The 72,089-nt window shown below is 43.1% G+C and overlaps 1 protein-coding gene across 1 annotated transcript; it reads right to left on the bottom strand.

The window, feature by feature from the left end:
• Positions 1–15,527: 15,527 nt before the first annotated feature.
• Positions 15,528–69,661, bottom strand: LOC112115968 (KN motif and ankyrin repeat domain-containing protein 4). Its single transcript, XM_026655351.1, has 12 exons — positions 69,489–69,661; positions 50,743–50,866; positions 50,071–50,190; positions 44,928–45,008; positions 41,000–43,078; positions 39,821–39,932; positions 36,306–36,536; positions 35,080–35,167; positions 32,885–33,104; positions 29,814–29,956; positions 23,148–23,348; positions 15,528–17,667 (listed from the first exon to the last, which is right to left on the bottom strand). The coding sequence occupies exons 4-12, from the start codon at positions 44,941–44,943 to the stop codon at positions 17,566–17,568; spliced, it is 3,192 nt and encodes a 1,063-aa protein (XP_026511136.1). The 5' UTR covers positions 44,944–45,008; positions 50,071–50,190; positions 50,743–50,866; positions 69,489–69,661; the 3' UTR covers positions 15,528–17,565.
• Positions 69,662–72,089: the final 2,428 nt, after the last annotated feature.

Genomic DNA, 72,089 nt, shown 5'->3' with positions numbered 1-72,089 from the left:
GTCACTGGTGCTGACCAGAGCCGCCAGGGTCCCTTTTTGACTGGGCGTTCCAGTTGAAAATCAGACACCTGGTCATCCTAGCCTCGGCCCCACTTCCACCCCGCTGTGTCCTGAAGGGGCAGGCTCCGCGTCAGCTCCTCCTGGCCCTGCAGGCAGCAGATGAGTCCCAGGAGAGGGGGAAGTGAGTGCGGGTGGGGGGGGGGGAAGAGTGAGTGACGGAGTCTGGGAGGAGAGGAGTGAGCGGGGGCAGGGCCTCAGGGGAAGAGGCAGGGCAGGGGACAGGGCAAGGGTGTTCAGTTTTCAGCAATTAGAAAGTTGGCAATTCTATATCCAGAGATCTGGCCTACAATCCCCGCTGCCACTGACCCTCCCAGATGCATCACTGTCTGTGAAGTTAGGGCCTGATTCTCCTCTCACACTGGTGTAAATGGTGGAGTGTAAGTTCTTTGAAGTCCATGGTGTTATGCTGTTGTGACACGAGAATCTGGACCTTTGCCTCTTGTTTTTAACTTTGACAAAAGTCCACAGTGTGGAAGCAGATGGAAAGTGCAGATTCTTTATTGGATAATGACAGCAAAGCCTTGTACGTGTAACAAGGCAAGTCGACAAGACTCTGAACGGGGAGTCGGGAGACCTGTATTCTATTCCCAGCTCTGCCTGCTGTGCGACTTTGGGAAAGTCACTTCACCTCTGGCTGCCTCTCTTTCCCCTCCCTTCCTTTGTCTGTCTAGTCTATTCAGCCTGTAAGCTCTTCAGGATAGAGAATGTCTCTCGCTACTTGTGTGTACAGCACCTAGCACTATGGCTGAGGCCTCTAAATACTACTGTTGTTATAGGCAGGGCTGGCAGGGCTGCCTAGTGTGCAGATTGCCCAACACTTCCTATTGTAAAATCCTGTTTTCAGTTGCTTATAACTTTGCCAAACTTTAACCGTCTGGGTTGAAATTTCCCACACCAGGTGTCTACCTCAGGCTGACTTTTTTTTTAATTATAGACAAAATGGTTCAGCTGTTTCTGAGAATGAGGTCAGAGAAAAATACATTGTTTTGCCCATGTTAAAAGATTCTAGGGACCTTCTATTTGAAAAGCTCTAGCATCCCTGTGCTTTGGAAGCAGGGACTTGGCATTTTATCAGGGAATGGCCTTTGTGCCAGGGATGTGCCTTTTGCAATCCCTCTGAAAATCCCCCCCAGATCTGGCCATGTGCTAAGCCTCTGAAAAATCTCAGTTTACATATGCCAAGAAGCGACTTCTTACAGTTTAATGGCTAAAATCTCAGAAGATTCCATCCTCACTAAGCATGCTCCAGCCCCTCACAGCTCCGAGTGCTGACTGGACTGTGCATACATCATCCCCACAGAGTTACTGAACATGCTCAAGCTCAGGGCTATGGGGATTCAGAAGGACTTTCCCTATAATGGCTGTTTAAAGCTGTCTTCCAGACCTGATCCCCATAGAAGATGACAATCTACTACTGCTATCAGATACTCCGTTAGGTCAAGAGGCAGAAGTCTGTGTGGTGGAAAGTGAGTGACGGAGTGTGGGAGGAGAGGAGTGAGCGGGGGCGTGGCCTAGGGGGAAGAGGCGGGGCAGGGGAGGTCCCAACCCTGCTGACGACCCATGTGGGTGTCAATATGATGCCCCAAAATGGAATAGCTGTTTTGCCAGGTTTTTTTAAATTTACACACACAACCATGTTAAAAGAAGGCTGCAAAGTCAAGCACTCAAAAGTTAAGAAATCCAGCATAAAGGTTTCCTGTGTGTATGTGTTATGATACAGCCTTTAATTACACAATCACATACAGAAGTCTTTGAGTTCTCCTCCCTAGCTTCAGCCTCAGGCCAGTTCCTCAGCTGGTGAATTCCCAACAGCTCCATCAAAGTACTTGGAGCCACGCTGACTTCTATCTGCTGAGGATCTGCTTAAACAGCGATTTGAAAAGCTAAGAGGATATGGGAAGAGGTCACTTCAGGTGACCTTAAACTCATGTAGTAGATATTGCACTTAGGGTGACCAGATGTCCCGATTTTATAGGGGCAATCCCGAAATTTGGAGCTTTTTTCTTATATAGGCACCTATTACTTCCCACCCCCGTCCCGATTTTTCACACTTGCTATCTGGTCACCCTAAGTGCACTGAGGAATTTAAACTTGGATTATGGCTAATTCTACTCTTGATTACACCCAGAAAGCTAAGAGGGACTGCACAGGTGTAATTAGGGCAACAATTTGGAGAAGCAGTGCGGTCTAGTTGAGATAGTTGGTAATTGAGCTGTGGATTGGGACTCAGAAGACCTGGGGGTCTATTTCCTTTTCTTCCACTGATCTGCTATGTAACCTTGGGCAAGTCATTTCCCCTCCCATCCTTTGTCTGTCTTGTCAAGATAGATAATAAGCTCCGCAAGGCAGGGCAGGGACTATTTCTTCTGATACGTTTGTACAATCTCTGTCACCATGAAGCTTGGATCTCAACTGGAGCGTCTGGGCCCTATCCTAGTAATAATAATTACAAATCTTAGTCACTGGCAGAATTTGAACTCTCCTCCTGTCCTAATAAACATAGTTCTTCTTTGCAGAACGAAAAACTCTACAGAGAAATTAATTAAACGTTAATAGAAGTGAAATGTAATGTTTGAATTAGCCGAAGCAATGTTAGCAAATTGTTGCAAATTATTTCTTTCCCTTCGCTGCAACCTACAGTCTCTCATTGACAGTGAGGAATGTTGTTTGGTACCATGAAAAATGGGACTAGTTGTTTTGTTTATTTTCAAGTCTGAGGCCCACCATTCTTTGCATAATTTGCATTATTTTTTTAACATCCCGGGCCATTAGTTGGTGAGCACAATGCAGCCTTTTTCTGCCTTCTCTGATTCATGGAGACCGCACATGTAGACATGGACTGGAAGTTTTCATTCCTCACATATCTCCAAGATTATATCATGACAGCTCTGCAGAGCACAGCTCTTCCATTTGAATCCTCCCCCACCCTCCTTTTCTTTACTCAAAAGACCTCCTCTGCTTTTAGAGAGGGAGTCTTCTGTGATCACATTCCTGTTTGTTTCATAGACGGTGAAGATCTGGGATTATGGAGTGTATGTGTCTAAAAATTGTTCCATTCATCTCATTTATCACCTTATTACCAAAATATTAACATAATTCCAGCATGTCAGTGTCCTCAATTTGTTTGCAACTTGCAAGCAGCGAGAGGAACCATTAGTGATCATCTGTGTTTCTTCATTAAACAAGCTAGAGTAAAAACTGTGGGCCAATTCTCCCTTGCCCTGCATCTTGCGCAGATATTTGCACCAGTACAAAATCACCTAAAATGCTGCTGGATCAGAATAGGAATATCTTATAAAATTCTTACTCTGCACTGGTGTAAATGAATGCACTGGGGGGCAGGGCAATGGAGAATCCAGCCCTATATGCTAGGAGATCGGACATAAAAACACCATTCTGATGCCCAAGACAATGTCATCAATCACTTGATCTCTTAGTGCTTCCCTTGGTGGGGTTAGAACTTCAAGGGCATAAGCCTCCAATGGCCATTTTAGCAGCCACTTGGGCGGGTCTGAGGTCTGGGGGGTTGTGGGAAAGGGGATAACTGAGGAATGGGCTTGCCCCGGTGGCACCTTCTCAGCCCCAGACTCCAGGGACATCAGTGTATACTGCACCACAAATGGACTTTCTCCTCTGCTCTTGGACATCTGCTGGGGCTCACTAGTGCCCTCTGGACTGCAGCAGAGAGTGTGGGACAACCCTGGATCTTGCAGAGACATCCCAGCCCCCCCTTCCTCCCCTCCCCCAGGAGCAGGGCCCCCAAGATGAGGCAGTTCTGGGTGTTGGGAGTGGTCTGGATTGTTTACAGGAAGTAATAATGCCAGCGGGGTTGGAAACTGTCTGCATAGAAAAGGCAGAAACAGGCAAACCAAATAATATCAAGGGAGTAGGCAGTGAGGCAAGGGTCACACACCTTTCGCAGGTGGGGGGATGTTCAGAGCGCACATGGGGGTATGGTGTGATAAGAAACATTTAAATAAACAAGTATCATTGGTTCAACACTGTCAAGGGAAGCCCAGTGTTAGTGCATAGGAGCACAAAGGATAATCTCTGTTACCTTCACCATCCCATCCCCTTTCACTCCTAGTGTCTGGAAACCCATGTGTTTTGTATGGTCTTTGATCACATTTTAAGCTCTGTTGGGCACATTTTCTTACATATTTACACAGCACCTAGCACAATGGGGTCCTGGACACGGTTGTGTCTGTTGCTTTTTCCACAAAAATAACAATACGAAGAGACCACACAGGCACAGCTAAGTCCTAAATAACCACATCTAGTCGATATACATAAACCTGCTGAGCCTAGCTAAGTACACGCTGCTGGTCTGACTAGTTTCAGGCAGCTTCTACCATGTGAAACACAGTCAGTGCAGCTAGAGGGCTCACAAACTATTTAAAGGCACACTACCCTGTTTCTATACACTATTACAGAGACTGTCACAATGGAAAAGGGCCAGACTGAACCCTTACTCTGAATTTTAGTGAGCACTCACTCTCACGAAACATCCCATTCATTTATATTCTTTAGATTTATAAAATAACAAGAAGAAGAGACATTGTTACTCTTGACGCATATGACATATACTTAGGAATGAACTAAACAAACCACAGAAAGAAACAGCAACCTCATAACATCTAATAACACTAAATAGCCAGGCAGCAATGGAAAAATTAACTAAATTCCTGTTTTTTCTCTATACATCAACTCTAGCCTTAGTTGATCCACTCAGGTGAGTAAGTGCTCATGCAGCACGAGTAAAGATTCTACAATCTAGCACATAATAAACAACCCTAGAACAAGTTTCAGGCTATAGAGTCCAAGGGCCAGATTCTGGCACACATATCAACACCGAGTAGTACCTAATTCCATGTGTAGTCCCATTGATTTCAATGGGTCTGTTAGAGGAGTAGGGTATTACTCAATGTGCGTAAGGCTGTCAGAATCTGTCCTTCAGTTATTAGCATGTACTAGACACTAGTGAAACAGAGTAGCTCTGGTGAATACTAATAAATGTTTCAAAGGTCAAACTAATCCTTCACACATGAGAATGGCCAGAGGTTTCATGACAGAAGCAGTGCAAGCTCAAGTGAAATGTTTTATTAGAAACAGCATGGCTGTTTTTATTAGGCCAGACAGTAGCTGTGTTTGGTTAGGTGCAATTCGCGTGGGTGTGGGTCTAGAGGGTGCAGTGAATTATCACATTAGCTTTAAACATATGGAGACTGGTTTTAATCTCACACCAGATTGTGAGGTTTTGGTTATGGCACCAAGACACCTCAGAATTTGAAACAATTAAAAGTGGCTGGTAATATGTGCTCCAGACATGAATAGCATTGAGTCTGCAAGTCAGGATTGAGATGTATAAGCTGTGTGAGCTCAAGTCAAGCGGAGCGCCCCAGGGGTTGGTCCTGGGGCCAGTTTTGTTCAAAATCTTCATTAATGATCTGGATGATGGGATGGATTGCACCCTCAGCAAATTTGTGGATGATACTAAGCTGGGGGGAGAGGTAGATACACTGGAGGGTAGGGATAGGGTCCGGAGTGACCTAGACAAATTGGAGGATTGGGCCAAAAGAAATCTGATGAGGTTCAACAAGGACAAGTGCACATTCCTGCACTTAGGACGGAAGAGTCCCATGCACTGCAACAGGCTGGAGACTGACTGGCTAAGCAGCAATTCTGCAGAAAAAGGACCTGGGGATTACAGTGGATGAGAAGCTGGATATGAGTCAACAGTGTGCCCTTGTTACCAAGAAGGCTAATGGCATATTGCGCTGCATTAGTAGGAGCGTTGCCAGCAGATTGAGGGAAGTGATTATGCTCCTCTGTTCGGCACTGGTGAGGCCACATCTGGAGTATTGCGTCCAGTTTTGGACCCGCACTACAGAAAGGATGTGGACAAATTGGAGAGAGTCTGGCAGAGGGCAATGAAAATGATTAGGGGGCTGGAGCACATGACTTATGAGGAGAGGCTGAGGGAACTGGGCTTATTTAGTCTGCAGAAGAGAAGAGTGAGGGGGAATTTGATAGCAGCCTTCAACTACCTGAAGGGGGGTTGCAAAGAGGATGGAGCTAGGCTGTTCTCAGTAGTGGCAGATGACAGAACAAGGAGCAATGGTCTCAAGTTGCAGTGGGGGAAGTCTAGATTGGATATTAGGAAACACTATTTCACTAGGAAGGTGGTGAAGCACTGGAATGGGTTACCTAGGGAGGTGGTGGAATCTCCATCCTTAGAGGTTTTTAAGGCCTGGCTTTGGATGATTTAATTGGGGTTGGTCCTGCTTTGAGCAGGGAGTTGGACTAGATGACCTCCTGAGTTCTCTTCCAACCCTAATCTTCTATGGTTCTCCGATTCTATGATTCTAAGTCAATAATTCTATTTGTTCCTCACTGTCCTGGGCCCTAAATTCACCTGCATTGTTTTTTAAGGTATAGGTAAAGAAGAGAGTAACTAGAGAGCTTGTAGGTTTTATTATGCCATGGAGATTAATGTAGGCTTTAGTGAATAGACATGACAACATGATTTTATATGGTAGTGAAGGTGCACCTGATGAATCCACAGAACGTTATGCTCGGCTATTTGAAACCACGAGAAAGGATAGGCAGTGAGTAAATCATCTTAAAGATAGATGCATTATATACAGCTGAGTTACTTCTGTACCTTACCCTTTAGAGAAAATAAGCTCTTATATGATGGGGCCATAAATATTCTTAGATGAATTCCTTACTGTATCTTAATGGTCTCCATTTGTATTGTACAAAGCTTCTCTTCAGGGTATATTCTGTCTGTCTATGCTTAATGTAACCTATACTACACTCACCACCATGGTATTAGAGTTTATGAACCAAGGCTAACTCTTAGTTCCTTTGTGGAATTAAGATCTTTTAGGTGATTATCTATTTTAGGGTTTTGTACTGCCTACCATCCATCGTCACAGTAGCTAAGCATGAATGCATTGATTGGATGTTATCAGTATTCCAACTCTGTTTGGCTGAAGTGGGAGGGTTGTATGGTTTGGTTTATGGAATTGTGTTAAATAATCTTGACATAAGGTTTATCTAACATATTATGGTTCTGGCAATGATATGTTATCTATGTACTCCAATCAAATCTAGTAATCTAGTCTGATCTAGGCCTTTCTAATACACACATCACTGTGGTTTCTGGACACCAGATTTTAGAGTCTAGTAAATCTGTGTCCCAAAGACACTTGGCATGGAAGGGAATGATTCTTCTACTTTTTTCTCTTATATCTGTGATGATGTGGTTTGATACAGATGTTCTGAGACAGGACAATATCGTTGTCCGGGTATTGAGGATACATCATTTGCAGATCTCGTGCCCTACCTAAACCCACTTGCTTGTTTACGTATAGTGACCAAGTGATAAAATAACACCTCTGATGCATATATATTGTTGCCATTATTGTCCGTAGCCAGTCTGTTTGTATCCATAGGGACCTCCATGGGTTCTGGCTAAGGGAGGGTTCAGTGTTTTGCACAATCTAATCCTATTCAGAGGACAAAAGTGTCTCCCTGCCCTGGTCACTGGCGAGGAACTGCCTAATTTTTATAGCTATATATGGAAGTGGGCTGCCAGTAATGATGATGTCAGGGGAGTGAAATGAGCATATTTAGTCCACTGACATTTGCTTAAAGTAAAGGGCTCTTTGGCTCTCTCAGTCTAGACCATATGAGTGACCAGCCTGACTTCACTTTTTGCACCATCAGGGTGGCTGAAAGGAATTTGCTAAGCAATGCTAGTGACAGAACTATTGCACGGTAATGGGGATTTAAGCCTCCTTGCCCAGTGCTGATATAGCACAGCAAGTCATTGAAATAGCTTAGTAGGTAGGAGGAGACAATCATGACTTTAGGATATGGTGTCTGTCAATTGCACTTAAAACAAAAGTATGCTGCTTTTGTCAGTCAGTGACTGGTACCCAGTGGGGGTTCAGGAGACCGGTAGTACCTGGCTTCTTACACAGTGGCTTTGAAGCCTCAGCAGCCGGGCTGTCTCCCTAGCCACAGGGTGAAAGTAGCATTCAGCTTCTGGTTAACTCTGGCAAAAGGTGACCTAGAAATAACAGGTAAAAGATAAGCTGATATTCTGGTGAGGACAGGGCTGCCCTTGAAAAGCATTTTTGCTGTGCTTAGGGCCTGATCCCAAGCCCACTGAAGTCAACCGGTGTCTTTCCTTTGACTCAAGTAGGCTTTGGATCAGGCCCTTCATGAGGTGGATGAAAACCTGATCTTATATACCTTGGACCCTTGTGCAGTTAAATAAAGCTCTATCCAAAAATGGATTCCGGCTATTGCCCTGCCCAGTGTTCACTCCTGCGCACCAGCAGAGCAATGTGCCCCAATACCGTGGCATGGGGAAGCCCTGCCTGCCTACAAACATACTGTACGACACACATTTACCAGAATATAATATGATGGCTGCCCAGCCTGGCAGCTGATCCATTATGTTGTCACCGGTATCTGGTTGCCTTGCATCAGTCACATCAGCTAATGCCCTGATGCAGCTCCACACAATTTTTCACAGTATGACATAACAAAAGAGAACTGATGGCAGAACAGAGCTTGTCTCTGAGCGTCCCCTGGCTTAACTGATTTGCCTGTTCAAATGTGATTTTTCTAAGGAATGTTTTTAATCAATAATAATAATGGAACAGACCTGGTCCCTAATGGAAGAGAGCAAAATCTGTAACATTTTTGTGGTGAACTAGTGCTGTGAGCATCAAAATAGCATTCTCAACACCCAGCTGATTTCAGCAGCAGCTTTGCCTGCATCAGGACTGCAGATGGAGCCTATGGCGAGAGTCTTCTCGCAGCTGTTCAAAGGTCACAGGCTAGACACCTCATGACTCTATTGTGAAGATTCCTTCAGTGGAAACAAGATTTAAAGAGGGGGCATTTTTATGACCAGAAAGGATTTGATTCATTGCACTCTGAAGTCAATGGTAGCCTTTCCACGCATTTCAGTGGGCGATAGATCAGGTCCATAATGCAGAGAAGGCCAGGGGTTCTGTTTTAAGATACAAAGGTGGCACCATAAAGCTTTGGACCAATCCTAACCGCTACTACGAAAGCTTGGATTAAATTTCTTTTGATCATGAGACTAGTTACCTGGATGGCAAAGAAAAGCCTGTGTCACATGTGTTTGTAAGGGAGGGACAGAGAGAAGTCGAAGCCACAAGAATTAACCCAGGCTGGTATTTCTATGATGATAAAAAACCCTGATTTTAATGAACACAACTACTTTGCAGACTGGAAGTTGGGATACAGAACCTGGCCCAACAGAACTTTCTTCTCCAAATTGTAGAAAGACCCGCGGAACAAGAAGTATATTTTAAATTTGGGGTGCCCAAGTCTGGTTGAAAAATGGTGACAAAAAGTGAAAATTTGAATCAAGATGTTAAAAATCCACGTTGCAGGCCGCTCTCCTGAGAAAGTAATTTATTATCATTAGAGAGAGAGAGAAGGGTGCAATGTGAGCACAGGCCTGGGAGCCAGGAACTCTTGCAAGCTAATCCTGGATCTGACTCCCTCTGAGGCATTGAGCATGTCACAACCTTCCTGCCTGCATTTCCCCAGCCATAAAATGAGTTGGAGGGATGTCTGAGGGGTTTGAAAGCCAAGGATGACACACTTAGGCCTTATCTAATCTTGTCAGGAAAACCATGCCCACTACAGCGCTCAAGGGACATGAAACTACAGATTTAACCATGTTTTCAAAACAGTGCCCAGATACAGCTGTGTGCATAATTGATTTTTCAGTGCACTGGCAGTTCTGAAAAATAAACAAAAATCAGGTCAAACCGAACCAAAAACTTGTACAAAACTTCATCGAATTGAAAAAATCTGTTTTGGGTCAATTCACAGACACCTGGCTAGAGGCAGCCGCATTTCCTTTGTCTTTGAGAAACTGGTTTACACAAGGTTGTCTAGTAAACACATTTCAGACTTAATTTTCAACTTATGTTCATCACCTTACATATAAGGTTGCTACATACATTTCACCATCATATTATTAACCAGCAAGTTATTAGTTTTCAAATGATACCTCAAAGGGCATATTTTCTACTAAGATTATTACAATAGTGGGTAGGGTGTGAATATAGGGGTGCATTTGGTCACAATGACAATGAATAGTCATTGGGCCCAGGAATGATTCCCAGCTAGGTGGTTAGGGCACACACCTAGTCTGTGGAAAACCCAAGTTCAAGTCCCTGCTCCAAGGCGTATGTAATTATTTATACAAAGTGGAATAGCTTCTGCAACAAAGATTGAGAGAGACCCACACCAGAATATTCCCACAGCCCAGTGGCCAGGGCGCTCTCCTGCAGCGTGGGACACCCAACTTCAAATCCCTTCTCCACATCCTGCAGAGGTGGGGAACTGAACCAGATTCCCAGAGTAGAGCTGCCCATTTGCAGATTTCCCTGCTGCCTGCAACAGAGAATCAATCATCTGGTGCTTAGTTGTTGCTCCCTGAGAGAGGAAGAGAGAGCAGGAAACAGTTGGAAGGAAGAGAAGAAACAGAAGGTAAAGGAATGAAAATAAACATGCATATTAAAGGAGCTAAAGTGCAAATCAGGAAAAAGTAAAGGTCAGTGGAGAGGGAGAGAGGAACAAAAATAAGTAAGCAAACCCAAGAGAAAACAGAGACTTGTAAAAGAAGAAAATAGCCTTAAATGGGAAAGAGATGAGAAAATCAACTGTGCGAGCACAGGAACTGCCATGCTGGCTCGGAGTGATAGTTCTATATAGGTTTTTATACTGCACTCATCATTGTAGTACCTGAATGCCTAGGTCCATATAGTTCTGTATCCTGATCTCTGAGCAGGACCGGATGGTTCAGTGAAGGGAAAGAAATAATATTTATGTACCCACCTCACCAGGTTTTGTGACGATGAAGGGCCTGATCCTGCAAAGTGCTTGAGGTTATTCAAGTTTGAAGCTGACAAGTGTTTCTAGAAGTGTATAGGATTATTATTATTATTATTAGAGCAACTTTCCCAAATAAATCCAAGTGCAGAAGCTGCAAAACATAATCTCTTCTATTTGGGCCCCAAAGAACATGAAGTGGGTGGTTTCAGAAACCTGTTGGCCTTGTGTAAGGGAAACGCTACATTTATTTTAAAAAGGGAACTGGATGCAGAAATGGCCTCTCATGCATGTTAATCTCTGTTCTTTTTGCAGAATGTTACCCCTATAGCCCTGTTAAAAGGCTACTTGAGAGGCCATTTGGGCTTTTGGAAAATTTTGTGCCCTGAGAGTGTGGGGGGAGGGGGAATTTCCCCTGTTGCAGAACAGTAATGAAAGAAATGCTCAGTTCAAACCAGTCTCCAAGGTATGAAATACCAACTCCCGAGTACAAGGGAGGTTTAGGTGGCTGGGGTTGTTTCAGGATAAAGGGGAACAAATTACTTCTCCCTGGCCATGTAGTCAATCCACAGCCACTGCTGCACCCTGAAAGGTCTGGCAAGCTAAATGAGAGGCAGAGAGAGGTGTCCAGATACTCTGGTGAGGGGCAGGCAGTCTAAAAGCCTAAGCGCGGGAGAAATAGAGTGGAATGGGGAGTGTGAGAGAAGTATGAGGAAAGCTTCCACACAGAAAGATGGAGGAAAGGGGACAGAGATGTGGAAGAGAGGTGGTGGGAGAAGAGATGGAGAGTGGAGAAAAAAGAGAGACGTGTAAGAGTTGAAATATCCCATAAGATTCTTTTTCGTGGTTATGGACACGTAGCTCACATCACTATTGATAAGACCTGTCCTGGGATTGTACTGAGAGAAGATTCAACTTCCCGGGAACATATGGAACAATTCTTCTCACAAAGGGCGTCATATCTTTGTCAAAGTGACCCTACATTTTGCTGGAAAAAAACCCAGACATTGGTGGTGTCTACAGGAAGGCCTTTAAAATCTTATTACAGCTCGCAAACATTTCAACCTCATTTAAAAAGCAATGGTTATTGTCATATTCCCATTCTGATGTCATTTTGCAAGCCTTGCTTTGGAGTTTAGTGTGCGCTGAGATTATTATATATTTTGCCCCATGGGGGCATCAAAAAGGAGAAGGTTTGCATTTGTGACTGCCCTTTCTCTTGCTCTGTGTGTGCATGTGTGAGAGAGAGTGTCTGTGTGTATTGAGGAGAGGAGGAACTTTTTTTCTTTTGTCAGCATTTGAATGTTTCTGTTTTCTTCATTGAAATTTCTAATTTAAAAACATTTAAATCAACTCTGCAGCTGGTCAAAAAGCAGGAAACATTTTTTTTTTTTAATGGTCACAAAAGTTTATTCCCATTTGTGGCAGAAATTTGAAATGAAAGGAACCAGCTCTCGTATAATTCTTCATTTGTTATTATGAACGAGGTGGCCCACAATTAGGGATCCTGGATGCAAAGCCAATCACAGAACCCACTCAGGTGAACAGCCATATACTAAAGCACTTTCCTTTGTGCCCACCAATAGGAGCACTCTAGGCCCTTTTGCAGTGCAAAGCAAATCACATAAAGAAGTGGGGCTGACTCCTGGGGCCAAGTGTGGAGACACCAAAAGCAATCTGAGAGGCATTTTGGAGCTAACAGGCTTTTCCTAGGTTTCAAATTCCGTTGCTGGAACCAGACTGCATGCTGAGTAGTCAGTTCAAGTTTGGGGTGATCTGTGGAAGGAAGCAGTCTGCTTGGCTGTGAGGCTAAGAATATCTCCTTCTTTGGACAGGAGAGTGGTTCCTTATCTGGGATTCCTGCAAAAGGAGGTTGCCTGTGTGCAGCTTGTTCTTGCTGCTGTTCAGGGAGAGAGGACGGGTGCCATTTTGTAAATAAACAAATTACACTAAGAAAATACTTGACTGGGTCACCAATTGCTGCTCCAACTGGGAAACTGACCTGCAGGGCCCTGAATTCTGGCTACCGCTCAGCCAAGGAAGAAACAGTTGTAATGGGTCAGTGGCATGAGAGAGACCAGATTCTCATCTCCCCCCACTCCCTGATTTCCATCATTTAGTGCCAGTTTCCCTAAAACAGCCTCCTTCCCCAAAGACTGTTCTGCCCGCCACCCACCCACAATTTCTCCCTCTCTCCTCACCTCTCCCCCACACCCAATACATTCTGTGCTGTTCTGGGTATGGAAAGTAACTGTAAACCATGCTTAATTAACCTGTAGGCTCTGGTTGCTATGCACTGCTCCCCAACAGGGTAAAGTAAGCCAGAATGTACTGGTGAATTTGGCCCTAAAAGTTAAAATATTTTAGGCTGATACTGCCTATCTTCAAAACATTAGAAATATCACACAGCAACATTCGCTTTGGGGTTTTTTTGTTCAGTGTTAAATCTATGACATTTAAAAAAAAATTTTAATAAGGAAATTCCCAGACAAAAAAAACATATTAAAATGGAGTTAAGGTTGAAAGTACAACCTGTTATTCAGGGAGAATACATGATGTTTATCCCAGAAGCAAACTTTGTAAACTGAGGAAGTACAGAATTAGTTAAAGTTACATTTTAAAATAAATTCCAACAGGTGAAGGTGTGGAAATGCACAGGTAGGGCATGCAAACAACCTTAACTCTGCCTTATATGGACAGTGGAAAAAATATGAAAAAGAAACAAACCCTAACCACAAACACTAAAATACATAAATCGCAATTGTTTGTTTTTTTGATGCTGTCACCACAGTGCTTTCCTCGCTGGGATGAACTGAGGTACGAGTGTACCACTAAAAACAAAAGAATTATAGGCTGAATTTGTACAGGACACAACTCCGTTACTTTCAATGAAGTTGAGTCTTCTGACAATACTCTTGGGATGAATTTAATAAAGCAATAAAGCATTAGAGTATATTTTTACTACTGTTAGCTAAATTCCTTTCTTTTATTCTCCCGTTACAGAATAATTTATTCAATGTAGTTATTGGGTAACCATACTGGGTAATACTTAATGGCAATATCTCAGGTTAAAGATAATTCAGTTCTTTGTACCCTTTCAGGTATCAGCCAGGCCTGCAAACCTCTTGGCGGTTACTCCGTCCCTTTGAGTAGTAAGCTCCAACAGGGAGGAGATAAAAAGCTTGTTTCTTATTATTAATTAAGATTTAGGTCCTTCGGGGAGGTGACTCTTTAGTGCAGGGGTAGGCAACCTATGGCACACGTATAACAATAACAATTCTAACTGCCTGTGTTTTGAAGAAATATCTAAAACAATGCATATTTTATGTAGCATATGTACTGAAACCTCTAGGTGCTGCAGCATGAGTTAAGGAGTTTGGCAGATTTCCCCCTGAATTCTTTTGTTTTTAGTGGTACACTCGTACCTCAGTTCATCCCAGCAAGGAGAGCATTGTGGTGATATAGTGGCAAAAGCCAATTAATTCCAGAATTTTGACTAAACCATTCAAATTCTGAAGAACTAAAGTACTTGGTTTGACACAAATGATTTACCAAATTTTATAGGCCAGCTTATATTTTTACATTAGCATTAGTTAGATTTTGGCTGCCTGACACTTTCTGAAGTTTTTTGCTAGTGGTTCAATCCAGATTTGAACTTTCCCAGAGTTCTGAGATAGTCAGATGGAGGTTCAGGACCATTGTTCATTTATAACTTTGGGTTTGAATCTACTTACATATGCAGTAGCTTTTTCTTCTTTATCTATCTGCTCTTTCTTTCTAAAGCCTGACTGTGGCAGATAGATAAACTTGCAAGGCACTCGTATACTTCATACAGTGCGGTATAAATGAACAATATACCGCTACCTATTTGTTTGTGTTTGGTGGCCCTTTGTGTTCCTTTCTCATTACTCTTCTCAGTCTTTGGTGAGTTCCTATTGCAAGTCAAGGATACTCCTGTAACCTTCGCTTCTGAAAACCTCCTTTCATTTTGCTTTGGCTGCTATGGGTCTGCCTCATGGAGCATAACTGCTAGTGGTATTTGGACAACTCAGCTTGTTTTTTAAATTGATTTTGTGTTTGTTTAAAACTTGAAGAGTTGGTGTAGTGTATTGATTACCTCTCAAATTCCAGGATTTGTGTTAGTAATCCTGGCATTGTTTAATCATTTTATAAGTTTCTCCTCATATATCCACTGGAGACCTACTTGCCTCTAAAAAGGGACTTTGTCATTCCATTAAAATGTGTTGGAGATAATAGACTTAGAGGTTTTTCCTTGTATTCTGTAACCTATATCATTCAGTTTCCCTATCTAATTAAGACTAAAACTCACGTAAATACAAAGGGTTCACAAAAGGCCCCCTTGTACTTTATTAAACATGGGTCTGATTCAACTCCCACTGGAGTCAAGAAGAATTTTTCCATTGACTGCAATGTGTGGTGAGGCAATGGGTGATTTCACCATAACTGCACCCCCATTTACTATCAAGAGAACTAGTTCACTAGTAAAATGTGTGATCTAATTTTCTGTCCCAGAAATGGAGAAGGAAAATAGGTATAAGAACAAATGCAGGTAAATTAAAATCTGACTTTTATTCACACATAGAGGAGATAAATTCATTTTGGGATACAGTAAAATGAGAGACAAATGTATGGGATGATGACCATACAGATTGCTTTTGATTAAGAACCATGAAAGAAATAACAAGAATTATACAGTAGATTTCAATGTGAAAACATCTGAATAATGACAAAGAACAAAGGACAGGATCCTCTTTTCCTTACTTCAACAAAACTCCCACCTAAGCCATTGAGAGTTTTGTTCGAATGAGGACAATGGGATCACGCTATCAGTCTTGGAAATGATTTTGATATGCATTGCAAATGCAAGGGAAGAGGATGGGGTGACTCCAATGAGATTTAATAATATGCTATAATGTGACTTACACATAAACCAAAAAAGTTAAACCAGGATTAGGTTTTGTTTAGAAATAAAAACGAGGACGTTAGAAAAACAATACATTTTATTTGTAGTAAGTGCTACTGGATCCAGTCTCACTGACTTCATGCTGCACACAATTTGAATGGCTGTGTACAATCAGGGTCGGATTCCAGGCCCATTGAAGTCAATGGAAAGACTCTTCCAATGGAAGAAATGTAACAACAAGGCTTGTTAATTTTTTGTCTTAATGAGAATGGAAAGATGTTTGCAGGGATAGGGATTTATGACCCCATTCTGCTAGGTGCTGAGTAATTCTTGCGAGATGCTGAATTCAGTGGGAGTTGAAAATGCTCAGTATCTCACAGGATGTTCTCGGTACCCTGCAGGACGGCACCCTTTGGCTGTGACTTTCACAGAGGAAGGACCTCTGAGACATACCGTACCTGCTTTGAAAGAAGAAGGCAGAGTGATCTGTAATTGCTGTGCTTGGACCACTGGAATGTAGGAAAGATCTGCCTTATATATGCACTGCAGACAGTGCTGGATTCCCACCAGGGCCCAAAGGGCTGTATACTTCAAGGAGAAGCCCTAGCTCTCCTTGAGCAGGTCACTCAGACTACACAGGAAAAATCTGGCAGCTAAATTACTACACAGATTTAAATCTGCCCAGTTTGGGGGGTTCCAAAAGTTTAGCATGCTGGAAACTGAAGAACAGATGTTTGGCCAAAGGGCACTTTCTGGGTGGAACCTATTATCATCGGAAGTGGTTCTATGAATTTAAATATGCAACCTTTCAGACAGTATTAACCCATCCTTGCAGAGAAGGTTTATGCAATGATCAAGTAATTTGTCTCCTGTACTGTGTTTGGATAACCTGATACTTCACAATTGTACCTCAGCATCCTATAAATGATATATTGTATATGCCAGTGGGCCACGGTTCCTGCTTAAGTCAAATTTAATTAGAAAAAATGAGAGCCATATGGTAATTCTGAATACAAGAAAAACAATGTCTGTGTGTTTGGATCTGGCACACTCAAATATTTTCCTAGAGAATTAATTTTAATTCTTGCTTCTGAGCACATAACCACACATAAATAGGATTTGATATTTTTATATAATCCACCTGACTTGTATTTACTGCTATATATATTGAGTAAGCATTGCCTGCTAGTACATACAGAAGGTGTAATAATAAACAGTAAGATGTAAACTTGCAAGTTAAATGAGACACATTTTAAATAGTTGATTAAAAAGAACACCATTATCTAAAATTACAAAAAAAGTAAGTATTGCTTTTCTAATGTGCATTTGTTTTCTGTTCACCAACGTGACAAAATTATACTGTGAGGGGTAGATAGTGGAATTCAGTTTTAAGATCAAGATCAAGTGTGTTAATAAAAGGCAATACAATAATCTAACTCTCTGAAACAGTATTTGAGTCATTTATGGCACTATGCATAGGTTAGAACTATAAAAGCAGGCTTAATGAGGGGAATTATATATTAGGAATGTATGCAAATAGTTGACATAGTTCACTCCCTCAATAAGTATAGAAATCAGCAGTATCAGCTACAATCATTTCCATCTAAATTGGAAGCAGAGTTGTTAAAAGAATGAACCTTTTGTTATCCATTGCCCATTCCGACAAATGCTATTTTCCATTTCCTTTATTTAGCCAAAGACCGGCTCTGCTCTATGTGGGCTTGGAGGAGCTCTGCAATTTCCATGTGGGCAGATTTCAGAGCGACAGACAGAGCAGAATTACCACTCTACATGGGAAAAAAAGAAAATGAATTTACTATGCAAATCTTTCAAATAAAAATCTTATTGGACAGCTAAGGGTTAATGTCAGTGTTGAATGTGGAGAATTGCATGTGCCAGTTCTACTAATGGGAAAAGTGGTTGCATGCATTACAGTGACAAAATTGCCCATAACGTCAAAATGGCCTAATCCTTCATAGAGTCATATAGTCCAAGGCCAGAAGGATCACTAAATCATCTAGTTTGGCCTCCTATATATCACAGGCCACCAACACCACCCAGGACCCACACACTAAACCCAACAACTAAAATGAGACCAAAGCATTACAGCCCACAGGATACCAGCCTATTATGTGCCACAGGCAGAGAGTAGGAGGGACTGAAGAGGACAAGTGCTCAAGGCCCCAGCAATGACAGAGAAATGATTCAATGAGATATACTCAAATAATCCTGGCAAGCGACCCACACCCACATGTAGCAAAAGAAGGCAAAAAATAAAACCATGGTGACTGCCAATCTGACCTGGGGAAAATTCCTTCCTGACCCCATATATGGCGAACAGTTAGGCCCTGAGCATGTGAGCAAGAACCAGCCAGCCAACTACCTGAGAGAGAGAGAATGCTCGGAGCCACCTCAGAGCCCTGGCCCTCCCTGCCCAATGTCCCATCTCCAGACGTGGTCATTCCTGATGCTTCCGAGGAAGGAGAAAATAGTATTCAAATGCCAGATGTTTCCCCCTTTTGTCTGTTTTCCTGAGAAAAGCATCGACTGTAAGGAGATGTATGTGAATCTGAACATAGTCTCTGATCACAGTATTTAGCAGGCTGCCAATCTTAGTTACCAGAGCAGCTGCTATGTACATTGGCCAAACCAGACAGTCTCTCCGCAAAAGAATAAATAGACACAAATCGGACGTCAAGAATTATAACGTTCAAAAACCAGTCGGAGAACACTTCAACCTCCCTGGACACTCAATAACAGACTTAAAAGTGGCAATTCTTCAACAACAAACATTCAAAAACAGACTCCGAGAAACTGCAGAACTGGAATTAATTTGCAAACTGGACATCGTCAAATTAGGCCTGAATAAAGACTGGAAGTGGATGAGTCACTATAAGAACTAAAAATTTTCTGCCTACTGTTACTTACACCATCTTGTCAACTGTTTGAAATGAGCCACCCTGATTACCACTACAAAAGTGATTTTTCGTTCTGTTGATAATAGCCCACTTTAATTGAATTGTCTCGACACCCCCCCACTTGGTAAGGCAACTCTCATCTTCTCATGTACTGTTATATATATCTTCCTACACTCCATGCATCTGATGAAGTGGGTTTTAGCCCATGAAAGCTTATGCCTAAATAAATTTTTTAGTCTCTAAGGTGCCACTAGTACTCCTCATTGTTTTTGTTTTTGCTGATACAGACTAAGATGGCTACCACTCTGAAACCTGCTTTATCTCAGTAGCTGACTACCCAAAATTAAGATGAGTTGTGGAGAGAGATTATAACAATCTCCACTTGTGTATGTTTATATTAAACAAAAGACATTATATTTGGTGTTCAGCTTATAGTCATGACACTGAGCTCTCCGTCCTGAAGTTGGTCAACTTGATTTATCAGCATAAGACAATTTTTGCCATCTTGCTAGGTCTAGTTAGTCTGTTTCTAATTAATTCATCATGGTAGTATCTTGCTCAGTTTGGGGTGCTGTCAGCAATGACTATTTCCCATTAAATAATGTCCAAAATAAAAAAAATTGCTGTTTATTTAGAGTGTGCTTGTATTTGTCTCCATTTGAGTGTATATGTGTAAACTACCTATTGCCACTGACTGTGCAGACACAGATTGAATACAGTCTACTGTACTAATCTCTGATAGCTAGCCCTGCCCGTACGTTCTTGTCTGCTCTTTCATCCTCCTCTGGCATCATCTTGAAACAATGCTGCTCTCTCTCTGAAGGCTGTGAAATTCATCCTGGATAATCAACAGTGGTTGTTGAAGAGACAGTGCATGATCCACCTCCTTACACACGAACAAAACCAATGCATACAACTACTGAGAAATTCCACACTTACAGCCACTGTATATAATTCCTCAGAAACTTCAAGTTAGTTGGCAGTGTGGTGTGCTGCCAGCTTGCAACTGGTCTGGCTATTAAACATTTAATTGTGTTTATGTAAATAACATTGTTCAGTCCTTGTCACAGTACCGAAAGCTGTAAATGTATAAGCAATGCTTCTTTGGTGTTTCACATGAGAAATATGATAGCAAGGCACCTGGTACAAAAAAGCAGCTTTGTGATGGATTTGGATTGATTTGGGGTCTTCAGCAGGTGACTAGTTTCGCATCAACAGTCACCTTTCAGATTAAAACCTTCAAGTAACATTATAGTGCAGCACATCTTTATCCCTCACCAGCACAATCTGCTGTCTAATTAATTGCGTTAAACAGAGGGAAAGAAGCAGATACAAATCTGTAATCTTCTCGATTCCACAGGCATGGAGGAAGCTAAGTTATTGCCTCAAATGGTCTTCTTTTTTCTACGAAAATTTCCTCTACTGTTGTTTCAGTGGTTTTCACATTGCCAGATGTCCAGGTGAGATTATGATGTACACAAGCTGTAAATAATAATTTCTGCCCAGGAATTAACTGCCAGTTATTCACTCAATGGGGTTTTCAAATCTTCCTTAACTAAATAAGATAGTGATTCACATATTGTGCTGCTACTGAAGACTATACTCCCAAGGCTGAAATGAGATTTTTAAATGTGCTAATGTGATCTTTGCCAAGGCAGTAGTTTCCTTTCCAGCCAGATGATCTATCCAATTTATGAGGGGTGAAAAGGGAGGACTTGGACAATTTGATATATATTGCTGATAGGGCTTTCGTTGCAAGGCTCTCTCTTGTCAAGATCCTAAGAGCTCACTTCTGCCTTTCAGATGCATTGGTGCAACTCTCAGTCATTTAAATCAGTGTATCCAAAGGGCAGAACTGGGCCCTGATGTATTTTTCAAATCACTTCCTGTCTTGGTGACTGCTGTCTGGACATTCGTACTAAATGGCATGCTACGTGCTAGCCTATTTAAGGGATTAATGGAAAAACTCCCATTGACTTCAGTTGAGCCAGGGTTTCACCCTATATATTATTAACAGGTTTAAATACATCTTGGCAAAAATTTCAACAAGGTTGGCTTCCTGTTTATGGGTGCAACTTGCACCTACAAAATTTGTACCCATATTTTTGCACCCATAAGAGTAATCTGTGTATTTGTACCTCTAACTTGGCTGCAGGTGCACATCAGGTAGTTAGAACTGCAGCCACTCTGCAGCAGCAATGCATTGTGTTGGTTCAAAATCTCAGCTGAATATTTCACCTCTAAAAAAGCAAGGTGTGACCTATTCTCTATTAAAAATGTACCCCTTAGTGTCTGTAGGTGTGCTGTGCATAAATATTTCCTCATTGTGATTTTTTGACATGTTCATAATGCAGTGGTTCTTTCCGCTGGAGCTGAGAAGATCATTCAGAGGTACTCAACACCCACCCATTGACATCAATAGGAATTGAGAGTACTCGGGGCCCCAAAGAATCAGGCCACAATGCCTAAATATTAGAGCTGATCAAAAAAGTAGAGAGTTTTTAATGGGAAGTGTTCATTTTGGGCAGAAATTTGAACACCAAAATATTCTGGCTGAGAACTGAAATATTTTTATTTGAAAATACTGCTCTCATGCCTTATGGGAGTTGTAGTTCAGGTGATTCAAGCTCCAATTCTTCTCTGTTGGCTGGGCTCCTTGGATGGACTACACCTCCCATGATAAATAACAGTCTACCTGCGTGGAGAGGAGAAGTGGTGCAACATGGGAGTCCCTGGCTGTGGTACGTCATGGAAGATTGTGAGGGACTAATGTATGTCTGTATGTTAGGGTGACCAGATGTCCTGATTTTTGGCGCTTTTTCTTATATAGGCACCTATTACCCCCCACCCCCGTCCTGATTTTTCACACTTGCTATCTGGTCACCCAACGGTATGTTCCTATATCAGATTACAAACTTCATTTTGTTTTGTGAGTGCCATTTTGATTGCCTACACTTTTGCCTTTTACCCTCCATCTTCTGCTAAGACTTCCAGGGAGGTGTCATGAGAAATTCTTGCAGCTAGCAGAAGGTTAACAATCCAGGGTCATTTACTTAGATGGTCTCCCATTCAAATACATGCACCACAAGACAATGACCTAGCTGCTGCCTGAGGAACCAGTTCAGCTAGGTGAGTTTGTAACCAAGCAATGGATCACCTGATGAGGGATTTGAAGTCACTGAGGAGACTGGGGGTGTGCGGGGACTGGAACCTTATAAAAGGAAAGCTCTCTCATTGGCTGTTACAAATGGCACGTCAGCATTCTGAGGAAGGAAATGAATTTTTCAGTTGTGACCCCCTGTAATTAAATGGTGGGTACACTCAGTTAGTTGATTCTGATAGGTGCAGTTCTTTCAATGGCCCTGTCAAGTGGAGAATTGGACAACATTTGATTATGTGCCAGGTTTTTACATAAAACTATATGGTTATAATGAAGCTGTGGTCTATTAACATAATATTTTTCTGTGGTTTGAGCAGTGCATCATAATGCTGGAATAAAGCTCTAAGCCAGAGTGAATCTTCCTCATTATTTTCAAGATGTTTTTACACTTCTAATTATCTGGTATATGCCAATGGGGCATGTATTATCATTTGTAACCCGCTTGTTGTCTGTAACCCACAGTGACGAATGCAAAGGGCTGTATCCAGGCGTACTGAACATGTACAAAATAGGAAACATCTTGAGCTCCATGTTGCATGCGCGCAACCCAGGTGTTACTTATTATGGTATTTTAAAGAGATAAAGGCCTATGCTGGAATCATTCTCTCTCTCTCTCACGCTCTTTCATCTACCAAAACTCCAGCACAGGATGCTGCTGTAGTTCAGTAGTGTTGAACATACATGTTCACTGTATTGTACCGTGACCCCTGTCTTAAGCGAATGCTCAATAAACTGAAAAAAGGTTTTTTTGCTTAATGGAAATGACCTCCTACAGATGCTGGAGTACAACTGTAGTTAGTACATTTGGGGATACTTCGGAGGTAGTCTATGAAGGCAGTAGCTTGTCTGGTAGGGCACGTTTCATTGCACTTCTAAGTATGCAATTGTGCAGCTTGGCTTGGAATTGAAAATTGAGTTAAAACGCGGGTTACTCATCCTCCAAATCCTTAAACTGATCCAGTCCCTTTTATTTGTGAGACAGGCAAGGCACAGAGCCAAAGCCCACTCACTAACATGTTTGATAAGGGAGATACTTTGGTTTCCAGGAGGTGTCTAGTGTCTGCTCCAGTTCTAAGGCAAGAAAGCCATATGGTTTCTTTAAATATTCACTAATTGGCTCCTGGCAGTGACTGTCTGAATATGTCTATTTTTTTTTACAGTACATGCTGCAACCACCTGTTTCCCTTACCTTGTCCGTTAATGTAGTGTTACAACCAGGGTGAGCCAGAAGAAGCTTCGCAATCTCAGCATTGCCATGCTGACAGGCAACCATCAATGCTGATGTTCCATTATCATCCTGCTGGTTTATGTCAGCCTTGCAAGACAACAAGGCTTTCACCATATCTCCCCTGTCATGGCTGACACCTAATATTAAGGCAGTCTGGCCTCCCTAGGAATATTGCAAGACAGACCAAACACAATGACATACCCATCAAAGAAATGTAACTTTATTTACACAATCTAAGCATTCAAATAGCATAGCAGTCTTGCTTGGAACACAGGTAGCCCTACAGCAGATGCTGTAACCAATCCGTGGCCATTTATAACTTCAGGGTTGACTCTCCTACATGTCATGGCTCCTCAGAACTTCACTGCGACAGTAAGGCTAAAACTCACATCTGATCTGCGTGCTCCAAAAGCAAAGGCCCGGTCATTGGAGCTATAGGAGATTATCCATTAGCTAGTAGCTGCATAGGGCTTATGATATGCAGGTCCAGTTCTGTCCTGTAGTCAGAGGCGATACACGTTTACACTAGCCAGCTCAGTATCATTTTGTCTGAGGTATGAAATTTGGAAGCAAATTACAGTGGGAGCTCTCACCATGACTTGAGCGCTGTAGTGTGTCAAAAGCCCCTTGAAATCTGGCCCTGGCCAAACTGGCCATTTCTTTTGTTTTTATTGTCAGTGTAAATATAAAGCTATCGCTGTTTGTAACAGCAAAGTAAACTAGTGAAACCTAAAGTGAGAAGGGCCTGGTTGCCCTTTACACGAAGGTCCTTAGAATTACACTTATAACCACACGAACACTGCCTTTACACTGCCAGAGCAAAAAGAACACAAATGCCAGAGTTGTGTCAAGGAACCTTAGTGTAAACCAGAATCAGGCCCAGAAAAGTTTACACAACCGTGACTAAATAATCATGCGTAGTGATATTGTTTCAAAAATAATTATTCTGTGGGGTCCTGATAGTTCACCCCTGAACAATTGCGCCTCCCCATAGTGGTTCACATTCTGGGTTTTTTTAGGTTAATTTAATTCACCTTCATTTCTGAGACTCTTATTTCAGATTTTAACCATTGTTTAGCAAGCAGTTGGGAGTCAGAAAAAGTGAATGTTTGCATCTGCAAAGTTCTGCATCCCAACTCCCACCCAATGGCAGCTGAGGGCACTTAGCTGCATGTGGCGGATGCTCAGTATAGTGAAGGATCAAGCCCTCTGAGTTTTCCTTCAAGTACTTTAATTAGCAACTGATTAATTGATTGATACTTGTACATAAAAGCATGGATTGAGAAGCAGCATTGAAACAGGCAAAGTCCAGAAGGTTTAATTCGTCACAGTGGACTGCACAGTTTGGCTGAATATGCTGCTTTAACTTTCTAAACTGGCAACTTCAATACAATATGGACACTAACGCACATAATCTTGCTTCTCAATTTCATGAACATAAGAACAGCCATACTGGGTCAGACCAAAGGTCCGTCTAGCCCAGTATCCTGTCTTCCAACAGTGGCCAATGCCAGGTGCTCTAGAGGGAATGAACAGAACAGGTAATCATCAAGTGATCCATCCCCTGTCGCTAGTTCCCAGCTTCTGGCAAACAAAGGCTAGGGATATCATCCCTGCCCATCCTGGCTAATAGCCATTGATTGACCTATCCTCCATGAATTTATCCAGTTCTTTTTTGAACCCTGTTATAGTCTTGGCCTTCACAACATCCTCTGGCAAGGAATTCCACAAGTTGACTATGCGTTGTGTGAAAAAATACTTCCTTTTGTTTGTTTTAAACGTGCTGCCTATTAATTTCATTTAGTGGCCCCTAGTTCTTCTGTTATGAGAAGGAGTGAATAACACTTCCTTATTTACTTTCTCCACCCCAGTCATGATTTTATAGACCTCTATCATATCTCCCCTTAGTTGTCTCTTTTCCAAGCTGAAAAGTCCCAGTCTTATTAAACTCTCCTCAGACGGCAGCCGTTCCATACCCCTAATAATTTTTGTTGCCCTTTTCTGAACCTTTTCCAAGTCAAATGTATCTTTTTTGAGATGGGGTGACTACATCTGCACACAGTATTCAAGATGTGGGTGTACCATGGATTTATATAGAGGCAATATGATATTTTCTGTCTTATTATCCATCCCTTTCTTAATGATTCCCTACATTCTGTTCGCTTTTTTAACTGCCGCTGCACACCGAGTGGATGTTTTCAGAGAACTATCCACAATGACTCCAAGATATCTTTCTTGAGTGGTAACAGCTAATTTAGATCCCATCATTTTAGATGTATAGTTGGGATTATGTTTTCCAATGTGCATTAATTTACATTTATCAACATTTAATTTCATTTGCCATTTTGTTGCCCAGTCACCCAGTTTTGAGAGATCCTTTTGTAGCTCTTCGCAGTCTTAACTATCTTGAGTAGTTTTGTATCATCTGCAAATTTTGCCACCTCACTGTTTACCCCTTTTTCCAGATCATTTATGAATATGTTGAATAGGACTGGGCCCAGAACAGATCCCTGGGGGACACCACTATTTACCTCTCTCCATTCTGAAAACTGACCATTTATTTCTACCCTTTGTCTCCTATATTTTAACCAGTTACCAATCCATGAGAGAACTTTCCCTCTTATCCCATGACTGCTTACTTTGCTTAAGAGCCTTTGGTGAGGGACCTTGTCAAAGGCTTTCTGAAAATCTAAATACACTATATCCACCAGATCCCCCTTGTCCACATGCTTGTTGACCTCCTCAAAGAATTCTAGTAGATTGGTGAGGCATGATTTCCCTTTACAAAAACTATGTTGACTATTCCCCAACAAATTATGTTCATCTATGTGTCTGAGAATTTTGTTCTTTACTATAGTTTCAAACAGTTTTCCCAGTACTGAAGTCAGGCTTACTGGTCTGTAATCGCTAGGGTCACCTCTGGAGCCCTTTTTAAAAATTGGCGTCACATTAGCTATCCTCCGGTCATTTGGTACAGAAGCTGATTTAAATGATAGGTTACAGACGACAGTTAGTAGTCCTGCAATTTCACATTTGAGTTCCTTCAGAACTCTTGGGTGAATACCATATGGTCCTGGTGACTTATTACTGTTTAGTTTATCAGTTTGTTCCAAAACCTCCTCTAATGACACCTCAATTTGGGACAGTTCCTCAGATTTGTCACCTAAAAAGAATGGCTCGGGTTTGGGAATCTCCCTCACATCCTCAACCGTGAAGACCGATGCAAAGAATTCATTTAGTTTCTCCGCAATAGCCTTATCTTCTTTGAGTGCTCCTTGAGCATCTCAATCATCAGTGGCCCGACTGGTTGTTTAGCAGGCTTCCTGCTTCTGATGTACTTAAACATTTTTTTGCTATTACTTTTTTAATCTTTGGCTAGCTGTTCTTCAAATTCTTTTTTGGCCTTCCTAATTATATTTTTACACTTCATTTGCCGGAGTTTATGCTCCTTTCTATTTTCCTCATTAGGATTTAACTTCCACTTTTTAAAGGATGCCTTTTTGCCTCTCACTGCTTCTTTTAAATTGTTGTTTAGCCATGATGGCACTTTTTTGGTTCTCTTACTATGTTTTTTAATTTGGGGTATACTTTTAAGTTGAGCCTCTATTATGGTGTCTTTAAAAAGTTTCCATGCAGCTTGCAAGGATTTTACTTTTGGTGCTGTACCTTTTAATTTCTGTTTAACTAACCTCCTTGTTTTTGTGTAGTTCCCCTTTCAGAAATTAAATGCTACAGTGTTGGGCCGCTGTGGTGTTTTCCCCGCCACAGGGATGTTAAATTTAATATTATGGTCACTATTACCAAGCGCTCCAGCTATATTCACCTCTTGGATCTGATCCTGTGCTCCACTTAAGACTAAATCAAGAATTGCCTCTCCTCTTGTGGGTTACAGAACTAGCTGCTCCAAGAAGCAGTCATTTAAGGTGTCAAGAAACTTTATCTCTGCATCCCTTCCTGAGGTGATATGTACCCAGTCAGTATGGGGATAGCTGAAATCCCGCATTATTATTATTGAGTTTTTTATTTTAATAGCCTCTCTAATCACCCTGAGTATTTCACAGTCACTATCACCATCCTGGTCAGGTGGTCTGTAATATATCCCTACTACTGTATTCTTATTATTCAAGCATAGAATTACTATCCATAGAGATTCTATGGTACAGTTTGGTTCATTTAAGATTTTTACTTCATTTCTTTCACATATAGTGCCATTCCCCCAGCAGCACGACTTGTTCTGTCCTTCCAATATATTTTGTACCCTTGTATTACTGTGTTCCATGGATAATCCTCCATTCCACCAAGTTTCTGTGATGTCTATTATATCAATATCCTCATTTAATACGAGGCACTCTAGTTCGCCCATCTTATTATTTAGACTTCTAGCATTGGTATATAAGCACTTTAAAAACTTGTCACTTTTTAGCTTTTTATGCCATTACATGAGGTAATTGAATGGGCCTTTTTTTCTTTTGACTGTTTCTCATCAGATCTTACATGTATTTATCATCTTCCTTCCTCTCCTCCTTCATTATCTTCCTTCCTCTCCTCTCCTGCCTGCATTCTCTTTTTATTCCTGAAGCTTGTTCCTTTGTTGTTGTTTTGTTTTTATCAGGGGGTGTTTTTGGCTTTAAGTTTAAAGAAGTTTAAGGAATGTTAAGTGTATGTAGCCCCCCCACACACACTCCCCCTGTAAACTCCCTCGCAAAACTCCCCTGTTCACTAGCTCCTCTGGTTGCTTAGGTGTGGGCTTTTTAAAGCCCTGGTCTTCCTGAGTAGCCCCGCCCCCTGATTAAGGGTTGATGGTGTAAGCATGTTGTAATGCTTGATTTATTCTCCCTATAAGGCTTTTTAAGGGGACATAATTATGAAGGAAATAAATTCTATCTGAGGATTATTAAACATGTTTAGTTACTCTGGCTGAATTAGCATCTAGAAGGTTCTACAATGCAGCATCTTTATAAGGCTAGCTCCCATATGCGCTGAGACTTAATTAATTACACAATAAATACATCTCAAAGTCATCTTGTTTAGCCAGATCTTTCACTCCTTTATTCAATCTGAACTCACACTGGGAGTAAGTAATAGGAATCGGACAGGTCTGATTATAATTAGGGTGGTATGAACCCTGCAGGGTTTGGCTTGTGAATGGGTTTGCCAAGTGAATCCTGTAGTTTGGGGTTGGAAGGGAACCTATCCCTATGGTTTCCATGCATCATCCAGTTCACAGATATATTCTGTATAAAAACTTAGAATCATAGAATTGTAGGACAAGAAGGGACCTCGAGAGATCATCTAGTCCAGTCCCCTGCACTCATGGTAGGACTAAGTACTATCTAGACCATCCCTGACAGGTGTTTGTCTAACCTGCTCTTAAAAATAACCGATGATGGAGATTCCACAACCTCCCTAGGCAATTTATTCCGGTGCTTAACCACCCTGACAGGAAGCTTTTCCTAGTGTCCAACCTAAACCAACCCTTGCTGCAACTTAATCCCATTGCTTCTTGTCCTATCCTCAGAGGTTCAGGAGAACAATTTTTCTCCTGCCTCCTTGTAACAACCTTTTATGTACTTGAAAACTGTTATCATGTCTCCTTTCTGTCATCTCGTCTCCAGATTAAACAAACAATTTTTTCAATCTTCCCTTATAGGTCATGTTTTCTAGACCTTTAATCATTTTTGTTGCTCTTCTCTGGACTCTCTCCAATTTGTCCACATCCTTCCTGAAATGTGGCACTCAGAACTGGACACAACTCCAGTTGAGGCCTGATCAGCGCAGAGTAGAGCGAAAGAATTATGTCTTGTGGCTTGCTTACAACACTATTGCTAATACTCCTCCCAGAATGATGTTTGCTTTTTTTGCAATGGTGTTACACTGTTCACTCATATTTGGATTGTGATCCACTATGACCCCTAGATCCCTTTCTGCAGTACTCCTTCCTAGGCAGTCATTTCCCATTTTGTAAGTGTGCAGCTGATTGTTCCTTCTTAAGTGGAGTATTTTGCATTTGTCCTTATTGAATTTTATCCTATTTACTTCAGACCATTTCTCCTGTTTGTCCAGATCATTTTGAATGTTAATCCTATCCTCCAAAGCACTTGCAACCCCTCCCAGCTTGGTATCATCCGCAAACTTTATAAGTGCATTCTATGCCATTATCTAAATCATTGATGAAGACATTGAACAGAACTGGACCTAGAACTGATCCCTGCGGGACCCCACTCTATATGTCCTTCCAGCTTGACTGTGAATCACTGATAACTACTTTCTGGGAATGGTTTTTTCCAGCCAGTTATGCACCCACTGTATAGTAGCTCTGTCTGGGTTGTATTTCCCTAGTTTGTTTATGAGAAGGTCATGCGAGACAGCATCAAAAGCCTTACTAAAGTCAAGATATACCATATCTACCAGTTCCCCCCTATCCACAAGGCTTGTTACCCTGTCAAAGAAAGCTATTAGGTTGGTTTGACACAATTTGTTCTTGATAAATCCATGCTGACTCTTACTTATCACCTTCTTATCTTCTAGCTCTTTGCAAATTGATTGTTTAATTATTTGCTCCATTATCTTTTCAAGTCTATGTTCACTTGTACAAACAAACAGGGACTGTTGATGATTGTTATGTACCTGACTTGCCCGTATGTTTACGTTCCCTTCTTTCAACAGCTTTAAGACCACCTCCATGTCTTCATCACTTTCTGCTGATGCCAGTGGTGTGATCATCACTGCAGTATATCCAGCTTTATTTTGATGGTCCACATCACAAACACCTAAAGATGAGGGGGGAAAAGAGTCCTGAAAATCTACAGATAGTGCAGGGTTGAGTGACATAGCCAAAACACACTACACTATTTACACATGGATAACGGATACCTGTGAGGAAATTTTAGGCCATTTATGGCCAGTTGCATCATCACAGGAATCTGCTCTTTTTAACATTTTTTTTAAAACTGATCTCACATTAATATTGAGATCTGAAAGTGAGAGGCCTAGAAAGTTGAAGCTATAGCAAAGCCAGTGGTTGATGCTCACGATTTGAGATACTGATTTTTGCCCTGAGTTCAGTGGCAATCACTTTCAGGTGCATGCAAGTCAGGCAAAAAGTGCACTACGGATCAGTTGTGGAAACTATGTGGATCACAGAGAAAATGCTAAACATCAGCTGGTCAGAAAAAAGGGAGGAAAGAGAGGAAGAATTTGAAGGAAAGAGAGAAGGAACCCAAAACGGTGGAGAAACTGAAAGTAGAGATAAAAGAGTAGTAAGAGAAACACTGGAAGAGAAGAAATAATCAAGTGGGGTATTGCAGAGCAGCGAAACAAGTGAATTAGGAGGAGACAAGCTGAGTAGAGAGAGAACGTAATTATAGCAATTATAGAAAATGTGACCATCAAAATAGAAGTGAGAGAAGTAAAAGAAAGGCAGAAAAAATAGAAAAGGAAAATATAGCAACTTGGAGATCAATCATTTTCCCGATGAAATTAATGGGAGCTTTTCTACTGTCTCCACTGAGAGCAGAACTAGGCCCTGAGAAGATCTGTAGAGAAGAAAAATGACTGTAGACTTGAAAAGGAGAGAGACCCACACTATCACGTGTGGAAGGGAAAAAAATAAAGTGCAGAGGTGGGGGGAAAGTCAGTAGATAACATGGACAAGCAAACTGAGCAAAACAGAAATAAAAAAAGAGAAGCAGAGTATCAAATATGAAAAGATGTAAGTATTACTTGTAGCCAGCATTTAAGAGATGGATGCAGTAGTTCTTATTCAGGCAGGAATGACCAATGGCTTGATCAGTAGCCTAACAGAGGAGTTGTGTTTTGAGGCAAGTCTGTGAGTGACTTAGGAACTGCTCCTGCTCCCAGTGAAAAAAATGGCAAAAATCCTATTGATTTCAATGAGAGTTAAGCACCTAATTACCTTTGAGGATCTGAGCCCAAATGACTTGAAGACTGAGTAAGTTGGCTGTAAGTACAGAGTCGCTGGATGTTATGTATTGCTCCGAGCTACTTGGAATTTTGTTTCTAAGCATTTTTAAGTTGGGTTATGATCATCAAAGTTATTCTGAACAAAATGGCACTCTGCCACTGCCATCATTGCTTTGTATGGGTGACATTTGCCCCAGTGCAGAGGGCCAGTTCCAGACCTATGAACCACTCGTTTAAGTTCTCAGAATAGGGCTTAAGTAGAGGAGTGAATTTCACCCAATGTGCATCCTAAATCTGATCTTCTTAGGTTGCTACTATAACCAAGTTTTACTAATGTTAGCATTACAGAGCTGATCTAGCTATGGAACAACAAGCTGGATTCTGACCCTCTTTGCTTGCACAATCTCAGGTAACTTGCCAGCAATGAATCTAGATTGTTAGTGATGAAGTGCTGACCTGAAAGAACACGGCTTGCTTTTAATATGATGTTTTAGGCTGAACTTGCAAGCGCAAGCAGTTGGAAAAATCTTCTTTTGATCTGTAAACTAAGCAGATTTGGGGTCTGATTCTGAGTTACACTGGCTCCTTCACATCACTTTGGCATAGGGTGACCAGATGTCCCAATATTAGGGGCTTTGTTTCATACAGGACCCTATTACCCACACCCGTAGGACCTTATCATCACCCTCACTAGCTGTCCCAATTTTTCACACTTGCTAACTAGTCACCCTACTTTGGCAGCCTGGGGTGTGAACACATTCAAGATAAATTTGTTTCAAAATGCGAATGAACATTCATAGTAAATATGTTTCAGTAGCTGATCTAAATAGAGATGCAGCATGCAATTTGGACTATTCTAATTCTGACACTTTTATGCACTTGACAAGTCTCCGTTCATTTTATACACAGCAAATAGGCTAATTCTATTTAGAAATGCATCAATCCTACTGTTCCAGTGTGTGCTGTTATACTCTCAGCCTTCTTATTTACTGTGCCTAAACATTTAAATATTCCCCTTTGAGCTTAGTCGCCTTGGGGTATTTTCTAAAAGAGCAGAACAAACTTCTCTCAATATTCTGGGGTTGCTTGGAAGTCTGTTAAACAATGGGTTTATAGATGTGTATGATAATATGCCATTTTCCTAACATTTAACAGATTGTCTTGCCAACCAAGAAAGGCAAAAAGCTTCATTATTCTGTCTGGAAAGTGCCTGCATTTTCTCTGATAAAATCTCAGCTGGAAGTTTAATTCTTTACAGTAGGAGCTAAAAGTTCAATAGATTAGAATGCGGTTCTTGCTGCTGAGCTAGAGACCACTATTACAATCAAAGGGTCTGATCTTGCAAACATGAACTGCGGAGCACAATGCTTACTCCTGTGATTAGTCCCACTGAAGTAAGCACTAAGGGCCAAATATTTAAATGTATTTAGGTGCCTGAAGATCTCCCCCAGTGGGATTTTCAAAAGCACCTAGGCACTTAATTCCGTTGAAATCCCACTAGATGTCTATCTGCATCTTCAGGCATCTAAATATCTTTAAAAATCTAGTGGCCCAATCCAACTCCTACTGAAGCCAATGGAAAGACTACCACTGACTCCAATGTTGCTCAATCAGCCACATGCTGGGTAGTAAATTTTCCAGGATTGGGCCCTTAAATGGTGACCAGATTTTTAAATCTGAAAAAGACATTAAATGTGATTATATGAAATAATTGGCAAGTACCAACCTTTCCCTCCCACCCCAGACAAAAACAACAACAAAGCATTAGTTCCCACCTGTATCTAGTAGAAGCTTCACAATCAGAAAGTTGGAATGGGAAACACTGTAATGAAGAGCTGTATTCCCATTTCCATCCGCCAAGTTTATGATCATCTTCAGTAGCTGGGGATGAATTGCTTTGAATTCTTTGAGATAAGCTGCAACAACCTCAGGGCTGGAGGATTTCCTAGTAGAGACTCGGAACCACTCTTGACAGACCGTGTTTAAGATGTGTCTCTAAAACACCAACATTTCACAGTCACTTTCAGGACCTTACTTTTTCAAAAAGTAATGATGCCAGTTCCCTTCGCTATTGCTCTACCCTAGGGTTGGTCCCTGGCTGGGGTTTTCACTTTGTGGCTGGCAAAGAAAACTTCACACTTATTGGCAGTGCAAAAGGGTGGTTTGTTTTAGCAAAGACAATACAAAAAAATCTTTAAAAATAGAGGTAGTTTCTCACTGGCTTTTGTTAGTTAGTTTGTTTTTAATTGAAAAATGGCCACCCTAAGGGAACTAAAGTGACTAGTTCTATATATGAATACATGGAAAAATTTTCTCATGGGCAAGTTATCACTAGACTTTAATTCAAGCAGCATTCATATTTATTGATACATTAGTGGATACAAATAAATCTGAGCTCGTCTCCTATATCCTGTTTTATGGGCCAACTAGAACAACTGTGTTATTTTTATATGATGTCATCAATCTAACATCTATATTAAAACATTTTACCAACTTCTCTTTACCTCCCTCCAATAAAATAATAATAATAATAATAATAATAATACAAATTTTATCCCAAGTACTCTATAAATCCAGGTCTAAACTGTAGCTTCTCTATTTGCCTCACGTAGGGGGAAGTGCATAACTCAACTAGCCCAGGCTGCCTGGGAAGTAAATTGTGATTCAGTCACAATCTGACTCCTGGATCCCACCGTCTCCAGGGTGGAATGTACTGTGCAGAAGTCCTATACCTAGCACTGTGTTTTGTCTCCTCCATCTGGTGCAGCTGTGCTGTCCATCACGATTGGGGGGAGGGGGCTGTCCCAAGATTCTGCACATTCCCCAACCCCTGCATGCCCACCGGTGTGGGATGGGCTCTGTGGAGGCTACCTGCAATGCGTTGGCATAGGGCAGCAAGGGGAAGCCTTACTGACCTGTGCAGAACATAGGATGGGGCAAAATACTGGTCTCAACTATGTGTGTGTAGAACAATCAAACAGCAGCTAGAGTAGGGAAGAAATTCTTTAGCGCTACATGTTTCTCCTTTAAGTGATTCAGCCTTTGTATGCAAAAAGGATTCAGCACTCAGTGTTCCCATTAGGCACGCTCCTGTAGAACTTTTCTCAGTTCTACTCTTAAAAAATTACTAATAAGCAAAAGCTAATGAAGCATCATTGTCTTTCTCCTGACCAGCCCACAATCAGTCAATTTGCTGTCTCTCTGAGGCTCTCGTTACAGACTATGTAGTCACATTTTTGCAAGGGATATGTGTGTCTTCTCACCCACCCACCCACCTGGAGATCTAGGGCCCTGCCTTTGCCATACCCTCAGTTGCTTGGCTACGGAAAGAGGAGGAGATGCTGGGCAAATTTTTCCCCTTCTCCAGTGCTCTGCTTGTTAAAGTTAGTACCAGATTCTTTTGCACTGAGATATGCTTGATGCAGCAGAATGTGTGTGTACTGGGGGGGAATGCTGGAAGCCTGTTACAACTCCTGGTTCTATGCCCTGCACTGCTTCAGCCTATGCCCTGGCATAGGTTGGAGAAATATATTTGCCATATGTATTTTGGCAATGTTGAAGACTGCTTTGCTGCATGATCCAGCATGTGTTTAATATGCAGGATGGAGTTTTTGCATAGTTTTTGTTATTTTATTCCCCTTGCAGTCTAGAAGCAGGGAAAGATTATTTAAAGGGGGAAAGGAATTTTTATGTCAGTTTTAGTCTGGCCCAATTGAATAGAGGAAGCTTGGAAAGTTTTCTCCCTTTTTCTGTAGGTCATGAATCTAAAACCAAATCTTGGGCTGGTTTTCACTTTCAAAACCAAAACTGGACAACAGAAGTTACCTTGACCCACCTCTCCTTATAAAGCTGCCCATGGTTTGCTACAATAATTCTGCAAAGCATTGTCTGGATGGTCTAAACTCTAAATGGTTAAATGTAGCACAGACAGGGGGGTTGCATTTTAAATTCAACTGAAAAATATCAGTACCAAATGTTTGTCATTGGAGGTCCTTATTTCTGAAAGGTGTTTGCTCAATAACAGGCAGCCATCAAGAAAATCTTCTGAGGGTTTGCATCTAAAAAGGAAAACACTCTTATAAATCCATTGTAAGAGAGAACTAGTGCACGCTGAACTGGGAAGATAACTTGCAGGGTGTACCTTTAGGCCCCAATGCTGCAAACAAACAGTTATGCATATTGTTCCATTAACTTTGATAGGATTGTGGGCATAAAGTTAAGCATATGCATAAGTGTTCATAGATTGTACATGTTACATAGGCAACCAAATGTCTTTTATATTTACAAATCACCACTTTCACAAAAATTCATGCAAAAGCAATTTTATTCCTGGATCTTCCAGGAAATCCACTATAGTAACAATTAAATGTCTGTTAGGACAAAATTAGAAGATGAGAAACTTTGGATTCTGTACTAACCTGAAGAAAATATGTATCTGTTTAAAGCCGGATCAAGTGCTCACATAAGTCAATGGGAGTTTTTCCATTGACTTCAATTGACATTGCATCTGGCCCTAAACCAGTACAACATGACAGGTTGTGATGATGCGTGGATAGCTCTAGCCCCAAACCCCTTATGAAACACAAAGAGCAGAGTATGGTACAGAAATTCCCATTGATATACTGATTTTCACAATATGAATATTCTAATGTCTAGGCATGTGGTTTGAAAATTGGCATATATGGCAAATGCGCTATTGTAACATGCTTTGTGCAGAGAAAAATATAAGGACTGAAAGCCCTGTTTTAGTAATTTTAGTTTGAATTATTTCCCCATGAAAAGCACAGATCTCTCTAAAAAGTTTAATGAAATGAGAACGTAAGACAAAGCCATGGGTCCAGCAATATTATCGTACTGTATCTGCATCATTATGATAACCTAGCCACACAGGTACTGCATGACTCAGAATCAGTCATAAGAACATAAGAATGGCAGTACTGGGTCAGACCAAAGGTCCATCCAGCCCAGTATCCTGTCTACCGACAGTGGCCAATGCCAGGTGCCCCAGAGGGAGTGAACCTAAAGGTAATGATCAAGTGATCTCTCTCCTGCCGTCCATCACCACCCTCTGACAAACTTTGCTGCTAACAAAGTGGCTGCAGTCTTCCACTGAAACTTGGAACCAAAAATCACAATTTGCTATTGTTCATTAGTCAACATCACTAATATGTTGCATTAGCCTGTTTATCTGATTACCTGTCAGTCTTGGGTTGAATGCTAGCCATTGTTATTTCTTCCAGTTCCTGTGGCTCATTGTCTTCATGTCTAGTGCACTGGGAGACTCCAGATGAGGCATGTTTGTTTTCACGGGCAGCTTTCACCTGTCTGTGCTCTAAAGTGTCATACTTCCTCTCCATCTCGCTGTCAGAATTTCCTTCCGATGAGCTGTCTTCACAGCTGGTGTCTTCACTTGATGTTGTTTCGTAACTAATTGAGGACACCAGATATTATTCACTTTTCCTTCCCCCTCAGCAACTATAGGGCCTGTGCCAATACCCATTGAAGACACCCAATGACTCCAATGGGCTTGGATGAGGCTCATAGTGACATGCATGTTAGACACAGTAAAAATATGTCAATATAAAAGATTGGCACCAAACCAAAACCCTAGATCCAGACCCCAACTTTGAGGTTCAAACCTACTACACAGGAACTCTGGGTTCAATTTCTAGTCTTCTTGTTTCCCAGGCCAACAGGATTGCTATCGAAGCAATTTGCTGCTAAAATTAGGGATAGGGAATGTCACTCTATAGAGAATTCCCCCTGGCTAGTTTAAGAGCAGTGGTGTTAATATGTTACATGTATATGGTGCCTTTTACTCCAAAGGATCCCAAAATGTCACAGACTGAAGCTCAGATTCTATCTTTGCTTATATTGCGTGCCACCTTCCTCCACAAGTAGTTCCATTGATTTTTATGACTACTTGTGAAATAGGTATTAGTCAGCATGAGCAAGGCTATCGGAATCTCAGCCACTGAACTGCAGTGACTTCTGGGGTAAACAACAGCACATATAAGTACAGGGAGAGAAACCCAGGATCAATTTCACATGCATAAGTCCATGCCCATTGAGGGGAAAATATAAATCTTTCAGCACAAATAAAAATCAGCTGAAGAATTCTTCAACTGAGTCACTTCTATTGGCATTTTGTAACTGTTCCTTGGGTGATCCATTTTTTTAAATAATTATAATACTCAACTATCACTCACACACAAATAGGCATCTTTTCATGGGCAAGACGTGAATTAGAACTCCTTGGTTTGTACACATATACATATTTTGTGGGTGCAACTTAACAAGCTATTTTTGAAAACTTGGCCCACGATGACATTATTAATGTATGGGACACTTTTAATTATAGTATATTCCATTTGCAGTTCATTTGGACAAATTATCCAATTATGTCTGCTGTTTGAAGCAAAAAACCTGAAGCAATATTAAGAACCGTTGGTAGACTTCAGCACATATCTGAAAAGAACACTTTCTCTTCGTAGTTTCATTCCGCTTTTCACTTATAAGCAGGGGTGAAAGTAGGTCCAGTGACTTACCGGTACGCTGGGGCCAGCTCTGGCCCCTGGAAGGGGTGGGGCCTAGGGAGGAAGAGGCGTGGCTGAGGGAGTCAGAGCCAGCCCCAGCCCACCCTGTAAGGTAAGTGCCCTCCCCCCCCTTCACAGGGATAGCAGCAGCAGCCCGGGGCTCCGGCGGGGCTCCCGCGTCTATTTAAAGGACCAGGGTGGCAGAGGCAGCTGGAGCCTCCCCCCCCCCCCAACCCCTGGGGTCCGAGGGCTATTTAAAGGGCCCAGAGCTCCCCTGCTTCTACCGCCCCAGCCCTTTAAATAGCCGCCGGAGCCCTACCCCAGGAGCCCTACCCCACCGCCGGAGTGGCGGTGAGGCTCCGGCGGCTATTTAAAGGGCCGGGGCAGTAGAAGCAGCGGGAGCCCCGGACTTTTTAAATAGCCCCCAGAGCCCCGCAGCCCTACCCCAGGGCTCCAGCAGTGGGGCTCTGGTGGCAATTTAAAGGGCCTGGGGCTCCTGCCCCTGCTGAGAGCCCCAGGCCCTTTAAATTGCCCCCGGGGAAGCCGGGCCGCCCTGGTTCGGCAAACCGGCTCTTGCCGGTACGCCGTACCGGGGTGTACCGGCTTACTTTCACCTCTGCTTATAAGGCTCATGAGATAACACTGCTATTAGATAAGGATTCATAACGGTACACATTCATGTATCAAATATATAACTTCATGATTTAAATCTTTAAGAGCATGGCTTTTGATGATTGTCTGTTTAAGCAGCAACTTTCCCACATAACTGATCTTTAATTGATCCCAGTAAGGTGACAATTTGCATGCAGGCAAATTTATATCTCTTCTAGAGCAAGCCCAAATGCAACCTACATTAATTTTATTCACTTAGAAAGGAGTGCTTACTTATACTTTCTTTTTAAGTGCTCCTGAAAGCTCCCAGAGTGTCGACACTGGAAACAGATGTCAATTAATCAGCAGAACAGGGGGCAAAGGGGTAAGATTCCATCATGCTGCCCAAACAATGTGCCTCAGACCTTGCCCAGAAAGACCATTTCTAGGGTAAAATGCCATTTTGTCTCAATTCAATCCTTGGCCTCTCTGCTGAGACTCTCAACAAAGATGTTAATTCATACCAGCTTGAGCGGTATGGACTTTGGTCCACAAGAAATTCAGCTGAGTTCATGAATGCCTAACTCTTATGATGGTCATGGATTTTGCTCAGTGCAAATTAGATTAGATGTAACTGTGAAAAATTCCATATTGCAATTTCTATCTATCTTATATACTTATGGGCCCCCCGCTAACGTAGTATCAGAATGCCTCAGACTCTTTTAATGTAGTTATCCTCACAACATCCCTGTGAGGTAGGGGAGTACTATCCCCATTTTGCAGTTGCAGAACTGAGGCAGAGAGAGACTAAGTGACTTGCCCAAGGTCACAAAGGAAACCTAAGACAGTGCAGAGAATTAAACCTGGATCCCCCAGGACCCAGGTGAATGCCTCAACAACTGGACCATCCTTCCTTTCAGTACCTGACTCATCTGCTAGTGTAGACCCTCATCCATCTCCCACTGCAATCAATTGAAGAACTTCCATTTACTTGAGCAGGAATTGGATCAGACTCTGAGTTTCCAAGTTGATGATAATGAAAATATATTACATGTATTGGTCTCCGTTCAGTTCTTAGTGAACAAGTGTCCACATAATCCCCACTCCTATCACAGCACTGACTGGCACTTTTGTTGGCTGTCGTTATAGAGAGACCAAGGACTGAATAGGCATAGATAGAACTTCTTTTAGGCCAATACTGAGGCACTTTTGATGGCAGGGTGTGGCTGCCTGTGCAGTACAGACTTGATGCAAGGTCCATTGAAGTTAATGGAAAGATTCCCAATGACTTTGAGGTTTTGGATCAAGCCCTAAATGACCTATGTGCAAAGGAATTCAGTCTTCAAGGATGTCAATCCAGTACCATTCATTATTGCTGTAAAGTGCCGACGTCCCAGTCTTTCCCATCTGGTTTTACTGCAGAGTTATTGATATTAGATTGAAGAAGGGATAAAAGAGATGACATTGCAAATGGCCTTTTAATTAAAGATTTGTGGGGAGGGGGAAATCATATTTCCTGAGAGAGACAGATGAGGATAATATTGTATGTGAAAAGGCAGTTTTATCTTCTTAACTGATGCTTACCCACCATTTACCCCAACAAACTGAAGATTCTTTTTGGTCCCATTACCTCCTGCATGGAAACCATAACCTTTCTTTTTCATGATTGATTTAAGACTTGTGGTTGGAGAGATTTCTAGCAAAATACAAAATCAGAGATTAAGAAAGTATCTATGTTGTCATAATTGTTAGTCTCAACTTTATTGTATGCCTGGAACAAACTACAGAGCATAAGCACAATTATGTCACACTTATCTAGGTATCTTGGGTTTATGTTACATGTTACCTTATGAAGGACCTTATATACCTTACAGAACTGCAGAGGCAGCTGTATATAGTCTAAATCTGGGCTGCCACCATTAAAACAAGGATGGAGATCTGACACACATCTATAAATGACTGGTAAGTATCTGCATCTTGTCCTAATATAAGTAGGCTTTACTGGTTTAATAATGTTCTACTACAACCCCTTAATTAGGTCTTTTTGCACTTTGGATATTGATGTTGTCATTGAAATTCATGCATAGGGTCCTTGGTTACACTCTTAGTGTCAGCCTTCTATATAACACTACAGAAATGAATTACTGCACCTGAATTCACATCCTTTCATGTTCTATTGCTTGAAACTAGAGGCCTTAGATTTAATTACACTAATACCCCCCTCTGGCAGTGTAGAGGAGACAATGTAAATGAGGATCAGGCCACAAAAGAATAAAATAACCTAATTTCACATGGAATATTTATTAGTTATTTATCTTAAAGGGCACAGGTCTTTTTAAATACCATGGTCCACATCCTGGTGTGAACTGGCTTAGCTCCATTGAAGTTAATGCTGATTTACACCAGATGAGGATCTGGCCCTGTGATCACTAATGAAGTGCAGAATCATAAAACCCAATTAAGAAAAGCGATGAGCAACTCTACCTGACGGACCAGTCCCTCTCAATAGCATAAGGGAACTTTGAAAAGTTCAGATTGTGTGTAAAACTTCAAGTAAAACGTCAAGTTTTACACCGTGCTATAAAGATTACCTCTCTCATCTATACTTAAGGAAACACAAAGAGCCTGTTTCTGTTCTCACTGACACTGGCTCTACATTGATGTAACACCATTGACTTCAACGGAGTTACTGCTAATTGATGCTGGTGCAAGTGAGAGGAGAATCGGCCCGGATGCGTTTAGACCTGTGCCAATGTTATTTACCCAATTGTTGATACTGCGTGTTTGAGTTCTCCTTATCTGATGGTGCTTGGGTAGAATAGGCAGATAACAGCAAGTTTAAGGAATTAACTATCTGATTCTGGATGGAACTAAGCTTCGATGCAGGGTGTTTAATAGCGCTTGCTAACTCTGGATAGCCATGCTCCAAGCACATCCACTGCTCTTGCAAAAGCTCCTGGATTTTTTTAACATATTGGCCTATGGGGTCATCTGCAGAGGAATCTTGTTGTTCTGTATGCTTTTCCTCCTCAATCAGATCTTGCTTTACATCCCCGGCAAAAACTGGTTTATTTCCACCTGGTTTATTTCCATTCGAGTCAGCTCTTCCTGTTCTTGAACAGCTTTCTCCAATCAGAGAGCTAGCAGCACAAGACTGTCTGTCATAGCTGTTTCTTTGATGTTGACAGTCATCATTGATCTGTTCATCTATCTTCAGCTCAGTGAAGCGTGGTGTAAAGACAGGAGGCTCAGTGTCAATTCCAGTTCCTTTCTGTTTGGCAAGAGATGCAGCCCCTTCCTCTCTGACACGAGTGTCAACATCTGCCAACCCCTGATCCGTATGAACAGGCATTCTTCTTAACTCCTTAGCCTGCAAGTTCACATTGTCCACTCCATAGGTACCACATCCTACAGATTCTGTAGCGACTGGAATATTAACATTGACACCCTTGTCATAGGCCTCCTTAAACGTGTTTGCTTGCATAAGTTCAGTGTTCACTGCAGCATCATGGTATTGCAGGACATTTCCATCCTGCTTGGACGGTTCAGTTTCTTTGGTGTTTTCCTGACAGAGTTTCTCTTCCAGTTGAGCTTTGGAGCTTGCCAGTATTTTAATGCTTCTCTCCTTTGCTTTGATCTCACTATCCTGCTGCTTCAGCACTACTTTGATCTGCTCAAGTTCCTCTATTTTGCTATTTAGTTGCTCCTCCAGAACAGTGATCTGTTGTTTCAGTGCTGTGATCCTGCTGGGTTCTACTGTGTCACAAAGCAAAGGTTCAAGATCTACGTTTTCCTCATTTGCTCTAGCCCAAACGCTTCTAACTTCAGTCTTCTCTGGTGCACATGGCATGATCTCACTTATGTTTAATTCTATTTCTTCACGGTTCTCATTTTCATGCATAAACTTGGGGGCATTTGATGAGATTGATTCATCCTTGACTAATTCAGGACATTTATTTGTCTCTGGTGCGTAGCATTCCTCTCCTCCACTCTCTGTAACCAGGAGCAGCTCTTGAGCTATGAAATGCTGGCTTTGATGTGGAGATTGGATTTGCATTCTCTCCCTCGGAAACTCGAAGGGTTGGGGATCCAGCTCGGGGATGGCTTTCACCTGTTGTCCCTCAGGCTGCTCATTTTTCTGGAACACCACTTTGATTTGCTCTTGCACATTCCTTGGCTCTTTGGGGAAATGTAATGTGACACGATCAGAATAGTGTGAATCCAGTAACTCCTTTGCAGGGCTAAAGGGAATTTCTGTGAAGCTCTTTCCATCACAAGGCTGAGACAGTGCTGAGGGCTGAGAAGGCTTGGAGCACTGACTTTCCTCTTCTGAACTTTTACTTGGTAGAAGTTTGGCTGGCATGCTGGAAGCCCTTAACAGCTGTGGCCTCCTTCTACAGCTGCCAGGCTCTTCTTCAGGGTGGATGACCTCTGCTTGTCTGATTGTTTCTGCTAAAAGGGCCTTTTTTCTGTAACGTGGCTCCTCTGCAGTTAAAGATTGTGGTGAGTCATACGAGGTGATAAGACAGGTGGTTTCTTCTGCCCCTAGTGATGCCTTCCTCTGTGCAAATGAACAGGTTGCAGTCCAGCTCTTATTGGGGGAGGAAGCGTATGCACGGGATCTATTCTCAGGCAGGCTGAAATTCCGAGGCAGTGTGCTGAACTTTGGCTGTTTGGCCTTCCTGTGAATGTGAACCCTTTTAATGGTATTTCCTTTTTCAATGTCATCCACGTATTTCAGAAAGTCCAGGTCTAAATGGAAGCCATATGGTGTTTCAACAGAATAAGGGAGACTTCTGGGTTGATCTTTATCCTCAGTGGGTTTTGATGGCTGATTGCCAGCTGAAATAAAATGAGACATTAAAATTTAAAAAATAAATTAATAAAAAAAAAATCTAACCAAGTTTGCAGCAGAAAAAAAGAAGTCAGCAATGATTTATTTTGTCTTAGCTTTATACCTCTCCCATTCATCTTCCGCTCCTCAGACCCAATCCTTGGCTGTGGCTGAGGAGACAGCATGGAGTGTGTGGACAGGGAGGGCTGGCTGTGCATTGATCCAGTCCTCTGGGGTAAGTTAGAGCAGTCTGAAGGCTGTTCTAATTTTCAGCAACTACCAATAGCCTGAAGGAGCCAAAAGGCAGCTGCAGCACAGCTGAGAATCAGGGATCTCATCAGTATGCACAAAATGCTGAAATGCCAGCCGGCTGCCTTCCTAAATCATTATGCAGTTAGCCTGCATCTACCAGGAAAAGGGAGAAGGAATGGTTTGTAGTTTGTCATTTGTAATGCTAATGTCGAGTCTGATTAGAGATATAGCCACAGAGCAACACGTGCAAATGTATAATCTTGTTTTCTGGAGCTGACTCATGTAATTGTTGCACTGGAATTTGCTAAATCATTATTTTAATTGGCAATTATGTAAATAGCAGGTTTGGTAGGCTGAGCTACAAATTTGTCTAAGTATTAAAAAGCTGCTGATGTATAATAAATCCTAATTCTAGTGTATAAGAAATCCAGCTACAAACCAGACGATAGAAACTATCCATGACAATTACATTTGGGGCTTTTTGCAAGTCAGGCAAAGAGACATTGGTTGGCCCTATGGACAAACATTGTCACCCTAGTTGTCCTTTGAAAACAAAGAATACCTCTAAAAGGCAGGGTGCTTGGCAAGTTGATAGAATGGATAGAACTAATAATAAAATCCACAGCCCGCAAAATTCATAGGCCCAAATTTTCAAACTAGTGCGGTTAAAGTTAAGCACCTAAATCCAAATTCAGGAAACAAAGTAAGTGTCCTGATTTTCAAATGTGAATCCATGAAGTTGTGGTGAGTTAGGACTGCTAAGAATCTCTGAAAATCAGGCCATTGATTTAAATATGGGTATCGGTGCCTAACTGTAGTTACCCAAGACTGAAAATGTTTGAGCATTCTTCCCTTTGCCACTGCCCTTGTGAAGCAGTCTTGCAGGGGCTGATGAGAATTTGGCATAGATATAGACCCTTTCATCTCAAAGGTTTCCCAAGCCCTTTATACAAACAGCCAGGAGTGCCTCCAGCTTTTCTGCCGCCCTAGGCGGCGGAAGGTCCCACCCCGAAATGCCGCCCCCCACAGAGGCGGCGGAAGGTCCCACCACCGAAATACCGCTGCGGTCGCCGCCCCCCAAATTGTAGCGTCCTAGGCGACCGCCTAGGTCGCCTAATGGGTTGCGCCAGCCCTGCAAACAGCACCACTGAAATGCAGCCACCTCTGGGGAGGGAGCCAGCACACTGGAAATAGTGGAATGAGGAAGGAAAATTTTGTGTAAAGTGACACCAAGGCAAAGCCCTACTTCTCTTTTGAAAGGTAGAAGGGGATCATTAATGTCCATACAGAACACACAAGACCTTTGTCTTTATGATCTTATCTGAAAGCACCATACACAGTGCTTGAAACTCCACTGTAAACAATAGAACTATCATACTTATTCTCTGCTACAATAATCACAAATCAGAGCAAAACAAGAGTGCATCGTGTGTGTCTTGAACGATGCACAAACCTTGCATATTTTCATTGTTGGAAAACATGTCTCCATACAGTTAGAAGAGCATGAATTATTTACTGTATAAACAAAATACCTTGGTTTAATATTTTTTAAATGATAAAAGAGTTCCATTCAACAGTGTTTAAGTAAAAACACAACCTCCATACCATCTGCTTTCTCCATAATGTGGAATGTGGTCCAGGCTGTCAGTTAAACATCATCCAACGAGTCAATAAGACTTTGTGCACCTAAAAAAAATTAAAAGGACATTTAGACAAAGTCTCAGTGTTTATTTCAAAGCCCAAATACACCACACCCCATCCATGTGTAAGGTCTTCCATCTAGCTGTAAGAAACTCCAAAGTTAGCCAGAATGGCCACTGCTGAACAATGTGATTTTTAAAAAAACTTTTTGGTGCAACAAAAAGTCAGGACCTTCCGGGAGTACAGTTGACGTTAGTTACTGTTGTTGCAGTACCTTGCCTCTTACTTGAAGTATTCTGTAGCCAGATGGTGTACAGAAAACATTTTCAATAATATTTAAATCAATATTTTCTCTTCTAGTGGTAACAATTCCTGCTTCCTAGACACATCACAATGAGATGCTGCTTTAATTAGCTGTTAGCCTGAGATCTGTAATAGATGGTATATGAACTCTTTAGCCAAAATACATTGATTACTATGAGATATAGTCTGTAATTTATATACTGTGTGATATTTCATCTCCTGGTGAAAAGAGCCAGGAGTATATACAGCTACATAGAGTGGTGGTTTGTTTGGCATTTCTTTGCTTAAAGCAGCCAAAGATTCAAAACTGCTACTAAATATCTTTAACACAAACCCCATTATTTCAGTGTGTGGTCGATCATATTAAAATAACCCTTCAGCTAAATGACTAAAACACAGTCGTGCTTCTTGCAGGAACATATAACTCCGTCTGTCTCTTCGACTCAGACTTGTCATTGTCTAGAACATGATCATCGTCCTTCAACACTCCCTCCCCCCTCATCGTCACCTGATTCTGAGTGATGGCGTATAGGACTCCAAGGATCTCAAGAGGACTGTGGATGTTGGGACTGAGGACACCCAAGCCAAGTCGGATGGGAAGCCCCTACTTCTTCTATGCCTGGTGGCTGGATTCTAACGAGGTCAAGGCAACTGGAGCTCATCAGGCAACCAAGCCCACTAGTGTATATACCAGACAGGAAAAGAAGGTCAGGGCCAGAATGGGAGGATGATTTCCCAGCTTACAGGAGGAGACTGTGGGTCCCTCGTGTTTTTTGAAGTGGGTTTGTAACCTCAAAGGGAGAACTTTCTTTAAGATCTGGGTTTGTCCCTGGAAAGAGAGGCAGGGAGGACCTGCCCAGTGCAGGCTGGAAATCCACCTTCCGCTGCTCCCAGGGCTGGAACCATGCTAGAACTATGAGAGTGCAGCCTTGCCCCCAATGCACCAAGTCTCTAATGGGGTTGAAGGCTTGAAGAGCCCTGACCTCAACTCTCATTCTGATCAACGTTGGAAAAACTCTGGTTTCAGCCTACTGCCCCGGGGCCGGCCCCTCCCGAACCTCTCTGCAGCAGGCAGTCCCTCAGGGTGCCCAAACCTCTGATCTCTCACCCATGCCTGTGCTCAAGAGAGCAGAAAAAAGGTGCATGAATTGCAAGGTCACAAGAGCCAGAAGGGAAGGAGGTAGACAACGCTGGAGAGCTGAACTACTGGGGAAATTCCCCCAGCCCCTGGCATAAGACAGACTAAGTTGTGTGGGAGAGCAAAGAGCTGCTCAATAATGTCCAGTTTCAGAAGCTGCTGAGGGTGGAGACTCACTGAATGCACACCCTAGACCAAGTGTGTGGGGGAAGGGCAGATAACTAGTCAAGAACCGCCCTCATCTCATTAGCCCTATTGGCAGAAGTGGGTGAGGAGAGGGAGATGCCGCCTGATTGTTTTCCATTTCCACAGCTGCCCTCTTCAGCACCATTGCCCAGGTATGCCCTGCCTCATTTCCCCCTCTATGCTTCCAGCTCCAGCAGTTCCTTACTCTGTGTCGGACTCCAGCATGCTCAGAATTCCACTGCCACCTGCTCAAAAGTACAAAGAAGTGCAATCAACTTAAACCCATTCCAAGCCAGCTCTGCTGCCTATCCATTCATTCAGGAGCCAATTCAAATTGCTCTTCTTGGTCCACATTCCAAGCCCCTTGCTCACCTTTTAACTCTTACAGTTTCGCCTGAGGAAGGACTTCAGCATTTGGCCCATAGTATTAAAACCCTCCATGGACTTGCCCCAGCCACATTTATTGGCTTTTATCCCTCACTGTGTCAGTCATTCCACTTATCTAGTATTGATCTCTTCTCTGCCCCTCCACCCAATCTCATCATGGTTGGTGCAAGAGACTTCTTCTCTGCAGCCTTCCTATGTCTGTCCACGTCTTCGTTTAAAATAAAATGTTCATCTGAAACCATAGCTTGTCTTAATTCTCCATTCTTTATCCCTTAAATGCCTCTCTTCCTGTGAGATTGGTTTGAATTTTAACCTAATTTATTTCTGTTTTAATTTTTAGAAGAGCTGCCCAAAAATGGGACAGATGCTGCTGGTATGTATGTTTTAAAACATTGAAATGGAGTGCTTAAATTATAGAGCTTTCAAATAAAGACACTAGAGAAAATGAGATTAAACTGTGCTGTGTTGCCCATTTAAAATTATGAAAATATTTTTATGAAATCACAACTAACTGGTAAGAAACTTATTGCTGCATTAAACAAGTGTGGACTCTGCATCTGAGTGTGATGGAGTCTTCCGAAAGACATTACTATAAAGAAAACATTAATATGATCCCAAGGTTACTACCTTATACACAATTATAACTGAATAGTAACACAGACACCTGGCAGACTAGTAATTTGTTTACCCATCTTAATCCTGCAGAACCAGTCAAAACCACGTTTATGGTAGATTTCAACCAATACACTCCTAAGATATTCCCAGGCTAACTCCATTTTGTACATGAAAGACCGTTTCTCCTGCTTTTCCTCATGAATAAACAGCATGTGCCAAAATTAACATTAATCACTTTCTCCAATGTTTTTATTTTACTTTTCCAATTACAGTCAGTTGCACAGTGATTATGGATTCCAGCCACAATCTGACCAGTTTTATTTCACTCTTCTAGGTCATTTACAAAGAAAAAAAATCCAATCAATATGAGGTTTTTAATATCTAGATAATTGGACCTAATTGATTCATTTATGACTTGGCTTAGTTCCAACTTTCCAGTCATAAAATTGATATTATTACTTTTCTCTTTTGCCTAATCTGTTTAAAAATAACCTCATAAAATGACTTCTGCATGTACCATACCAGCTTCTAGACGTGCTTCAAGTGCCTCCAGTGTAGTTTGTACATGGTTTTGATGGCTAACTGCCAAAAATATGGGTCCTATTACCCCTAGTATCCAAACCAATATTCTTCCATGACTAGCTATCATGAAAACTAGATCAGAGTGAAGAATTTCATCAGAATACATGGACAAATTATCCAGTCATCTCTCACAAGAGCTTCAAACAGTCTCAAATTTGATTCTGCATTTTTTGTTTTTAACAATAAACCAAATAAGACAACACCAAAAAGATATTTAATTTCTACTGAAGAAGGAACCAAACAGCAGGCAGGATGATAAAGTACAACAAGGTCTCACCACAGCCTAATGTTGTCTCTGATGGGAGACTATGGAATGAAAAATGACTCCCACATACCACTTTGATCCATGCTCCCATACATAACTTCAGAGAAACCTGAGTGTGAGGAGACAAAGCTGCCAGCTGGTGTGATCAGTTTTCAGATGTGCATTAGTGTTCTGGATGGAGCTCTGAGGCTTTGCAAGAGCCCGCCCAGCTATGCACAGTTCCATGGATCGCATTCTGCAGACATATCACACATGTCCTCCTGATTCATCTTTGCCTTACACTACTAATATAACTCCACTGACTGCAGAAGAGCTACTTCTGATTTACACTGGTGCAAAAGGAGGATCTGCCCCTTAGACTTTAAATTTAGAGAATTTAGTGCATCTGAAAGACAGGCCTGAACTCTCCTGGTTAAGACAGCTCATGCACCACAACATCAGCGTGCTTGAGCCTTCACCTGGGGCCTGATCCATAGCCTACTGAAGTCAATGGAAAGATTCCCATTCCATGGACTTCAAAGGGCTTTGGTTCAGGTCTCTAGAGGAGCCATTTCTGCGACTGACAAGCTAGTTTTTACTCCATCCCCACTCAGTCCTTGTCTTGTACTGTGAGCGACAAGCTCACCCCCACTCAGTGCTTGTCTCCTACGGCAACTTAGTGCTAATTTGCAGTGGATTCTTGTGTACTAGAAGCAGGAATATGCCACTGAACAGCCTTCAGATTGGTAAAGCCCTTCAGTTACTACCAACCTGGGACAGATTTGAACTAGTGCCCTAGGTCTGTATCCTGTTCTCCTCCTCTAAATCATCTAGCCCCTCATGAAAGAGTTTTCAAAGATTCTGTAAGGTTTTCTTCCCCTTTGGTAAATACCTTATCAAACACTGTCATTATGAGCCTTTAATATACACTGACAGAAAATACATTATGTATACGTTTGTTAAATTGACCCTGCCTCGGATTTTAATATTTGCAGACTTTCCCTATATCATACAATAATGGAAAACACTCAATTTTAATCCCCAGGCAGAGAGTATCTCAGCATATATAAAGCATCTTTGATTTTTAGTGTTACTACAAAGAATAGTGTTGAGGAGGATGAGTTCATATGTACATTAAAAAGACCTCTTATGAGACAAGAGCATATAGAGAAATAAACATAAAAAAGTCAAATATTTGACACAGCAACTTCCCTCAGTTCCCCCATTTGCAAGGACAATGTATTGTCTTTTTAAAAAGCCAAGTCTCAAGGAGTAATCCTTTACTGTCAGATTTAACTCTCCATTTTCTGACCCCCATTAGCAGAATAAAAAAACAACACCTAAGATCATCCTCCTGAAGGTTTTAACTTTAACTGAATTACAAGACTAAGATAGGTGAAATTCACTCTAGGAAAGGAGTCTGCTACCACCAGTTTTACAAATGAGAAACATTTATCCCTGTGACTATAAACAAAGAGATAATTCATGCCTGGTAGATGACATATTAACACAATCTCATTAACTATTTAAATAGATCACATTTATTTATTTTTTTGCCACTGGCTGTCATTTTCTCCTGCATTGCAGCAATTGCATTTAGCACTTCATTATGAAAGAAAAAGTATCATTAAAAAAGCGCATTGCCAGGTTACCTTCTCATCCTTCCATCTACAAAAAACAGAGCAGAAGAGCTTTTCCCATTCAGAAAGGTATCTTTTCACTGCTGCGAGTCAATACTTGTAGGTTCAGAGCAGCAAATGTGTGAGTTCCAGCTGTTAAAGAAGTTGGTCAGCTGATCAGTGACCTTGCTTAAAAAGCAAATACTAGTTTAACTAAACAGAGGGAGCAGAACAAAAGATGAATTCATTTTATAACAAGCTAGCACATAATTCTTACACATCCTTTCTGGAGAAAGTTAAAACCCAATCTTTAAAGTTAGTTACTTTTTCTGTAGACAGTGTATATTATCTCCCCATAAAAAACAAAATGCAAAATGTTTAGTCTACTGGGGAAATTTTTGAACAACATATGACCCTATCTGCCTTATCAAAAATAGGATTATTTAAAAGTCAGTCAATAATTAACTACACATTTCTCATTTCATCTGATGTTACTCATTAAAGAAATTCTTCCTGGCTGACATACACCTTCATTCTGAGCTTCAGTTCACATTCTGCAGCTTAGCAATTTTGAATACATTATTAATTCTGGTCAGCATTTCTCCCAACAAAAAATAAAAACAGTCCCCTTGATTAAAGGACAGAAGCTTTATTAGAAAATGCAACATGTTTCAATATTAATAATTAATTCTGCTTCAGTCCTACCATAGTGCAATGAGTTATATCAGAAATATCCTCTTAAGAATTCATGGTTTTGTCTGTGGCTCAGAGTCCTATAGTTACACCCATCAATCTGCTGTTCTGAGGAGCTGAAGATACGGCAGCGAATCTATTTAACAGGACAAGAAAATCAGCAAAGCACCTTCTGTAATTACTGAACACGCCACTCTATTGATTCTACACTTCAATGAATTGCAGGTCATCATGTAGCAGTTGATAACTGCAGCACAGAAAGAGGACTTCTAGTACAACAAGCAGGGCCCTCTGTAGAATGCCCTGCTGATTGAAAGGAGACACATTTAAACTCTGATCACCCATCTCTTGTCGCATTTATTGTTAGTAGCGGCAGGATACAGTGGTAACAAAGGAAACTCGTAGCATTGCTGTTCCCATTGTGCTATGCTAACCAAAGGAAGGGATCAATACGACAAGAGAAAAAGCAGTTTGTCTAAATGATGCAACATTTTACACTGGGTTTATCAATGCAAAAATAAAATTCAAACAAACATAAAACACCGACGGAATCAAATGGTCTCAAAGATAAAAGGCAAGCACAAATGAACCTCCAGGTTCTGAGGTACATTTGGAAACATTTCAAGTGAAAGGCTTGTTTCCTCACCAATCTTTGCAATGTTAAATATCACTTCTCAAGTTATAGGTAAATGGTAGTTTGTGAACTAACATAAAGCCCTGCAGTATGCAGTCATTCAGCTTCATATATTTTATGCCCAGGGCTACCACAGCTGTTGAACTGAAACCAGAAAATAGCTGCCCCTTAACACAGTAAAAATTGTGTCTTCTAGATTTTGATCTGTAGAAAACTGAAACTTCATTAGAGATTGAGCTTGCGAGTAGTTTTTAAATGGTAAATTGCCATTTTTTAATGTGCCATGCAATGATAGGGCACGGTTCCTATCACAAAAGCCCTACATAACACTTCGGGCATAGCTTATGAAATTCATCCACTTCCCAAAAGTGCCAAAACTCTTCCTGCTCTGCAAAGATAGAATTTAAAACTGTGCCAGAGAAATGAAGGGCTGGATTGTGATTTAACAATCTATGCTGAGGTGTGTAGCTGCACTGCCCCTCCAACACACCAGGGAACAAACTGTGATTCTCAGTTCATAATCTGGTTCCTCTTATTCCAGAAGGTAAATCTAGTCTATGCAAGCAGATCACTTCCCTGGCTCAGCTGTGCTGGCTGGCACAAGAAGAGTTAAGATTTCCACCTGCCCACCTGTGTGGGGAGTGGGAGTAGCAGGCCCATGCTGGGAGCCACAGTGTGTGTAGCCCACACAAGGGAGTTAGGGACACCTGACATTCCCTTGTTCCCCTGCATGATGATCTTGCCCTAAGCAAACAGAGAAGGTGGTGCTGGCTATGGCGGTTGATAATGGAACACAGAGCCTTTCACTGGTAGGTTTGAATCTATCCCATGTCAGAAATGACTGAAAGTTATGCGTGTCTGATCAACACTGAGGGGTCTCTGTAAAGTAAGTTTGTGGCCTGAATCCAGGTCCTTGTGCACAAGTATTTACATCACCAAACTGGTATTAGAGCTGATGCTAATAGACCATCTCAGCAGAGAGACAAAGGATTGTTTAAGAGCGGAAACTGTATTCCTCCCTAGAGGTGAATTGCTGGGGCAGGGTTGGAAAGATTGCAATGCTGCCCACTATGCTGTACTTGGTTTGTGCCTATTCAGAGGGCTTCTTTTCCCAGAACTGTCAATCCAGCACTTTTCATAACCACAAAATTAACTAAAAAGACAGTGATAGAATAAACAGTGAACATTGCAAACAAAATGACCAGGATATTATCAGTGGCAAAGTAGATATGTTTGGGTCATAGTTTACCCAAGCAAAACTGGGCTAATTGTACTCCTTGAATTCTATTGGCATTCATGGAACATTTATAGTACTTTTGAAGGTTAGAGTGATTGCACACAGATCTTACAGATGCTGCCAGGTCAAATTTGGCTGAAAATTTAAGTTTTGTAAAAAATAAGATTACAAAAACTAAGGGCAAATATTTATATTAAATGATTCCATTATGTTAAAAATATATTTTGGATACAGTTTTAAGAAAACAAGGCAAATAAACATTCCCCTGAAGCATTTGCAACCCAAACATTGCGCTTCTGCATGCGAACCAGCAAGTGAAATTGTCTGGAAACAGAAACAAAAGTGAAACTTCACTGGTCCATTTGCATTGTCCAAGCAGTGAGATATGTTCACTGTTTGCACAATTAATTAAAAATAAACTAGCCACTTCAATGGCTTTGAAAATTTCACCTGTTACACTTTTCATCATTGAATCAGCACACACGATGACATTATGTTGTTGCATAGTGATAAAGTTAAGTCCTTGTATTTTTCTTTTACAGTTCATTAATGTGGTCGGGTGTTCAAACATAACTTCTAACTGTTTGCTTATTTAATGATTACTGCAGGTTTGATGTGTCAGATTCCACTGGTTTGCTGTATTCATGTATCCTGTGATAGGGTATGCAAAGCCCACACTGAGGAAGGAGGAGTTAATAACTTTTGGGTTCAATCAGTCCTGACCTGCTGCACATGCAGAAGTTATCTGGCCTGGCCGGAGATACCTAACAGGGCTGAACCTGGCTCAGTTGGGGTCTGATTGAGAAGGAGAGCAGATCTCTGGCTCTTATTCCAGGAGAGAGGTATGGCTGGATCTAGGAAGCTGAGGTGACCTCATGGCAGACAAGAGCCTCCTTGAAGGAAGCAAGGCAGGCCTGCAATAGGGAGCCCAAGGCAGTTTTAAAGGAAGGCAGGGGAAGTGAGTCTCCCTAGTATTCTCTGTGCTGGTGGAGAAGCTTGCCGGGAGCGGCGAAACTCCTTCAGGGTCAGGGACTGCCCTGTGAGAGGAGTAGAGAAAACTCCCCTACAGCAGAGCTAGCTGGATGATAGAAAGTACTAAGAAGCTCTGCAGGAGCCTGGAGAAAAGGCGTTGAGAATGTGATGCTGGTACATGGTATGCCCAGGAAGTGGCTGTGGGAAAGGCCTAAGATAGGGCAAGGTAGGAAGTAGTCCAGGGAGGCAGCCAGGGAGTCTGTGTACACAGGCCTTGGCCTTTTATTAAAGGGGCCCTGGACCAGAACCCAGAGGAGAGAGAGGGCCTGAGCTCCTTATTGGCCTGCTGATGAAGGTGGTGTAGAAATTCCCCTGTCACCAGGGGTAAGGATTATTGAAATCCTCTGATACACGGAGTAAGGGCCAAAGGCCCAACATGAGGTTGGTGGGTTATTGTTTGGACTCTTTGTTAACCAGGAAGGGCCAGGGGTATACATGTACTGGCTGGAGGGCTGAGTCCCAAGAAGAGGTGGATCACCAGCAGGCCTAAATGGCCTTTTGGTGGTGGCAACTGAGGGGAAGGCCCTGCAACTCTGGGCTCGGGCCTGGCCACAAGGGAGTGCTCTAGAGGCGAGTCATACTCTTCCATAACTGTTCTGTATATAGTCATGCATTTGCCCTTTATATATGGTATATTTTCTATACTATATGTTTATATAAATAATTAATTCCAAGTATAATGTCAGACTGGGGAGGGCGGCGAGCCCGGCCGCGGCCCCGCTCTCCCCAGCCGGCCGGAGCGCCGGGGGTAGGGCGGCGAGCCCGGCCGCGGCCCCGCTCTCCCCAGCCAGCCGGAGCACCGGGAGTAGGGCGGCGAGCCCGGCCAGGGCCCCGCTCTCCCCGGCCGGCCGGAGCGCCGGAGGGAGGGCGGAGAGCTCGGCCGCGGCCCCGCTCTCCCGGCCGGCCGGAGCGCCGGGAGGAGGGCAGAGAGCCCGGCCGCGGCCCCGCTCTCCCCGGCCGGAGCGCCGCCCCCCTCCAGGTGCCGCCCCAAGCATGGGCTTGGTCGGCTGGTGCCTGGAGCCGGCCCTGCTCCTATCTTCAGGAGACAGTGCTTTGATGAAGAGTGCTGGTTATTAGGGACGCATAGTAATGCAAACGCTAAGGGGAAGTGAGGATTTTTCTTGTATTGGCCATGAATATGTCTGCATAGGGAGACTGTGGCGGCATGAGATATAAATAGCTGATGTTAAAGAGAGACACTGACAGGATAGATAGATGGGAGAAATTATCCAGTGAGCTGTTCTGCAGATTTATCCCAAACAGTGCTATGGAGCACTAGAAGATCTTAGATCATCTGTCCATATATGTGGCAGCTACATGGGTTAAGGTGGCACCGGAGCAAATTTAATTCTCAGTCCTGAATGCTCTCTTTTGTGTTAGTGAGCTTGCACAGCTTGTTGGGTTAAGCCCACAGTTCTTAGCTTTTCCTACCCCATATTGGAGAAGGGAAAAGAAAGCGGCAAAATCAAATATTTCAAGGCTTTGAAGTAAGTGATGGGACCTTTACAGCTGGATTCAGTGGCAGGGGATGGCAATGAAAGGTCGGGGCGGGGGGGAGGGGGAGGGAATTTGTGGTGGCAGAAAGCCACTGCAACTTTTCCTTTGCCAAGGAATCCTAGGGGGCCCAGGAAATGGCTGGAGAAAGGAGTGGTCAGGAGTTATGCTGATTCAACACACCCACTGGAAGTCCTCCAAAGGAGCCCCATCAGTAAGTTAAACCTGCCTGCTTAATGGAGAGCAAGGAGTGGCAACACCAACTGTTCTCCCTCATAGTGAATTTCCCCTAGGGGAAGAGAGGGCCGGGCTGACACAGGGAGATGTAATTTGCACACCTCTGTGCCAAATATCTACAGGGAATCTAGCCCTTGCTGTTTAAAGTGTTACCAAAAATCTGCTCTATCCAGGCGGTCTGCTTGATTACACAATAGCCCAGCAGAGCTATTGTTACAAGTGGACATACCATGAACAAATATGGCCTCACAGGGAATATTTGTTACACGTATTTTCAATTCTGTTTGGATACACAGGAAGAAAAATAATGTGTTTTCAATCTGTTAGGTGCAGCAGAGCAAGAGAGAAGTCAGCTATGTAGTGATGGGCTCAGATGATCCAAAATATAAAACAACATGCAGTCTGGGAATGGGCAAGAACAGGTAGAGAGAGAGAGAAGAAAAGGCTTGAAATTTTAGTGTGATTAAGTAGAAAATGGCCTGGTTAAAACATATGTGGCTTGTGTGGCAGGATTTTTTGATGAAGTGAGACTTAAAGACTGGAAAATCTCTCCTGGTTCACCTATCAGTAAGTCCTCACTGTCATTATTATTACACAGCACTTTACAAAACAGGTGAGATGAGGGGATCCCCTAGTCCAAGAAGCTTACAACAATCTAAGGCCCTGATCTTGCAAATACTCATAAATGTGTCTAACTTTACTACCATGTATAGCCCTATTGAAATCAATGGGATTACTCGGGGTAGTAGATTAAGCATGTGTTTGTGTCAGCCATATCTGGGCCCAACTAATACGATACACAGCACAACTTTCGCTGCAAGAAGGTCTGGGGAGATTAGCTTCCTAAAAGAATGAGGTAACTTCAGGGAGGTCCAGAGGCAGATTCTCCCTTTTAAAATTGCAGCAGCATAACATTGGCGCTCTGTGGCGTGCAGGAAAGCAAAGGTCCTCTTCTCTAAGTGCATGTACAGAATAAAAACATTTGCAATGAGAATCAAGTACATTACACTATCTTCCTTCTCTGGGTACTTAGTGAGACAATGTTGTCCACAGGTTAGAGGAAGGGAGTAGAACTCGGAATTCCTTGGTTCAATTCCCAATGGCTTTACTAACTTGCCAAGACCTTGGACAAATCACTTCCAGCCAGATTTTCAACAATGGGAACTCTGGTGCTCAGTCCCAATGAAAATCAGGCCCCTCTTTTCTCTGTGCCTCTGTTTAGCCATCTGCAAAGTGGCTATAACAATGTTTCCTCCATAAGGATGTTTTGAGGATGGATTGATGTTTGTAAAGTGCTTTGAGATCCTTGCATGAAAGGTGCTATGTAAGTGCAAATATTATTATGCTGATCCATTTAGAATGCTTTTTCTTCTCATTTTAAGAGCATGTTACTGGTCTATAGTTATAGTAGATAACAAGGAAAACCTTTGCAGTCAGGCTTTAAGCAAAGAGTGATGGTATGATCTACTCCCCCTGTGTTAACCTATTGTATACATCATTTTCTTGACGTCAAATAGATATATAGATCTTGGGGAGCAAACGTAACTAGTTTTTTAAAAGAAAAAATTACAAAATTAGTGGATGGAGGTTGAGCAGTAGATGCAGTATATTTAAATTTTAGTTATATTTGATATAATACCTCATGGAAGCTTACTCTCAAAATTGTGTCAAATCAGCTTGGATATGAACACTGTGACTGAGAAAGAAGGAGCCATAACAAAGGGTAATTAATGCTAGATAGCAAAATATCATCTTAGGAGGTGATATCTACTGCAGAACCACAGGGGAATCTGTGTTAGGTCACTTTTACTTAATGTCTTCACTAATATTATAGGGTACAAACTGCACATTAATGGAACTTGCAGATGATACTAAATTGGAAGGAGCTGCAAACACCAGTGGAAAAAGAGAATACAGGACATGAGCCAAAGTCCATTGAAGTCAGTGGAAAGTTTCCTGTAGACTTCAGTGGGCTTTGGATCAAGCCCATAGGGAGATGAGAAATGTAGACAGAGAATAACAAATGAGATTCAATTTGAGAACATGCAAGCTGGGTAATGTTAATCCAAAGCGCACATTCAGAGGGAGGCAGAAACTCACTATCAGAAAGACAGTGGCCAATTGGAAGAATGACAAAAGTACTTGTGTGGCTGGCAGGAATGGCTTTCAAGAAAAAAAATAAAGCGTTAAATATGTCTAGATATGACAGAGGGGATAAAGTCTTGAAACTGCTTGGAAACTGAAGCTGGTACATAATGTAGCCCCTCACTTAGGCTGAAATTCACCCCTGTGCAGGGGACCAGCCCAAGAGCTATGCACTGGTTAAGTCACGCCCAATTTTAAGGATTGAATTGGTACATACTCCTTGTGCTAGACCTCTGCACGGAGTGAATTTCAGCCTAAGTCGGTGGGCTTTCACAATGAGAGCGAGGGCATCAGTGCTTTAGGAGTTGCTGGTTGCCTGTGAATTTAATCTTGAAAGGGTTTGGGATCTGATTACATCAGATACTGCCCCTCTCTCTATGAGCCACATATCCACAGTTGCAACCAGTGAAGAGGTCTGAGCTGGACTTCCCTAGTTACGAATGGGTGGGAGCTTCTGACTGAAGGCCCCTCAACTGTCATTCCCTTGCCCCCTTAGTGCACTAGCGCCTTGTTAACTTTCTATACATACTATGAGCTCATCTTTTTCTCCCGAGCACTCAGGGTATGTCTACGCTGCCATTAAAAACCCGGGGCTGGCCAGTGCCAGCTGACTTGGGCTCGCAGGGCTCAGGCTCCGGGGCTGTTTAATTTAACAAGTTCAAGGCAAGACACATCCTATCTAGAGACATATACATTTGGGCTCAGGCTGAGCCCAGGCTGCAGACTGAGCCCAAACATCTACACTGCAGTTAAATAGCCCTGTGGCGTGAGCAGCATGGGCCAGCTGTGGGTTTTTAATTGCCGTGTGGCCATACCCTAGGGACAGGCTGTCTGGGGATATGTTTTATCTGAAGCGTGGGGGTAGGGTGGGTGTTTACAGATGAGCGGTTCACTATTTATTGTGTTCATGGCATAAACACAGAAGTTAGATAAACATAAAATACTTGTTCTGGAAGGTTGCAACGTAACACTGCTTGAGTTTGTAAAATCCAGAACCTAATACACAAGAACCAAAAACGGAGAGACAAAGCAGGCTGCTCCCTAAGGCAGCGAGCCACAGCTCAACCTACCTTGCTCTAGGATGGCTTTTTGCAGGTTGACTGCTCCTGAATATTCAGCCTGCATGCTTCCCTACAGAGCCCCCAGCACACAAGCAGGGCCAGGAAACACCTGTCAGCTTAAAGTGATAGCTTGTAACTTTAACACCGTTTTCAATACATCACATTAATCACTCTGCAATATTGACATTGTAAGCTCCTCTCACCACCAGTGCCAGACCATGGGATGGGGGCACCTGCTATGTAACATCCTTTAGACATTGAAAGAAATGATCTAATTAATATTTGAAGGGTGTGAACTCCAGGGAGATCTGGGAGTTCATTATAAAGGTATAACCAAGAGTGATGGAATGAAATTAAGAAAGGGAAACATTAGGCTGAGCTTTCTGACAGTGAGCTCAGTTAGTCCATTGATTAATCTTCATTCCACTTCATTGCCATGTTTAAAATTAGGCTGACTGTATTAGGGAATGTACAGCAGGGATAGGGTGACCAGACAGCAAGTGTGAAAAATCGGGACAGGGGGTGTGGGGGGGTAATAGGAGCCTATATAAGAAAAAGACCCAAAAATCAGGACTCTCCCTATAAAATCGGGACATCTGGTCACCCTAAGCAGGGAACATACCCGCACAGTCAGGGAAAGTGGGCTACTTGTCCAAATAGGCCAAATTCAGCCCTGGTGCAAGAGGGCACAGCTTCATCGCTTGAGGCTTCCCTGAGGTTCGTCTGTCTCACTCAGGCATCTGAACTGTCCTAGGAGCCTCAAGAATTGGAGAGAACAAATGTGGCAGTAAAGGCTCCTTGAGATCCTCAGTCAAGTGCAGCTCCGGCAGACTAAAGGACCTAGAGTCAAGGACTCGCAGAACCATTAGATTAGTAGCCAACTGTGTTGAACACCAGATGACTATTAGACCCCAATAAATGTGGCTTCAGTAGGTGTATGCACAAGAGACAGGAGCGGCGCCAGGGTTTGTGGCGCCCTAGGCGGGGGTCCTTCCGCGCTCCCAGTCGTCGTTGGCAATTCTGCGGCGGGGGGGGGGTCCTTCTGCGCTCCCGGTCTTCGGGGCACTTCGGTGGCGGATCCCGGAGCGAGTGAAGGACCCGCCGCAGAATTGCCGCCAAAATGCCGCCTCCTCCCAAATCCTGGTGCCCTAGGTGACCGCCTAGGTCGCCTAAATGGAAGCGCCGGCCCTGACAAGAGATAATGACTTGGCAAATTTAACTCAGACAAATCTGGCTGCTGAGTAACTACCCCAAAATTACTTAATCAATTAAAGGAATTGTTTTCAAAATAATGTGTCAAACTCTCAAGGAATCTTTAGGTGTTTAAATAGCCATTTAATGAGATGGCAGTAAAAGTTATGCAGATATTAATTTTACTAAAACTGCTTATTGCTGTTTGTTAAATATAGTTAATGCTCTGTCAACATTTCCATTAAAAAGACAAGTTCAAGGCAAGACACATCCTATCTAGAGACTTCCCTTTTATGACTTGCCAGGGTAAGAAAAAATCATTCAGACTCTTCCTCTAAAACCTCTTTGACAAGTGACCGCTAGTCTCTTCTGGCCATGAATCAGGTAGTGTTATAAAAGCAGGGTTGGCAATTCTTGTAATTTTTATTGAATCGGGCAATATGTGGTGTATTCCTTAAAGTCCCAGCTCCTGGCTTCATGTGACTATATGAATCTCACGGTTGCAGAAAAAAGTTTGAACATGTGAACCTAAATAATTCAAAACCAGAAGGCAAATAAAAATAACCTAATGCTAATATTTCATTATTATTAAGCCAATCTCATGAGTTTTTGGAAGCCTGACTCATGGTTTTTGAACATTCAGACATGGCAATACAATGAAGCTAGAAGCGCCAGGTTATTCTTCATCTCTTCTGACTACTTGCCTCTGTTTTTCTAGTTACTGTACATGCTGGAACAAAGATCCTCATCATGCAGGCTTTGGAGACTGGGCCTAGCACCATCTCAGTACAACCACCACCATCATCATTGACACACCCACTGCAAAGAAACCAGGTTGGTGGCTTCTCCAAGTACACAAGGTTGTCTGCAACTTGGCCAGACCTTAATGCTCCGAGGCCTTTCTGAGGAGGTTTCCATGCTCAGGTAAGAACACAGGATCAGGGGTTGTGCTGGAGTTTGTGGTGGAATGGAGTCTGTAGCTGCTGTTAAACAGGAAGGAGGTGAATCTAAGATACACCCTGAAGGGAGAGCCACTTTTGCCTGAGTTGATTTGGAAAGAGCCTGATGGCCCACCTTGAGGGATGGAAAGAAGTCTTGGAGCAGTGTCTAATTTCTTAAGAAACAACAGACACCCAGTGGATGCTGGACACCTAACTCCCCTCTGAGCCTTTGAAAATCTCCCACTCTGTGTCTCACCTGCTCTCTCTCTGCTGTCTCATTTGCTGTGTATAGGGCAACTAAGTTTTTTTTCTCAGGCAGTAGCAGTGGTCAGGGAGCTGGTGTGATTCTCACACAGACCCTCCTGTGTGCCCCAGCTCTGGGCATGGAACTTGACAGATAGCCCACACCTTTGCTTGGGGGGCAAGCTTGCTGCAGAGAGACTTTGGAGGACAGGGAGCCCAGGCAATGGGAAGAGAAGAGGCGGAGGGAGGCACTTGGGACACCAAGAACTACTTACACTACCCCCTGGCAAAAGAGGCCCAAGGATTAATTGCAGGTAGAAGACAGGCAGAAACTAGGAAGATGTACGCTCTTCGCTAAGCTGCATGGGTGGAGTGAAGCCCTTTTGATGATTCCCTGGACCGCTATTTCTTTTACTTTTTTAACAACCCTATCACCCCTGCCTTCTCCCGTCTGCCACAGGAGTTAATGCCCATTTCAGTTCCCTCCAGCTCTCTGACCTTTAATAGCTTGCGGGTCTGTCTACACTAAGGAAACTCTATGTTGGCACAGCTACGCTGGCATAGCAAGAGTGTAGATGCAGCCTGCACTGACAGAGGGGGGTTTTCTATTGGCATAGTACCACTGCATCCCAGAACAAAGCACTCTTCTATTGATATAGCTGCATCTACGCTGGGGATCATATCAGTGTAGCTACGTCAGACTTTTCAGTGTAGATCTGCCCTTGGACATCCTCAGCAGTTGGGCGTGAGGGAGAGACAGCAAGGTACTGTGCTCAGACCCTCAGGGAACAGCCCCTTCATTCTTCCTGTGGGCTGGTCTGCACTTGAAAGTCATATCTGCATAGCTACGCCGAAATAACCCCCAGAGTAGGTGCAGCTGTGTCGACAGAAGAGTGCTTCCATCAGGGTAGCTAATGTCGTTCGAGGATGTGATGTTTCTGCATCTACAGAAAAACCCCTTCTGTCTGCATAGGCTCTGTCTACATTACGGGGCTCTGCTGGTATAGCCTCTGTAATATAGACATACTCTGTGATTAAATAAGGGTTCCCAGCTCACTGGCCATTAGCAGTGCCCATCACCGCAGCTAATGATTATAAAGGATCCTTTTGTGCAGAACAACCGAATTTTGGGGGGCTTTTGAACCTCCATCGATGTGCAATATCCAATGTGTTCCACTTTATTCCACAGTTGCATGAGGTGAAAAGAACAGGACGTGGCTCACTGTGTAAACCCTCTGCTCACAGTCCATACCACTTGCCTATATAAAAGCTTGCACACATAGCAAATTTTGCAATGTTGGAGGTCTGTGTTAGAATGTGATCATTCTCCCAGCTCTGATGGATCTGTTTGGTCTTGTCTGTGTAGATGGAACCTAACTATTTTCATAGCCCTGTAAAAACCTAGGACCTAACTCCAGCCTCAGTTACATCTAATGTTTTTCCCAAATTGTGATATGTGATAACGTTAGAATCATGGAGACACACACAACAGGTAATTTAATGCGAGAAGGTTTTAGAAATAAGGGCAGCTCCTCAGTTGTGAGTAGGCAGCAGGGTGAAAGTGGCAGGAATCCTGCTCTGCAAAGCTCAGGTTCTGCTCTGTTACACCATTGTAAAGCAGGTGTAACTTCATTTACTCCAGCTTTTTCACCAGTGTAACTGAGAGCAGGATTTAGCCACAAGCAGGCAGGCCTCTGACTGCTCACAAGAATAAGGGCTGGTCTACACCCAGCCGCTAGTTTGGCGGCTGGGGATCGAAGTTCTGGGTTCGACTTATCGCGTCTGGTCTGGACGCGATAAGTCGAACCAGGAAGTGCTCGCCGTCGACTGCGGTACTCCAGCTCGGCGAGAGGAGTACCGCGGAGTCGACGGGGAGCCTGCCTGCCGCGTGTGGACCGCGTCTGAACCGCGGTAAGTTCGAAGTAAGGTATGTCGACTTCAGCTACGTTATTCACGTAGCTGAAGTTGCGTACCTTACTTCGACTTGGGGGGTTAGTGTAGACCAGGCCTAAGACTGGCAAGGAGGTGTGCAAACTTCTCTAGTCAGCCATGCTCACAACTATCCTAGCTTAGTGAATGATGGGTGCTCACCTTCCTGCTGGGATTTTAACTCAGTTGTGACCCGCATCCTGGAGGGGAATTGTAGCTCTTTTTAAGGTACCAGGTGGACACTTTTGCTTTAAGCTTTATTTTTTGTAGTGGTAGTGTAGTTTTATAATACAACCTCTGAGCATCCTGAAAGGCTCACTACCCTTTCTTCCTCCTGCAGCGAAGAAGGCAAGAATGACTCTGCAGCACTGAGTTCTCACAAATTACTGACCATACAGGAGGTTTTACTACTTGCACCCATCCACTCTGCCATACAGTTCAGGGAAAAGGGAGCTGAATCAGATGGAGAATAAGAGCAGATGCATGTTTTCACCTGTTAGCTGAGATATCAAATGGGCCAGACAAGCAAATAAGAGGCATCACAATTCAGGCTTTTTGTGTTTTGATGGGACTTGCGTAACAAGGTGAGTTATGTAAACCCATGAGAAATTGTGACAGAAATGTCAGATCCTTCTGCTTACAACACAGATGTTGAGCTTTAGAAAAATTACATCTAGCTACAGAAAGGAATCTAGGATTGATAAGCATATAACAAGTGTAGTCTGAAAAGTTATCTCAGGACAGGCATAAGAGCCAGGAATTCTAATACTAGTCCTGACACTGACTGCCTGTTTGGCTGTGGGCAACTCACCTAACTACTCTGCTTCAGTTTCCCTTTCTAAGAGGTGGCTGAGAGTACTTCCCTATTGTGCTTCCCAGGGATATTGCGAAGATTCATTAGCTAATGTTTATACAGTGTTTGTTCTAAGTCTTAGGCCTGGTCTACACTTGGGGGGGAATCGATCTAAGTTATGCAACTTCAGCTACGTGAATAACGTAGCTGAAGTCGACGTACTTCGATCTACTTACCACGGTGTCTTCACTGTGGTAGGTCGACTCCACCTACACTTCTCGCTCCGCTGGAGTACTGGAGTTGACGGGAGAGCGATCGGCGGTCGATTTATCGCGTCTTCACTAGACATGATAAATCGACCCCCACTGGATCGATCACTCCGGAGGTAAGTGTAGACATGCCCACACTGTATATCAACAACTAAATAGTGACTTCTGTATAAAGGCTAACAGTGCCAGCCCACAGGGCTACCTGCCTCCCCATGACTATATAGCAGCATTTCTGCAATGAGCCATTTGGCACTGATTCCTAGAGTTTTGAAAAGTTTATGGATTCTGCCAATTTTACAAAATGAGATTTTTTCCCCCCAAATAAATCCCCTATTTACCAGAGGCGTGTCACAATTATTTCTTACTTCCATTTTTGCCCCTTTACCATCTCTTTGGGCTGACAGATACAAAAGCAGGGCGGTCACTACAGGGACGAGTCCTGAACTTGCTGAGCTGATGGCAAAGCTCTCGTTGACATCCAAGGGACTAGGATTTGGCAGTCTTCCATCCCCAAAGCCACCTTGCAGTCTTACATTCAAAGTTGATAAAATAAAAAGCAACGTATTTAGTGTATTTAAAATGGGCAAAATTATTTTTTTCTCCTTGTACTGGTATTTTTATTATTGCACAGCTGGGCTTGTAGCGTATGTCCAAGGACATCTCAGTCATGTGTTGTATGGCCTGACATTCCACTGGCTAAGGAAATGGCTTCTGGTGCTTTCATGGAATGTAGACTTTGTCCTTTTTATAAGGAGATCATCAGCACGCACCTTGTCGTTCATCTATGGCAATTTTTGAACCTGATTCTGCTCTCATAGTGGTGTAAATCAGAAGAACCTCCATTGAAGCCAATGGAATTACAGTGGTTTAAAATTGGTGTCAGATCAGAATGAGGCTCACGGACTCTAGTTGGTCTTGCACATTATTACACTGATTAATGGCCTAATTCATTCAGAAATATGTGCAACATTCACTTTACACTGCAGTTTACAGATTGCCTTTTCAGAAGATGTGCACACTTTTCTGATTCATTAACTGCATTCAGTCCAGTACAGAACTGATTGCACTTCTCCATCATGTACCCAAAATGTGGACAAGTTCACAGTCTAGGTTAAAGATATCAGCTGCCATGTTTAACTGAGAGTTTAAAAGTTATACAGTATTTGCTGAAATCTGTATCGTGCTGTTCAAGAACAATGAAGTGTCATAGCAACTATGCCGTCATATGGTGCGCTCAGTGGGGAAAAAACATTAACACAAAATGTCCACTTGGAACTTGTCAGGCCAAATTCATCCCTGGTGATTTCCCAAAGCCTTCCCTGCAGTCCTAGCAAACATGGATTTGGCCATAATGCTTTGAAATAAAATGTTACTTGAAAAATATTTGGTGGGCTTGTTCCAGGAGCATGACCTGAACTAGTAGCTTAGTGGTAAAGATTGAGTGAATGAGCTTTATTAATATAACATCATGCATCTTGTAGGATCCCGGTGTATTTTGTAAATTAAACAATATGCAGGGATCAAACGACCCATCAGTCAGATGCAACCATTTCTGGGAAAGCAGAGTCTGTTATATTATATTTCTGTCCTCAAATGTACATACTAGCATTAGACTCTATGGGCCATATTTTAAGTACCCACTCGTGGACCAAATTTTAAAAGTGCTTGACTTCCATATGAGCACTCAGCAGTTCCCAGTGTGATGCTGTTTTTTGTTTTTTGTTTTTTTAAATCTGGCGGTGTATGTTTGCTGACTTTATTGAAGGAAGGATCACAGAGCAAAATGGAATAATTTTGCAACATACGGGCTCTATTATTTATTTTTATTATAGTGGGGCCTAGAAACCCTAACTGAGATCAGGGTTCCATTGTGCTAGGCACTATGTAGTAAAAGAAAATGCGTGCTCTGAAAAGCTTACAAGCCCAAGGTCCCCTGCCCCCCAATTCCTTTTGTGGAGGTGAATCAAGTCCCATGTAGTCAGAGTATCTATATTACAACACCTGATCTCTACTGCGAGCACTTCCACCTTCTTCTAATACAGCATGTATTCCCTATTTCTGGAGGCATCACAACAGAATGGATCAAACAGCGGTCTGCTCTGGTGTTGCAACACTGTTTGTACATTTTATTTCTAATGTCCAGATACCACTATAACTACCAATTGGCCTGGCAGAGAGATGGGGTATCGCTGACAGATCCCAGTTGTCAGGGGGCAGCATTGAACCTGAGATCTTTGGAGCTAAATGCATCAGCCTGAATTTCATGAGCTAAAAACTACCTGCCTATTAGCCAAGGCTATAGCAGACACATCAATCTCTAGATAAAAACAATGAGGAGATGCAGGCATAAATATTTATGTAATTTTCACTCCATGCATTTTAAGAAGTGGGTTTTTTACTCACAAAAGCTTATGCCCAAATAAATCTGTTAGTCTTTAGGTGCCACCGGACTCCTCGTTGTTTTTGTGGATACAGACTAACATGGCTACCCTCTGAATCTCTAGATGGTCTAAGCAGGGCTGCCCAGAGGATTCAGGGGGCCTGGGGGCAAAGCAATTTCAGGGGCCCCTTCCATAAAAAAAAGTTGCAATATTATAGAATACTATATTCTCGTGGGGGCCCCTCCGGGGCCAGGGGCCTGGGGCAAATTGCCCCACTTGCCCCCCCCTCTGGGCGGCCCTGGGTCTAAGTGCCTCTAGAGGGGGACAGAACACCACACCAAACAGGCATGGGTTACAGTGGCACTGAATGATATCCACTACAGTACGAGGGACTGAATCTGATTTCACTTACACCAGTTTACACTTTGTGACTCAAGTGACTTCAGTGGAGTACTGCAGGTTTACACCAGTGTATGTGAGATTGTATAATTTGGCAATCAGACCTGTATAAATTTTGCCTTAGTGCTGTAACAGGTCACAAATTGAAAGTCTTGTTTATAAGAAGGCAATTTACCACTGGGCTCACCAGCTCCTGGCAGGGCTGCGATTTGAGACCTATTACCAGTGAGAAAATGTAATAAATCTTGTGATGAGAGAAATTGCACTGTTCTCACTTTACTACAAAAAAACAAAACAAAACAAAAACCCACCACCCTGGGCATAAGTATTGCATAGTGACACAGAAGTAGGTCCATGAGCCGTGAGCTCCAAGCCCCAGTGCCCTGCAGGGCAGAAGCTAGGAGCCCCAGCGCCCCATGGAGCAGAAGCCCTGAACTCCGGCACCATGCGGGGATAACGGTGGGAGCCCGGAGCCCCAGACCTCCGTGGGGCTGAAATCCTGAGCTCCAGTGCCCTGCTGGGAGCCTGAAGCCCCAAAGCTGGGAGTCTGGAGCCCCAGGCCCCACGAGACTAAAGTCCAGAGCCCACAGAGAGGTAGAGCCCGGGTAAAGTTACACTCTGAGTACCTATGAGGATGGGTAGGGGTGTATTACATCCTGAGTACCCATGAGAGAGGTTTAGGGATGGAATCTTAAATTGTGCAGATACCATGAGCCCCAGTACCCCACGGGGCTAAAGCCTGAAGCCCTGGTGCCCCACGGGGCAGAAAGGTCAAGCCCCCCCACACATACCCTGCAGGGCTAAAGTTGGGAGTCCTGAGCCCCAGCACCTGATGGGGCAGAAGCTCCAAGCCCCACCACCCTGCAGGACTAAAGCTGGGAACCTGAGCCCCCGTGTAATGACCTGACACTGTCAGGTAATTAAGCCAAACAAGGTTTTGTCATTTTGAAAATAGCAATAGCAACATTTTTCATTAATTTGTTTGCAACCCAAACACTGCAGCACTGTGCTGGTGCATGAGAACCTGAAAGTGAAATTGACTAGAAACAAAAATGAAAATGTCTAGTCTATTTTCCTTTTCCAAGATGAATGAAATTTTAAAAAGGAATCAGGAAAAAACATCAAAAACAAATTAAATTTTAAACTATTTTTACTGGGCACACAGGCCAGGGGAGATATTTCCCTTTTAAATGTATATATTTTAACCTGAGATGGCACTTTTATAATCTATGTAGTTTTCTTTACTCTTTGCAAATGTTACTAGTGTTGATTTGTTTAGTGCTCATACTGTTCTGGATGTTCTACCCCAGGGGTTCTCAATGTTTTTCTTTCTGAGGGCCCCGCAACATGCTATAAACATTCCAGGGCTGGGGGAGGCATAGAGACAGGGTTCCTGGATCCAGGTGCAGGGGGGGCTCCAGTCTCTGAGCTTCAATCGCAGGAGGGGGAGAGCCTCAGGGCTTCTTCTCCATGGGGTTGGAGGTCCAGAGCTTCGTTAGCCCCATTAGACTGGGGGACTTGGGGCTTCTGCAGCACCAGGTGCCAGAGTTTGGGGTTTGTGCCCCACAGGACACCAATGCTCAGGGCTCTCAGCTTTAGCCCTGCGGGGCAGAGGGGCTCGGAGCTCCAGGTTTTAGCCCTGCGGGGCTCTGGGCTCCTGGCATTAGCAGCTCAGGGCTTCTGCCCCTCTGGGCACTGGGGCTCAGGGCTCCTGGCTAGTACCCTGTGGGTGCTGGGCCTCAGGGCTTGTGGCACCCCTGAAATGGGGGGCTATGCCCCCCCCAGTTGAGAACTGCTGTTCTATGGTATTATACAGTGCTTGATTCGCTGTGTAAATGGGGGAGTAACTCCACTGAACCTAATGGGATAAAACCAGGGTGAGTGGAAAATCAAGCCCATTCTCTGCCCCAAGAACTTGCAATGAATGTCACAAACAGTCGGGGGAGGGGGGGGCATTTAGCGGGGTTTTTCCTTCTCTTCTCTCCCCCTGCTATTGATAGGTTCGTTTTTGTGGCCTCCCCAGCCTGAATGACTCCCACATGGAGGATGATAAGCAAAGTATTTGTAAGAGTTCACGTTCCTGGCCGGTTCCGCTCAGAAGATGAGTCTCCCCCAGCTAGCCTGGCTTCCTTGGAGTACAAGCACTAGACAGTCCTGGGGCGAGGAGTAACCCGATGTCACAAAGGGAGAATCTCCCCGGGAAACAAACCACCCTGGCTCAGCAAAAGCCCCCGGCCCAGCCGACTCCAGCCAGTTCCCGGCCATTTCAAAGGGAGAGCTGCGCCTTGTGGCTTGCAGCTGTCGGCAATCGCTTTTCCTGGCTGCCCCAGCCGGCTGTTGTTTCCAGCTGTGGTGGGGGTGGGGCAGATATTTACTCCCCTCCCCCCCCCCAGCCGCTGTAACAATAGATGGCAGAACTGCCTGCAGCAAACAGCTGGCGTCTAACTGCCTAGTCAAGCACGGGGCTGCTTGGCCCGGCTCGGCTCGGCTCGGCTCAGCAGCTGCTATTATCCTAACCGTGCCTGATCTCGCCCCCAAACTGCAGCTCTGGGGCTGGGCCGTCCCGGGAAGGGCGATCAGGTCCCCGGGCGCTCTCCGGCCGGAGGGGCAGAGATGCTGATGGAGCCCTTGGGCTCTTTTGTCCCCCCCGCCCCGTCCGAGCCCCGGACTCCAGGAGAGATTGTGCTGGAGACAAAGGCGGCGCCACAGCTGGCGGCCGGGACGCAGCGGAGGGGGAAGCGCCGCGCTGACAAAGGAGCGAAGTTTCTTTACCTTGGGAGGTGTCTTTAGCTCCTGCCTGGCTCGTCCGAATCCATCAGCTGCTCTCAGGCCGCCTCTGGGCTGCCAGCACCTTCCCCCCGCACTGGGCTGCGTGTGCTGCAGCTCCCCGCCTCCAGCTGCCACTGCCCGGGGCTGAGTGAGGGGGGATGCCCCCGGAGACAGCCCTGGCTTCAGCTGCAAGGCTCGGTGCCTTCCCCAGGACTTTCTGAGCCTCCCTTGCTGTACGGAGAGCTGGCCGATCCGCACAGTGCCCACAATCCTCTGGCTGGTAGAAAGCTCTCCCACTGCTTTGCCTCTCGGGATTTCAGGGCGGCTTCAGCATTTCATGCGACCCTCTGGCTTATCTCAGTGCGTGTCAATGTCAATGAAAGAAAATAGAAAAGAAAGGGCTTAAAATATTGGATTCGCTGCATAATGACTAGACTCCTAACACCTAGTAGTTACCTGGTGCTTTGCCGTCTCCAAGCCTTATGCTGCTCATCCATCAATCTTGTAACCCCCTTTATGGTTTATAAATGTATTAATAACAAGAAGACTGAAATCTATGGTCTGATTTCTACCAAATACTGGGGGGGGGGGGCAGGAACTCCAGCACTTTCTGAGGTCTTTAAGGTCTACACAAGTGTTCTAATGCAGCACACGCCTTTTGATTAGATTCAGGGAGCCAAATTCTGCTTTGAGACTGGTTTAAAGTCATTCTGTTGAGGTCAGTGGAATGACTGTATTTGAATCTTTGTAATGGAGTATAGCATTGAGCTATGGCATTGAATTCAGCAGTCACAGAAGCAGTGGTGTATATTAATTTACACATGAGGTGTAAGAGGGTTAAAGTAATAATACTTCAGTCTTATACAGTACTGTGCTCTGTTCATCCATCCATCTCAAAGTGAACCCAAAGTTGAGCATCATTCGTTATCCACATTTTTAGACAGGGAAGCTGAGGCCTTACCTAAATTCACAAAGAAGCTCAGTAGCAGAGGCAAGAACAGACCCTGGCTCTCCTAATTTCCAGACCAGTGTCTTATCCATGGGTCCCCACTACCACTTGCACCCCAATGCCATTCAGTGAGTGTGCGACAAAAATCAACAGAGGGTCCTGTGGCACCTTTAAGACTAACAGAAGTATTGGAGGATAAGCTTTCGTGGGTGAATGCCCACTTCATCAGACGTCTGATGAAGTGGACATTCACCCACGAAAGCTTATGCTTCAATACTTCTGTTAGTCTTAAAGGTGCCACAGGACCCTCTGTTGCTTTTTACAGATTCAGACTAACACGGCTACCCCTCTGATACTGCGACAAAAATGTAACTTATATACCAGGGGACAGAAGAGGAGTGTAGCAGGAAAAACAATGAATGGGGTTGGGAAGACCCAGGTGTAATAGCTGATTCCCCTCACATACACCTTATCAATGAAATTACACCAGTGATGAATATGGCCCTTGGTGTTAAATGATCTGGAGTAGGAAAAGGTGGGTTATATATATATATATATAGACAGATCTCATAGAGCTGGAAGGGACCCTGAAGGTCATTGAGTTCAGCCCCTTTCCTTCACTAGTAGGACCAAGTACTGATTTTTGCCCCAGACCCCTAAGTGGCCCCCTCAAGGATTGAACTCACAACCCTAGGTTTAGCAGGCCAACGCTCAAACCACTGAGCTATCCCTCCCCTAGGTTAATAGTAACCAACATCGTATAACTGACCTTTTTTCCCAAGGGTATGTCAAGCCTGAATGTCTACACTGCAGTTTTATAGCCCCTTCGCCCGAGCCCTGCGAGCCTGATTCAGCGGACATGGGCGAGCCATGGGCGTTTTGTTGCACTGTGCAGACATTCCCCAGGTGACCCTTTAAAGTCCTGTACTGCAGTGTTGCACTACAGAGTGTAGTATATATTTCCAGCTATTGTTTGGTTTGGGTTTTAATTAGAATTACTAGGGTATACTGATGATAAATATAATCAACTAGCTAATGTGTCAGAGAGGGAACATTCGAAATAAACGGTTATACTGTAGTTTTGTTACAGTTCTCTGGAAACACATCTAATCCTGTTTGCACATGTAAAAGCAAGATGCCGCTGGGAATGAATGTCCATGCCCACACTGGCTTGTTAGTTCCTCTTTGGCATCCTTAAGCTTCTTCTTTCGTACACATCACAATATCTAGATTGTTCAGCCATCTAACTGCTGCATCATTGAGGGTAGCAAGGTATTGCCTTCCACCCTCTAATCATCTAATTGAGCACACCTCCGCCACATGTTTGACCATTTGCATTGCTGCTCTGCAGTCACACTGTGAAGATGGAACTAAGCAAAATGTCTTCATTATGGCAGCTGCTCTGGCTGTTCCAATCGGCAGCCTACTAACCCACATCCAGGATCTGCATCCCAGGTTGCAAACAGGTGGATGTAAGTTAGCCAGGGCTTCTGAAATTCATTAGCATGTCAGTCTCTCTATCCCAGAATTGCTACCAGGACATAGCTGTTGGCCTTGTTATGCTGTTATTCACCTAAGATTGGCGCTGGGCCAGCAGTCCTGGACATGAGGGCATGAATGGCTGCCGCAAAAGGATGTCACAAAGTCAGTCATAG

The sequence above is a fragment of the Terrapene carolina genome, unplaced genomic scaffold, assembly GCF_002925995.2.
Source record: "Terrapene carolina triunguis isolate 2854851 unplaced genomic scaffold, T_m_triunguis-2.0 Scaffold210, whole genome shotgun sequence".
NCBI lineage: Eukaryota > Metazoa > Chordata > Testudines > Emydidae > Terrapene > Terrapene triunguis.
This window is presented reverse-complemented; position numbering and strand designations above follow the sequence as displayed.

What these genes read in the sequence shown, in the direction of transcription:
- LOC112115968 (XM_026655351.1), bottom strand. An exon ending in TTTGTTGGGGTAAATGGTGG is followed by an intron (nt 36,537 to 39,820) that starts GTAAGCATCAGT and finishes GTCCTCAATTAG; the next exon opens with TTACGAAACAACATCAAGTG. An exon ending in ATTCAACCCAAGACTGACAG is followed by an intron (nt 35,168 to 36,305) that starts GTAATCAGATAA and finishes TTTCCTTTTTAG; the next exon opens with ATGCAAACCCTCAGAAGATT.